The following is a 59,441-nucleotide window of genomic DNA, read 5'->3' as shown; positions in this document are numbered from 1 at the left end:
AGCCATGTTGACTATCCCTAATCAGTCCTTGCCTTTCCAAATACATGTACATCCTGTCCCTCAGGATTCCCTCCAACAACTTGCCCACCACTGACGTCGGGCTCCCTGGTCTATAGTTCCCTGGCTTGTCCTTACCACCCTTCTTAAACAGTGGCACCACGTTAGCCAACCTCCAGTTTTCTGGTACCTCATCTGTGACTATCGATGATACAAATATCTCAGCAAGAGGCCCAGCAATCACTTCTCTAGCTTCCCACAGAGCTCTAGGGTACACCTGATCAGATCCTGGGGATTTATCCACCTTTATGCGTTTCAAGACATCCAGCATTTCCTCCTCTGTAATATGGACATTTTTCAAGATGTCACCATCTATTTCCCTACATTCTTTCTTCCATGTCCTTTTCCACATTAAATACTGATGCAAAATACTGTTTAATATCTCCCTCATTTTCTGCAGCTCTACACAAAGGCCGCCTTGCTGATCTTTGAGGGGCCTTATTCTCTCCCTCGATACATTTTCCTATTTTCTTTGTTTTGATCAAGAAGCAGCCAAAGAAGATTGTTGCTACATGCAGTGATGGAATGAGACAATACATCTCTGTGATAATGAAAAAAGTATGCATTGTGCTCATCAGGAGCAGAAAAAAACCCTCAAATCATTGACTAAGTGTGAGTTGCATCGAGACTTTTGGAGGGATTCTCGCCACGTGGCCCAGTAAGATTTTACATTGTACATTACCAACTGCTCCTCATCAACTGCCGACCCTGGCATTCTTCATATCTGATTCTCGTCTCATCTTAGCATGTGACATCTCCAGAGCAACTCGTTGGTCAACAGACATCCTGGAATTTATTGGCATCCATTGCACACAATATTTTAACAAGTCAGTTGTGCAACCAGACAAGTCCTTACAGTCCGGATTTGACATGCAGAATTTGTGATATTTGCCCTGGGCCTGGAAGAAATGGGGAAGTTCATGCCTTGGCTTTCAGCTGGAATATAGAGGTCTTGTTGAATGGGGCGGTGCAATCACAAGACTTCCTGTTTTCCCACAACCAACAGTGGAAAACACAACACCAGTCCATACAGCCTGATCTGAGGCTGCCACATAGGTTAGAGTTGTCTCAACTGTCTGGAGGAATACCCAATGCTGTAGGAAACATTCCACCAACATTAGTGCCATTAACTTCTCTCCTAAATCTCACACTCTCTCTATCTCTGCTGCTGTTATCACTTACCACCAAAGCTCATGTTCCACTACTCTCAATATTGCTAGCAACATCTTCCCTCACACAACCCCCAACATCATAAATTGCATGGCTTCTGTGCTGCCCACTCACTCACTCAGGCCACCTCCTGGCCTGCACCAAAAGTACCCACTGCGCAAACCACTTTCATCTCCCATCATATCTGCCTCCTTCTTATTCCAAGTGGAAACAACCCATAATAGAGCAGAAATGTCTGGTGGCAGAAGTGGTGGCTGCCAAACATTTGGCTCCTCACCACTCAAATGTAGAACATGCTGACTCTGACTGCGCCAAATAGATATCTGGCCATGTCCAAGCTCCTGGACTGGTGATGGAGGTTGCCCTTGACTTATTATGCTGGAACCCCTGAGTGAAGGCTATTCTCCTTGACTTGATTGAGATCTGATGACCTTGAAAAGCTCCCTGCCTGTATGTCGATGCTGAACAGTAAGGCAAGACAAAAGTAATTTGAGCCTGGAATATCTGGTTTATGGGGGAAAGCATACAAACCCCAGGCAATGCAAGGTCAGGTTGCTGTGAGCATCTAAATAGGCTCAGAATGAGTAGGTGCTGTGACAGTGATTAAAGAGCCAGGTTGGTTGCAGTCTGGTCCATACTGGAGCTAAATGTAGATTCCTGAGTGCGCAATATCCTTGCTACAGAACTTCATTGTTACTTGTAGGTGCAGCCCATGGTGCAATATTGATGTGCAGAAGCATCCTGCAAGTGGTTTAAACGTATGCCATGAGGGTTCATAGAAGATGGGACAGGTTGGATGCAATGACCCACTAATTTTTTATCTTCTACATGGACTGATTGCTGTGTACATAATCTTGGAGCACAGCTTAGAGACAACATTGATTAGATGCCAATGTCCATGGATGTGAGGTATGTGTGTCCAATGCCAATGAAGCAAGCCTTGAGATGTTATTGCCTGATGTCCAATATGGAGATCCTTTGCACCAAGCAGTGAGTTAAAATTGCTAGGAATTCATTCCGATTTCCATGTTGAGATTTCTGAACGTCGACCTTGTTTGGCATGATAGGAAGTTGAATATTAATGAGGCGACTCGTGATGATGTTACACTGATACTTAGTACACCACAGGAACAGGCCCTTTGGTCCAGCATGTCTGTGCTGACCATGATGCCATTGTGAACTAATGCCATCTACCTGCACATGTCTGTATTGCTCTATTCTCTGTCTGTTCACGTGCCTGGCTAAATGCCTCTTAAACATTGCTATTGTATCTGCTTCTACCACCTCCCCTGGCAGCCCATTACAGGCACCTACTACCCTCTTCACAAAAAATGCACTTCATACATCTCCTTTAAACCCATGCCCCCTGTTATTTGATATTTGTACCCTTGGGAAAAAGACTCTGACGACCCACCCGAATAATGCCTGGCATAATTTTACATACTTCCATCAGGTCGCCCCTCAGCCTATGATGCTCTAGAGAAAACAATCCAAGTTAGTCAGTCTAACCTTTCTTTATTGTTAGTACACTCCAATCCAGGCAACACCCTGGTAAATCTCTTTGCACCACCTCCATAGCCTCCACATCTTTCCTATAGTGTGGTGACCAGAACTGCGCACAATATTCCAAATGTGGACTAACTAAACTTTTACATAGCTGCAACATGACTTGCCAACTTCTATTCTCAGTGCCCCAACCGATGAAAGCAAGCATGTTGCACGCCTTTTTTACCATCTTATCCACTTGTGTTGCACTTTTAAGGAGCTATGGACTTGCACCCCAAGATCTCTCTATATCAGTGTTCTTCAGGGTTCTATCATTTACTGTATCATTTATTTCCCTCTCGCATTTGACCTCCCAAAATGCATCATCTCACACTCGTTCGGATTAAACTGCATCTGACATTTCTCTGATCATGTTTCTAACTGACCTATATCTTGTTATATCCTTCGACAGCCTTCCACACTATCCACAACTCCATCAACTTTTGTGTTGGCTGCAAACTTACTAATCAGAGCACCTACATTTTAATCCAAATAATTTCTACAAATTACAAACAGAGGTTCCAGCACTTATCCTCGCAGAACACCATGATCACTTCCAGTCAGAAATACACTTTTCCACGATGATGTCCTGTCGAAGATGACCATGCCAATTTAGTATTCAACTTACCAACTCACTGTGGATCCCATGTGACTTAATCTTCTGGACCAGCTTACCATGAGGGATCTTGTCAAATGAATTTTGCAATCCAATACATCTTAGAAGGTATTTAACAAGCTATAACCTCTCTTAATTGACAATTCACTGCTGCCTTGCAAGGAACTCACCACAGCACTTGTCAAAAGCATAAGAGATCAAATGTGATGTTCCCAACACTGAGATAGACCTTCCCAGACTTCTCTTCTGATTCTGTCACAAACTCCACCATGACCCACATTGCTCAGACCCCTATAAGATTTCATCCAATAAACTGAAGTGTGGGTTTTTCTGCATGGCTACGTTACTCAAACTGAAAAAAATTACAAACACCTGAACTGGAAGGAGCCACTCAAAATTAATCTTCGTCTTAATGTATCCCATTGTCCTACACTGTTTTCAAGTTTAAAAAACCTCAACCAATACCGGATCCAGGCAAATTCTAATCATTAACACAGTTCATCTGGACAAAATATTTGAAAAAAGCTGACCTAGAATGTGCAAAATAATGAACTGATGCTTACAATTTTCTTTCTTTTAAATTCTTGCTGCTTTGATATACAGATTTTTCGGTGATGAGAAAATTACTTTGGATAGAAAATTTAATATGAATAGATCACGGACCTCTGCGATGTAAGTAGAACAATGTTGGTCACAAGTCGGTTTATCAAACCTAAAGGATTATGGCAGGTAGGAATTGGAAGACCCGATGAGTTTGAAGCTTAACAGTTTTAACAGAAAACAGATCCAGGCTACTTTAACTCATAGAACATAGAATAATACAGAGCAGAACAGCCCCTTTGGCCCTTGATGGTGCACTGGCTTGTGAACTAATCTAAGCCCATCCCCCGACACTATCCCATCATCATCCATATGCTCATCCAAGGACTGTTTAAATGCCACTAATGTGGCTGAGTTAACTACATTGGCAGGCAGGGCATTCCACGCCCTTGCCAGTCTCTGAGTAAAGAACCTGCTTCTGACACCTGTCTTAAATCTATCACCCCTCAATTTGCAGCTATGCCCCCTTGTACAAGCAGATGTCATTGTCTTAGGAAAAAGACTTTCACTGTCTACCCTATCTAATCCTCTGACTATCTTGTATTCTCTATTAAATCCCCTGTTAGCCTTCTTCTCTCCAATGTGAAAAGTTCCTCAGCCTTTCCTCATAAGACCTTCGCTTGAGACCAAGCAACATCCTGGTGAATCTCCTCTGCACCTTTTCCAATGCTCCCACATCCTTCCTGTAATGGGACGACCAGAATTGCACACAATGCTCCAAGTGAGGCTACACTAGCCTTTTGTACAATTGCAGCACGACATTATGGCAACACCCATATGCCTTCTTAACAGCACCATCAACTTGGGTGGCAACTTTCAGGGATCTATGTACATGGACACCAAGGTCCCTCTGCACATCCACACTACCAAGAATATTTTCTTTGACTCAGTATTCTGCCTTCCTGTTATTCTTCCCAAAGTGAATCACCTCACATTTATCTGCATTGAACTCCATTTGTCACCTTTCAGCCCAATTCTGCAGTTTATCCAAGTGTCCCTGCAACCTGCAACATTCTTCCACACTGTCCCCCACTCCACCAACATTAGTATCATCTGCAAACTTATTAACCCATCCAACTATGCCTACGTCCAAGTTGTTTATAAGAATGACAAACAGCAATAGTCCCAAAACAGACCAACCATTAGTGGCACACCACTAGTAACCAGATTCCAGGCTGAATGTTTTCCATCAACCACCAATCGTTGCCTTCTTACAGAAAGCCAGTTTCTAATCCAAATTGCTAATGCACCCTCAATCCTATTTTCTCCAATAGCCTACCATGTGGAACCTTATCAAAGGCTTTACTGAAGTCTGTGTGCACCACGTCAACTGCCCTATCCTCATCCACATGCTTGTCACCTTCTCAAAAAACTCAATGAGGGTGAGACACGACCTGCCCTTGACGAATCCATGTTGACTATTTCCAATCAAATTGTTGCTTGCTAGATGATTATTAATCCTATCTCTTATAATCCTTTCTAGAATTTTTCCTTCCTCATACTTACATCTGTTCATCTCATGATTCTCAATAACTGGGTACACTTGCTACCTGGGATGGGTGAGAAATGGGTAGAAAGCAGCTGCCTTCTTCCAATTGGTATAGGGCAGAGGATCTCATGGGAAGGATAGAGATTGAATCTGTTGCAGAAAAGACTGTCACTTTTCTTCTACAGTCCAAAGGAACACTCCTGGTCCTTCTGATCCCACAAAAAGAAGATAAGTGCTTCCAGGCAAAACTCTCTTCAGCCTCATAGTGAACCCAGAACAAATTCCTGGCTCAGACCACACTTAAACCTGACTTAGAACTCTGTCATGTCAATGTTTCTTCACTGTCACTGGGTCATAATCCTAGAACTCTCTCCATAACTGCAACAGTTCAAGAAAGCAAATGACCGTCAGCTTCTCAAATGCATTTAGGGATGTGCAGTAAATACTAGCTCAGCCAGCAAGAGCCACGTTGCATGAACAACTAAAATAAATGTAGTTTGATTGATATCAAACTAATTTACATTTTCAAAGCAAGATCCTTAGCCACTCATCGAGATACGAGCGGCATGGTGGCCTAGTGGTTAGCACTGCTGCCTCACAGCACCAGGGACCCAAGTTTGATTCCAGCTTCGCGTGACTGTCTGTGTGGAATTTACACATTCTCCCCATGTCAGCGTGGATTTCCTCTGGGTGCTCCGGTTTCCTCCCACAGTCCAAAAGATGTGCAGGTTAGGTGAACTGGCCATGTTAAATTGCTCATAGTGTTAGGTGCATTAGTCAGAGAGAAATGCGTCAGGGTGGGTTACCCTTCGGAGGGTCGGTATGGACTTGTTGGGCCAAAGGGCCTGTTTCCACACCATAAGGAATCTAAAAAAAAATCAATGATAGCTGAGATCTGATTTGGTGGATAAAGTTAAAATACCTTGGGCTTGTTGTTACATGTCTTCAATTAATATAATGACTGAAATCTTCTGAGAGTAGCAATCATTGGAGTCAGGTCCGAGGTGAGAGGGTGGTCAGGTTTGGTCAAATCCAGGGTTTGCGGCAGAATGGAGACAGGTCCGGTCAGGTTGAGCCCAGAAGGGAGGATGGAATTGGAGTTTGGTCATGTCTTTGGCTAGGATTCAGGTGGGAGTCAGGTTCAGATTGGGGAAAGGAGGGACGCTCAGGGAATGGGGTTAAAATCAGTTCTGTATGGAAAAAGGGTTCAGGATTGGTATCTTGAGCAGAAGAGGACAGGTAGAGCATTCAAAGAAAGCATCAGTTTTACAGTTCCTCAGAATCTCAAGCAATTTTTAATCCTGTAACTTTTCCTAGATAACTATTAAAGTGAGTCAGAACTTTCTGAAGGCTATGATACTAGCTCAAAGTTGGGGACTTTATTGAGATATCAGGCAATTTATTATGAAATGAAGACAGATAGCCAAATCAAATCCGCCTCCCTTTCCCTATACTGTATTTGCAACATAGTAAAATTAAAACATTCAACGACCCTCAAGATTGACCCCAATGGTTCCTAAACATATTCTTGCACTAACCAGACTTGTGAGTAACTGATACCAGACACCAAGTTTATAGTGTAATCAAAATAATTAACAATTATTTAATAATACACTTCTAATTGTTAATTCAATTTTAATCATTAAAATAGAATTTATAGTTTTTGGTTGCTGATGAACTCATAACTCAATTTCTATTTATTCCGTGTTTTGCAATAAATTTGTTCTGCATAATAATGTATTAATAGTTTAAAATGTTTGTATAACCTAGAAAAACAGGTATCCATTTTTCTTCCACTTTGCTTTGTTTTGGAATGTAGAATGTCTTCTCCAATAGATTTTGAGGACATATATACCAAAGAAACTATTGATGCATTATTCCTTCCAAGATCGTAAGTACAAGTCTCAGGCTATTAATCTCAAAAGTTTGTCACTGCTGTGAATTCGTTTAATTAAAACAATATTTATTAACCTTCAAGTTAATTAATAGACAGTTAATTGGAAGTGCTGCAGAGAGGCGGTGAAGATTTATATCACCAGATACTTAAGCAGCTTTGATTGGCTAAATATTGCTGCATAATACTCATCGCACTTCATTTTTCCAAAATGTGTATGGACATAATAAGTCTAAAGAACTAAACCCAAGAGTAGTAAAGTGTACATTGCATGAGAGTATAGTTTAAAGTCATGCGGAGGAACTTTAAACCTTGACAATAGGTGGTTCACATGTCCATTATAAATTCAGTTCAATTGGTTGAGTAGTAAATAGCATTTGCTTTATTCTATCTAACAAAGATGAAATTTCAGTTTATGGAATCAATTGTAATAGAGTAGATCTCTCCACCCTTCAGGCTCTCTGCCTGTATTCCTAATGAAGGGCTTTTGCCCGAAACGTCGATACTGCTCCTCGGATGTTGCCTGAACTGCTGTGCTCTTCCAGTACCACTAATCCAGAATCTGGTTTTCCAGCATCTGCAGTCATTGTTTTTACCTATCAAGCAAAGGGCCAAGAATTCTGAAGGCATGTCTATGTCAATTATCTCTTTATATTCTTTTACAAGATGTGACTAGGTCAGCATTATTGCCCATCCTTTACTGCCCTTGAACAAGTACCCTTGAATCGTAAGCCACTTTCTTGAACCACTGCAGTCCATGGAAGGTAGTAAGGCCCGTAGTGTAATCCCTATTAGAAGAGAATTCCAGCAATTTGACCCAGCCACACTGAAGAAACAATGATATAGTTCAAAGTCATGGTGGTATGTGGTTTGAAGGGGAACTTGCAGTGGGTGATGTTCAGCTGCATGTGTTGCCCTTGTCCTTCTTGGTAATGAAATTGCAGGTTTGGGTGATGCTGTCAAAGGAGTCTTGGTGAATAGCAACATTTTCCAAGTGACTGGCAAAAATGTAGAAACACTGTAAAAAGGAGCACGCATTGGTCAATTGGCCTTTCAAGCTTGTCCCCTTATTCAATATGATCATTGCTGGTTCTCTATCTCAATATCATATTCCCTCCCTTGTTCTAATCCACTTGATGCCTTTAATATCTAAACATTTATCTATATCTTTCTTGAAGATATTTAATGACCCAGCTTTCACAATATTCTATGGTGGTGAATTCCACATGATCGCCACCCTCTGAGTGAAGAAATGTTTTCTCTTTTCAGTCCTAAATGGCCTATTCTATATCCTGAGATAGTGACCCTTAGTTCTAGACTCCCTGGTCAGGGGAAACATCCTCTTCGCATCTCGTCCATTTAACCCTACTAGAATTTTATGTTTTGGAGATGCTGGTGTTGGACTGGGGTGTACAAAGTTAAAAGTACAAAGAATTTTATATGTTTCTATCAGATCCCCTCTGATTCTTCTAAACTATAATGAATATAGGCCCTATTAAACCAAGCACATATCTTCTGACAATATTTTCAATAGAAATATTTTGTGTAAAATGTAATAAACATCTCATCCTATATCACACTTCGCTGTCCCTATGCACTACACTAATAATGCAGAGTTCGGGATCAATTTTCTGGACACTAAATTCAAATTGCTCAATGGCAGATAGGGGAATTTAAGTGTAATTATTAAGCCTGGAATAAAATGTTAGTTTTTATAACTATAGTCATGAAATGATTGTACACAAATGCCCTATTCTAGCCTTCCTGTCTCCCCAGATTCTCAGGAATGTGGTTAACACTGAAACAGCCTGGCAAGCCATTCAGTAAGGCCAGTTGAGCATGGACAATAAATGTTGACCTTGCCAGTGATATTCAAACCCCAAAGAGCTGTTTGCCTATTTGAAATACTATTTAACCATGAAAATAGTCCTAACCAAATTGGCAGACGCTGATGAAATATCAACGTACAAGATGTTGATGACTGTGGAAGCTCTGGGATCTTCAATGACTAAGACTTTAGTCTTTACAGGAAAGAAAGAAATGTTCCTCAAAAAAATAAAGCAGGCCACCACTGCAGTGGTCTTTACCCATCTTTCCCCCAGGATCTACATCCCACAAACGGTTGTGATATTGGAGCTTGTTAGAATTTATTAGGTTCCAATTGGTGAACTGCATTGAAATTTGTGTTTGACTTGTTAAGTTCACTAAAGGAAATCTTTCTCAACTAATTTCACTACATCAAGTAGTAACTGAACCAGCTGCTTCTCATAAGAAAGTGGAACCAAAGTTGTACCATTAATCTGAAAAACTTCTTCATTGTGGTTCTAGTCAAGGTCTTGCACAAACTTAAGGGTTGGAGTCCACAGGGAATTTTGTTAAAGTCTGGTTGTGCGAATACAGAAACAGCCACACTGGTATCAATCTTCATTAGAACAGGGTGACCATTTAACAAGACCTTTACTTTGATTGGCTTTGTTTTGAATGTTGCTAAGCAATTTAGCTGTTCGAAACCAGATGTGGGTGGACTTTGCAGAGTATGCACTTTCCTGGTTATTGGCACATGATTTCTCTGACTCAGTTTAGGTCAATGGAACTCTTTTGCTGTCTCAAGTCCGTATTCCATCAGCAACTACAATGATCTACTGGTTCAGATTCTGAGAAAATTTTAATCATTTGGCAGAGGTTTTATTTTGGGTTTTGCTGTGGGCTAACCTGGAGTCCCTCTGTTCAGGATATGTCCCGAGTGAGGTTATACAATTGGCTTCATTCAAGTGGTGTTCCCGAAGCTCAACCAGACTGGTGAGAGTGTCCCCCTCCATCCCGATACAGACTCGCCTGGTTCTCAAATTGCTGAGTAAAATCAATAGTGTCTCAGAATTAGAGGAGGCTTGGAGTCATAATATTCTGCAACTAAACCCATTAACTGTTGGAAAGTTTTAGTATCTGATGCGTCATATCTTTATATGTCCTAATAACTGAAACAGCTGCAGTTCACAAGCTGTATGGGGAATTACGTGTCGCTTTTCATTTGCCCCAGTGTCATTTTCCCGGAAAAATAATACATTCTTTCCATAACTGAGCCCAGTCCTCAACGGCAGGATCAAATAATAGCAATTAATAGCATGATGCCAGAAATGCCTACTACCCCAATTATGGGCGGCACGGTGGCACAGTGGTTAACACTGCTGCCTCACAGCGCCAGAGACCCGGGTTCAATTCCCGCCTCAGGCGACTCTCTGTGTGGAAGTTGCACATTCTCCCCGTGCTCTGGTTTCCTCCCACAATCCAAAAATGTGCAGGTTAGGTGGATTGGCCACGCTAAATTGACCATAGTGTTAGGTGAAGGGGTAAATGTAGGGGAATGGGTCTGGGTGGGTTGCGCTTCGGCGGGTCGATGTGGACTTGTTGTGTTGAAGGGCCTGTTTCCACACTGTAAGTAATCTAATCAAAGATGACTGTTGTGAGTGAATTTCTGCATGAGTGTGTTTTACTCTCATCAAAATAACTTCACTGAGGCCAGTATCCTGTCACCCAGCCACCCTTTATTTACACGTGGAAAGTCATTGACACTGATTCAGCTCCCTCAGAGCCAGCTCTCAGAGTGACAGAATGTCTGACACACCTGTTTTTGTCTGTCAGCCAAGACTCTCTGCTTTGACCAGATTAACAGCCCAATCAGGGAATTCAATTTCCATGAGGTCTACCTGGCTGATCTCATTACAATCACTACAATAGGGTTTTTTCTAGACTTGCTGGAACCAACAATTAATGAGCTAGATAAACAGATTGTTGTGGATTTCAAGGGAGATTGCTGTATAAAGTAGGGAAGTCTTGCTACAACTGTAGGGTTCACCAAAATGACATACTTTTCCAGAACCTCCTTAGCTCTGCTCACAATAGTCTTGATGACATGGATTCACTGATTCTACTTTTGTCCAAATCCACTGTGCACTATAGGTACAAGTCTGATTAGGCAATTACTTCATGTAGCACAAATAGCTGCAGCAACTTTGATATCTATCTGTTGCCAGCTCCTGGATCCAGGCTTCAGATAGTCAGCATCACATCACGGGCTGTCTGGAAATACAAAATCACAGAATTGTTATGACACATATGGAAGCCATTCAGCCTGTTGTGTCTGTGCCAGCTGTCTCTCAGCTCCCATTCTTCTGCTTTCTTCCACATTTTGTTCTTTTTAAATAAGCCTAATTCCCTTTAGAATGTCTTGATTTAACCCACCTCCTCCATCCTACAAAATAGTGCTATCCAGACTGCCGACCACTCACTGCTTGAATGTGTTATTTGTCATGGAGGCTGGTAGTATTCCAACATTTAAAAGGCATCTGGATGGATATATGAATTAGAACCTACGTTCGGGACACCACCCATGCCCTCCACCTGCTCCATGATGCTGCCTGACCTGCTGCGCTTTTCCAGCAACACATTTCCAGCTCTGATCTCCAGCATCTGCAGACCTCACTTTCTCCCCATATGAATTAGAATCCCTACTGTGTGGAAACAGGCCCTTCGGCCCAACACGTCCACACTAAAGGAAGGGTTTGGAGGGATATGGACCAAATGCTGGCAATTGGATATGTGGACGGCATTGATGAGTTGGACCGAAGGGTCTGTTTCCATGCTCTATGACTCTAGACTGCCTTTGCTTCTTTTACCAATTACTTAACATCTGTCCTCTTGTTCTTGATCCTTTCACCAGTAGGAACAATTTTTCTGTATCTATTTTTCTACCTTCTCATCTTCAAGGAAAATAATCCTACCTTCTCAATCTACTTCATAACTGAAGTTCCCTTTCCCTGAAATCACTCTTGTGAGCTCATTTGGTTTTATTTTATCTGGTTTCAATTGGTATCAATTTCTCAGAGCCTGAAGTTTCCATTTCAATTCAGTTTCATTCTCAGTCTCAATTTCTCTATAAATTATTGGGTTCAGATTCCATTTCAATCAAAAAATTAAGTTTTGAAACCATGGATTATATCACGCCAACTATTTTCTCCCCCAAAAATCAATATACAATTCTGGGGCACCATTACCTTTCTCCCTGTGAAGAGGGTATAGGCCCCAGTCCAAGCAATGTCCAATGGGTAGCTGACTTGGATGGAGGTACCAAAGCTATTGCAGACAAATTTGCTGATGATACAAAGATAGAAAAGCAAGCTGTGAGAATACAACGTGTCTGCAGATGAGTATAAAAAGATAACGTGAGTGGGCAAAAAAAATGGCAGGTGGTGTATGTGTATGAAAATGTGAGGTTTTCCACTTCATTGATAATAGAAAAGTAAAATAATATTTAACTAGAGAATCTGAAGAATGTTGTGGTAAAGAAGAGTGTGGATGTCTTTGTACCTGAATCTCAAAAGCTTAGCGTGCTGATACAGCAATTAATTAGAAAAGTAAATAGATTGTTCTTTATCTCAGGGGCATTGTAATATAAAAATTAAGGAAGTCTTGCTACAACTGTGCATAGCATTGATGAGATGGCACCAAGAGCAGTGTGTGCAGTATTGGTCTCCTTAGTTAAAGAATGGTATATTCGTATGGGAAACATTTCTGAAAAGATTCACTTGGTTGGTGCTTGGGATGAAAAGGTTGCTTTATGAGGTAAGGTTAAGCAAGATGGGCTTATTGTCTCTGAAGTTTAGAAAGTTGGAAATGGTTTTATTGAAACATAGTCTGAGGGGATTTCATGTGATACTGCAGATGTTTAAGATAGGACATTACAAGGAATTTCATCCCTTGGAGATTCATGATCTTTGGAATTCTCCTACACAGAACAGCAGAGCTAGGTCATTGAATATATTCAAGGCTGAGTTAGACAGATGCTTTATTTCCAAATCAAGAATTATATCAAAGGCAGAAAAGAGGAACTAAGGTCACAATAAGATAAGCCATGATCTTATTCAATAGAAAAGTATTTTGAAGGGTCAAATCCTACTCTGCTCCTATTTCTTATATTCACAGTGAAAACAGTAAGGGGATCTAATAGTCAGATGAGAATTATTTGCAAAATAATTTGAGAGTCAACTTGCTCACCCACAAGAAATAGCTATCATTAAGTTTGTGTGTCTGTTTTCATTATATGTTCTAGGTACCATGACAATGTTGCTTACTATAATTTGGAGACTGGAAAATTGAACTTCGGTGATCTGCAGCATCCTGTTTCATCCCGAACTGCCGAACACTTGAAATAAAAAACAATTATTTTACTTTAACCACTCACTCTATATATGTGTATCTGTTCAGGTGATGAGAAGTATCTAGCTTTTCTAAGATACAAATCTTCACAATTTTAGTGTTTTATTTTAGTGATTCGTGGGATGTGGGCTTTGTTGGCTGGACCAGCATTTATTGACCATCCTAACAATCCTTGAGAAGGTGGTGGTGAATTGCCTTCTGGAACTTCTGCAGTATAATTCCAAGTCAGGGTAGTGAAAAGCTTGAAGGTGAACTTCAGGTGGTGGTGTTCCCATGTGTTTGCTGCCCTTGTCCTTCTGGGTACAGTGTTCAGGGTTTGAAAGATGCTAAGGAGCATGGTGTATTTCTGTATCTCACAGATGCTGCTGTGCATTCGTGGTGAGAGAACTTTACTTTGGATATTAGATTAGATTACTTACAGTGTGGAAACAGGCCCTTCAGCCCAACAAGTCCACACTGACCCACCGAAGTGCAACCCACCCACACCCATTCCCCTACTTTTACCCCTTCGCCTAACACTACGGGCAATTTAGCATGGCCAATTCACCTAACCTGGACTGTGGGAGGAAACCGGAGCACCTGGAGGAAACCCACACAGACACAGGGAGAATGTGCAAACTCCACACAGTTAGTCGCCTGAGGCGGGAATTGAACCCTGGTCTCTGGCGCTGTGAGGCAGCAGTGCTATCCAATGTGCCACCATACCGCCCACATATTGTCAAGCTTCTTGGGTGTTACTGAAGCTGCACAAATCCAGTCAACTAATGAGTATTCCATTGCACTCCTAATTTGTGCCTTGTTGAGACAGGATTTGGGAATCAGGAGAGGAATTACTCACTGCAGGATTCTTAGCCACTGACAGTTCTGAAAGCCACAGTGCTTATATTACTAGTCTAGTTCAGTGTCCGGTGAATGGTAACCCCATGATGTTGGTAGTGGAGGATCTAGTGTTGGTAATGACATTGAAGGTGAAGATGTGATGGTTAGAAATTCTCTTGTTGGAGGTGGTTATTACCTGGCACGTGTTATGGGCAGCATGATGGCTCAGTAGTTAGCACTGTTGCCTCACAGCGCCAGGGACCCGGGTTCAATTCCACTCGTTGGTAGTGGAGGATCTAGTGTTGGTAATGACACTGAAGGTGAAGATGTGATGGTTAGAAATTCTCTTGTTGGAGGTGGTTAATACCTGGCACTTGTGTTATGGGCAGCATGATGGCTCAGTAGTTAGCACTGTTGCCTCACAGCACCAGGGACCCGGGTTCAATTCCACTCTTGGGTGGCTGTCTGTGTGGAGTTTGCACATTCTCCCTGTGTCTGCATGGTTTTCCTTCAGGTGCTCCGATTTCCTCCCACAGTGCAGGTTAGTTGGACTGGCCATTCTAAATTACCTGTAGAGTCCAGGGATGTGTAGAAGGGTGGATTAGCCATGGGAAATACAGAGTTACAGGAATAGGGTAGGTGGGTGAATCTGTGTGGGATGTTCTTCACAGGGTCAGTGTAGACTTGATGCGCCAAATGGCCTAGAGTCATAGAGATGTACAGCATGGAAACAGATCCTTTGGTCCAACTTGTCCATGCCAACCAGATATCAGCCTACTTCCACACTGTACAGATTCTATGAATGTTACTTGGCACTCATCAGCCCAAGTCTGGGTATTGACCAGGTCTTGCTGCATTTGGACAAATGGTGATAAATATTGTACAATCATCAGCAAACATCCCACTTCTGACCTTATGGTGGAGGGAAGGCTATTAATGAAGCAGCTAAAGATGATTGAGTCTAGGACACTGCCCTGAGGAACCTTTGTGGCTGAGATGGTTGACTTGCAAAAACCATAACCATATCATCATTGTCAATCATGCAGTACAGGTGAAGTCCTTCAGCTCATAGTACCACATACTACCTACACTAATACCACTTGCCTGCATTAGATTACTTACAGTGTGGAAACAGGCCCTTCGGCCCAACAAGTCCACACCGACCCTCCTAAGAGCAACTCACCCAGACCCATTCCCCTACATTTACCCTTTCACCTAACACAATTCACCTGGCCTGCACATCTTTGGACTGTGGGAGGAAACTGGAGCACCCGGAGGAAACCCATGCAGACACGGGAAGAATTTGCAAACTCCACACAGTCACCTGATGTGAGAATTGAACCCGGGTCCCTGGTGCTGTGAGACAACAGTACTAATCACTGTGCCACTGTGCTATTAGGCCAATAGCCTTGAATGATCTGACATTTCAAGTGCTCATCCAAATACTTTTTAAACATTGTGAAGTTTCCTGCTTCAATTATCCTCCCAGATAGTGCATTCCAGACGCCCAGAAAACTCTGGGAGAAAAGGTTTTTCCTTAAATCCTTTCTAAACATCCTTCCTTCCACTTCAAAATTATGTCCCTTGCTACTGACCCTTCAACTAAGGGTTGACTTGCTGTTTTCGACTCATCCCACCTATGTCCTTCATAATTTTTTACATTGTTATCAGGTTCCCCCCTCAACCTTCGCTGCTTCAAAGATAGTTGAAATGTTCCATCCCAAACAACATCCTGCAGCATACTGTACTCCAGCTGTGGCCTAACCATATTTTTGGACATCTCCAACAAAACCTCCCTGCTCTTCTAATCTATGCCAGAACTGATAAAAGCAGTTTAACAGATAAAAACAGTCCCTTATTGCCTTCATAATTATTCTATTTATATGTTTAGTCCACTTGGATCTGTGGATAAGCACCCCAAGATCCCTCTGTTCCCCTGAGCTTCCTAGTGTCTTGCCTTTCACTGAGTACTTCCTTTCCTTGTTCCTTTGTACAAAATGCATCATATTGAGCATCACATTTATCAGAGTTAAATTTCATCTGCCACTAATCGCCCCATCTGACCAATCCATTCATATCCTTCTGTAACCTAACACTTTCCTCCTCACAGTCAACCACTTCACCAATATTTGTGTCATTTGCAATTTACTTATCATCCCCGCACATTCTCATCTACATCTTTTATGAATATCACAAATAATAAGCACTAATCCCTGTGGTATTCCACTGCACATTAGGCTCCAGTCACTCAAACAGCCTTCCACTACCACCTTCTGTCTCCTGTCACTAAGCCAATTTTCAGTCTATCTCGCCAAGTTAATCCTGGATCCCATGAGCCTTTTCCTTAATCAGTTTCCTTTGTCAACGGCCTGGTGAAATCCATATAAACTACATTAACTCTCCTATCTTTATCCAAACACTTGCTTACCTCTTCAAAAGAATTCCGCTAGAGTTGTTCAGCATGACCTCCATCTGATAAAGTCACGTTGAGTACCCCAGATCAAACCTTGCCTGTAAATGGGAGCCTAAAATACTCTCCAAACAGTGTGATTGACCTCTTTTTTTATTCCTGAGTTCTACCTTCAAAGCCTCATTTGAAAAACCTTTCAATATATCATCCCTCTTTACTGCAGTAACTGACTCCCTAACTAATAATGCAACACCACCTCCATTTTTGCACCCTCCTCTGTCCTGCCTGTAGATCCTAGATCCTGAAATGTTGAGTTGTCAGTCTTGTCCCTCCCTCAACTACGTCTCTGTGATGACAACATTGCTGTTCCATGCGTCAATCCACACCCTTAACTCATCTGTTTACCCTCTGAAACTCCTGCTGTTAAAGGCCATCCTGCCTCTCCTTACTCTCTTGAAAGCACATAATTGAATTCGCTCTGCCTTGCTTCCTTTTCTAAGTTATGCTGTGTTCAGTGTAGTATACTAATGCACTATATTCCCTGCCCCCTGCTGAACCAGTTTAAACTCCTCCCAACAGCACCAGCAGGCCCTCACATAAGGATGTTGGTTTCATTCTGGCTTAGTTGCAGATCATCCCACTTGTAGAGATCTCATTTCCCCAGAAATGATCCCAGGGAGCCAGAAACCTGAAACCATCCTTCCTGCAACAACTCTTGAATCATGTGTTCATCTGCTCTATTTTCCCATTTCTGTACTCCCATGGTACTGGGATTAATCTTAAGATTGCAAACTTCGAAATCCTGCTTTTCAGTCTACTGCCTAGTTTGTTGAATTCATCCCTCTTTCTACCTACATCGCTGGTACCAATGTGTACCAGAACCTCTGTCTTATCACCTTCCCCTTTCAGGATGCCCTGCAGCCACTCAGTGACATCCCTGACTCTGGCACCAGGGAGGCAACACACCATCCCTGGAGTCACATCTGTGGCCACAGAAACACCCTGTCTGCTCCACTAACAAATGAACCCCTTATCAGTATTACTCCTGTTTTCTTCTTCCTTCCCTCCTGTACAGTCAACTTGTGGTGCCAGAAGTTTGGCTCTGACTGCACTCCCTTGAGGTACCAGTGTCTCCATCAGCTTTAAAAGTGGAACACTGTTTAGTAGGCAGGACCCCAAGAGACTCCTTCCCTACCTGACTGATTCTCTTTGTGTGACCACCAAGCAGTCATTCTCTTCATCCCTCCAGTTCCGAAACCAGGAGATCTCATTGGTGCAGTTGTGAGCACTTCTCACACGTGGTCTTTTGGATGCTGGTAGATTCTGTGACTTCCCATGCGACAGGACACCTATTCCACTCGGCTGCCCTCACCTGCTGTGACTTAAACTTTTCTAGTCTTTCTTAAACTTTTGTAATCTTACTAACTAACTTCATCCCTAAATAATTTTACACTTTATTAAATAGCTGCAACTTAGGGAGAGCTTGTTAAGGTAGTTCCCTTACCAGCCAATCAGTTTGCTACTTATTGTGATATAACTGTAGTTTTTTCCTTAGTTCAGAGTTAATAACTTTACATAATCACCACTCTGTGTACCTCCCCTACAGAGCCTGACTCTGTCCTGGCTCCCAGGTAAGTGGGCCCAACTCCTCAGCTGTAAACGTCCATACTCATAGCTTCATTCACCTTCCCCACAGGCTCCAGCCTGTTCTGACTCCTACGTAAATTGCCCCGAATCCTCAGATGTAAATTTTTATAATCACCACTGTGTGCTCCTCCCTCACAGGCTCTGCACTGTCCTGGTTCCCAGGTAAATGCTGTATACTACGTATCACTCCAATCAATGCAGAGTTTCCCCCCTCCTTTCCATTAACTCTAGTTTTGCCAGGGTTCCTTTACTCCACACTCCATTAAATACAGTCTTGATGGCAAGATCAGTCACATTTCACATCACTTCTGGAATTCATAGAGTCATACAGCACAGAAACAGACCCTTTTGTCCAAATCATGCACACCAACCAGACATCCCAATTTAACCTAGTCACATTTACCAGCATTTGGCCCATATCCCTCTAATCTTTTCCTATTCATAAAAACATCCAGATGCCTTTTAAATGTTGTAATTGTACCTGCCTCCATCACCTCCTCTGGCAGCTCGTTCCATACACGTTGCACCCTTTGCGTGAAAAAGTTACCCCTCAGGTCCATTTTAAATCTCCTCTCACTTTAAACCTTTGCCCTCAACTTCTGGACTCCCCACCCTAGGAAAATGACCTAGCACCCTATCCATGCCCCACATAATTTTATAAACCTCTATAAGGTCGCCCCTCAACCTCTGATGCTCCAGGGAAAAAAGTCCCACCCTATTCAGCCTCTCCTTATAATTCAACTTTAACAACATCCTACGAAGGGCAGCCAGAAAGGTATGCAATATTCTGAAAGTGGCCTCACCAATGTCCTGTACAGCCACAACATAATATAGCCACAACTCCTATACTCAATGTTCTGACCACTGAAGGCAAATGCCTTCTTCACAACTCTGTTTACCTGTGATTCCGCTGTTGAGGATCTATGCACCTGCATCCCTAAGTCTCTTCATTTGGCAACATACCCCAGGGCCCTGTAATTAACTGTGTAAGTCCTGCCCTGGTTTGCCTTATCTAAATGCAACACCTCACATTTATCTAAATTAAACTGTCTGCCGCTCTTCAGCCCATTGGACCATTTGATCAAGATCCCGTTGTACTCTGAGATACTGTCCATTATATTACTTATGTTGGTGTCACCTGCAAACTTACGAACAGTACCTCCAATTTTCACATCCAAATCATTTATACAAGTGACAGTAGCACTGGTCCTTGTGGCATACTGCAGGTCCCAGGCATTCAGTCTGAAAAGCAACCCTCTACCACCATCCTCTGTCACCTACCTTCAAGCTAATTTTGTAACCTTTTGGCCAGCTCCCACAGATCCCATGTGACCTAACGTGACTAACCAATCTACCGTGCAGAACGTTATCAAACACTTTGCTAAAGTATATATAGACAATATCTACCACTCTGTCCTGATCAATCTTCTTTGTCACAACTTCAAAAAACTCAAGGTAGTGAGACACAATTTCCTAGGCACAAAACCATACCAACTATTCCTAATCAATCTTTGCTTTTCCAAGTCCTATCCCTCAGAGTACCCTCCAACAACTTGCCCATCACTGACATCACGCTCACCAGTCTATAGTTCCCTAACATTTCCTTACCACCTTTCTTAAAAAATGGTACCAAATTAGCCAACCTCCAGTCTTCCAGCACTTCACCCATAACTGTCAGCAACACAAATATCTTGGCAAGGTCCCAGCAGTCTCTTCCCTAGCTTTCCATGAAGTTCTGGGAAACACCTGATCAGTTTCCAGGATTTAGCTACCTTTATATGCTTTAATATCTCCAGCACCTCCTGTTATATGAACTCTTTACAAAGCATCACTATTTATTTCCCCAAACACCCTAGCTTCTCCACAGTAAATACTGACAGAAAATACTCTTTTAGTATCTCACCCATCTCCTATGGTTTCATCAGATCAGATGAGCCAACGGGCTGAGGAGTGGCAGATGGAGTTTAATTTTGATAAATGAGAGATGTTGCATTTTGGGAAAGCAAATCTTAGCAGGACTTATACATTTAATGGTAAGGTCCTAGGCAGTGTTGCTGAACAGAGACCTTAGAGTGCAGGTTCATCGTTCCTTCAAAGTAGAGTAGCAGGTAGATAGAATAGTGAAGAAGGCACTTGATATAGAACATAGAACAGTACAGCACAGAACAGGCCCTTCAGCCCATGATGTTGCGCCGACCATTGATCCTCATGTAAGGTAAACCTAATGTACGAACCCTCAAATTTCTGTGACCATATGCATGTCCAGCAGTCTCTTAAATATCCCCACTGACCTTGCTTCCACAACTGCTGCTGGCAACGCAATCCATGCTCTCACAACTCTCTGCGTAAAGAACCTGCCTCAGACATCCCCTCTATACTTTCCGCCAAACAGCTTAAAACTATTACCCCTCATGTTAACAATTTCTGCCCTGGGAAAAAGTTTCTGGCTATCAACTCTATCTATGCCTCTCATTATCTTGTACACCTCAATTAGGTCCCATCTCTTCCTTCTTTTTTCCAATGAAAAAAGTCAGAGCTCAGTCATATCTCTTCGTAAGGTAAGCCCTCCATTCCAGGCAGCATCCTGGTAAACCTTCTCTGAACCCTCTCCAAAGCATCCACTTCTTTCCTATAATAGGGCGACCAGAACTGGACACAGTATTCCAAGTGCGGTCTAACCAAAGTGTTATAGAGCTGCAACAAGATCCCATGGCTCTTAAACTCAATCCCCCTATTAATGAAAGCTTTCCTTTATTGGTCAGAGCATTGATTATATGAGTTGGGAGGTCATGTTGCAGCTGTACGGAACGTTGGTTAGGCTACTTCTGGAATATTGCGTGCAATTCTGATCACCCTCCTATCAGAAAGGATGTTGTCAGTGTTGGAGGTTTTGAGCTGTAGGGAGAGGTTGAATAGACTGGGGCTGTTTTCCCGGGAGCTTTGGAGGTTGAGGGGTGACCTTGTAGAGGTTTATAAAATCATGAAGGGTATGGACAAGTTCTTTTCCCTGGGGTGGGGGAGTCCAGAACTTGAGGACTTAGGTTTAGGGTGAGACGGGTAAGATATAAAAGAGACCTCAGGGGCAACTTTTTCATGTAGAGGGTTGTGCATGTATGGAATGAGCTGCCAGAGGAAGTGGTGGAGGCTGGTATAATTACAACATTTAAAAGGCATCTGGATGGGTATATGAATAGGAAGGGTTTGGAGGGATATGGGCCAAATGCTGGCAGGTGGGATTGGATTAGTTTGGGATATCTGGTTGGCATGGATGAGTTGGACTGAAGGGTCTGTTTCCATGCTGTACATCTCCATGACTATGGAGCCACATTAATCTTTAAGGGGCTGTATTCTCTTCCGAATTACTCTTCTGCCCTTAATGTACTTATAAAATCTCTTTGGATTCTCCTTACTTCTAATTGTCAAAGCTATTTCACGTCCCCTTTAGCCTTCCTACTGCCTTTGTATTCCTGTAAGGATTCACTCAATCCCAGCTGTCAATACCTGATATTTGCCACCTTTTTCATAACCAGAGCCTCAATTGCTATAGTCATCCAGCAGTCCCTGTACCTACCAGTCTTGCCCTTCACACTAACAGGAACACATTTCATTTGAACGCTTGCTATGACATTTATAAAGGCCTCCCACTTCCTAAGCAACCCTTTTGCCTGCGAATAACCTCCCCCAGTCAACTTTTGAAAGTTCCTGTGTAATACCATTAAATATGACCTTGCTCCAATTTAGAACTTTAACTTTTTGATCAGTCATAGAATCATAGATATGTACAGCATGGAAACAGACCTTTCGGTTCAACTCATCCCTACTGACCAGATACTCTAAATAAATTTAGTCCCATTTGGTAACATTGGGCTCATATCCCTCTACTCTCATCCTATTCATGTACCCATCCAGATGCCTTTTAAATGCTGTAATTGTACCAGCCTCCACCACCTCCTCTGGCAGCTCATTAAATATATGCATCATCCTCTGTATGAAAATGTTGCCCCTTAAGGCTGTTTTAAATCTTTCTCCTCTCACCTTAAACTTATTCCTGCTAGTTTTGGACTACCTACCATGGAGAAGACCTTGACTATTCACCCTGACAATTTTATAAACCTCTATAAGTTCACCCCTCAGCCTCCGACGCTCCAGGGAAAACATTCCCAGCCTATTCAGCCTCTCCCTATAGCTCAAACCCTCCAACCCTGGCAACATCCTTGTAAATACCTGATTTCTGAACCCTTTCAAGTTTCACAACATCTTACCTATAATAGGGAAACCTGAATTGAATATGCAGTATTCCAATCCATAACTGTGTTGAAACATCTTTCTGTTCAAGATGGTATTGGAGCAGGATGCTCCACCTGTTCTGTTTCCTCTTTTGTTCCTCTGTGGGTTTCAGCCTGGTCTCTCAGCGGCACTCAGCAGCTCGTGGTGTCTCTCAGCCTGGTCTCTCGGCAGCTTGCGGCAGGTCCCAGCCTAGACTGTTGGTGGATCTCAGCCTGGTCTTTCAGCGGTGAGTCGGCTGGTCTTTTGGCAGCTCATTACACTCCCAATCTATGTTTGCCGAGTTAGAATCTCCTATCATGACAATCCTATTATTCTTTGGAATATCTATCATCTCCTTACATATTTGCCTCTCAATTTCCTCCTAACTATTGGAAGGCATATGATACAATCCCAAGAAGGTGAACATCCCTTGTTTCTCAATTCCTTCGTTAGGGAGTCATGATTCAGAGATGCCGGTGTTGGACTGGGGTGTACAAAGTTAAAAATCACACCACACCAGGTTATAGTCCAACAGGTTTAATTGGAAGCACACTAGCTTTCAGAGTGACGCTCCTTCATCAGGTGATTGTGGAGGGCTCGATCGTAATACAGAAATTATAGCAAAAATTTGCGGTGTGATGTAACTGAAATTATACATTGAAGAATTGATTGTCTGTTAAGCCTTTCATCTGTTAGAATACAGTGATAGTTTCACTTCTTTCATGTGTAAATCACAAAACCCTTTTTTGAAAGTTGCCTTTTAAAAGTTTAAAAGTTTAAAAAAAAGGGTTTTGTGATTTACACATGAAAGAAGTGAAACTATCACTGTATTCTAACAGATGAAAGGCTTAACAGACAATCAATTTTTCAATGTATAATTTCAGTTACATCACACCGCAAATTTTTGCTATAAATTCTGTGTTACGATCGAGCCCTCCACAATCACCTGATGAAGGAGCGTCGCTCTGAAAGCTAGTGTGCTTCCAATTAAACCTGTTGGACTATAACCTGGTGTTGTGTGATTTTTAACTTCGTTAGGGAGGATAGTCCCAGGAATATCGGCCCTAAGTATAGTCAAAGTGTTATCCCTAACCAAAAATGATACTCCTCTCTAATCTCTTTCCTGCCTTTCTATTCTTCTTATAGCATCCGTACCCCAGAACATTAAACTGTCAATCCTGTCCATCAGCTTTTGTCCATATTTGAATTAAGGCTGAAGTGAGATCAGGAGCTGCGTGGACTTGGTGGACCCAGCCTGAGTGTCAGTGAGCAGGTTATTACTGTGCAATAAAAGCAAAATACTGTGGATTCTGGAAATCTTTGTTTACGGTGGAGAAAGACATGAAGACTTGGGAACTCAGGGAAGTTAGTGGTGATATCTTGGAGACAGTCCATATCACAGTAGGGAAAGTGTTGGACATATTAGAATGTGTGAAGGTGGATAAATCTTCTGGTTCTGAACAGATATATCCAAGAAACCTGCAAGAGGCTTAAGAAGAGAGTACAGGGCCCTAGCTGATATTTTTGCATCATTGTTAGTCACATGTGAGGTCCCAGAAGACTGGAGAGCAGCAAATGTTATGCCTTTATTCAGGAAAGGCTGCAAAGAAAAATCTGGGAACTATAAGCTTAACATCTGTGGTGGGTAAGTTACTTGAGAAGATTCTTAGTGATAAGATATATGTGCATTTGGAAAGACAGGGTTTGATTAGGAGTATTCAGCATGGCTTTGTGCGTGGGACATCAAGCCTCACACATTTATTGGAGTTCTTTGATGAGGTAATCAGGAAGGTTGATGATGGCAGGGTGGTAGACATAGTCTATATGGATTTCAGTAAGGCCTTTGATAAGGTTCTACATGGTAGGCTGCTCTGGAAGGTTAGATCACATGGAATCTAGGGGGAGCTGGCAATTTGGATATACAATTGGCTTAATGGTAGGAAGCAGACGGTAATAGTGGAAGGATGCTTGTCGGACTGGAGGCCTGTGACTAGGGGTGTGCCTCGGGGGTAGGTGCTGAGCCCATTGCTGTTTATTATCACTGTCAATGATTTGGACAAGAATGTACAAGGCATGATTAGCAAGTTTGCAGATGACACTAAAATAGGCGGTGTCATGGACAGTGAGGAAGGTTGTCAGAAACTGCAGAAATTGATCAGATGGGGAAGTGGACTGAGAAATGGCAAATGGAGTTTAACATAGAGAAGTGTTTATGCTCATACTCAAAACACCGACTCTCCTGCTCCTCAGATGCTGCCTGACTGGCTGTGCTTTTCCAGCACCATACTTTTTGACTCTGAATGCACTCAGTCTTTATTCCAGGAATGGGGAATTGAGGACTAGAGGGCATCAGTTTAAGGTCAGAGGGGAAAGAATAAAAGTGAACCTGAGGGACAACGTCTTACACAGGGGTGGTATGCATATGGAATGAGCTGCCAACAGAAGTGGTTAAAGACATTTAAAAGGCATTTGGACAAATACATGGGAAGGTTTAGAAGGATAAGGGCCAAGTGCAGAGAAATGGGGTTAGCTAGATCAATTTGGGCCAAAGGGTCTGTCTCTGTGCTTTAGGACTCTATGACTCTGTGACTATGAAATACAGAAAATGTTGGAGAAACTCTCAGCAGGTGTGGCAGCATCTTGTGGAGAAGGAGAAAGAGATAGAGTTGACATTTTGAATTTGTTTTGACTCTTCAGGGTGAATTCAGTTAATTTTAATCAGAAGTAAAGCATTACAGATGGGGAAAAGAAATGTACGTTGAATACACAGGTTTAGTGGATCACAGGGATTTCGGTAGAATGTCATCATTAAAAGTGGCACAAATCGATAAAGCTATAAATAAGACAAAAGTAACATTTTTGCCCACCCACCCATTCCCACCATCCTGAAATGAAAGGTCCAATAGAAATAAATCATAGTCTCAGAAAGAACCATATTCTGACTCTCTTCCCATGTCTTCTCCAGATGGTGATCTATTTTCTGTATTTTTCTCTACCCAGAATATTTGAGGCGCACACGTTTAAATTGTTTTTAAATAAAAGGTGCTTAGTATGTGCATTTCTTTGCCACAGATAATTGTGGAGTTCAAAAATTCTTCACAAATAAATGATTAGCTTTTGAGAAAATAAGAGATACTACAGGTTTACGAAAACACATGAGATGGGATTTGGCAAATTGACTCTTGTGGAAAGAAATACCAGTGAAGGCTCAATGAACCAACTGACTTAAAAGTAACTTAGTATTCCACCAATTTCTGCCATTTTCTGTGAACATTATGGCTTGGGACGAAGTTAGGAAGGGGTCATGCCTCACTCTGAGGCAGTGCACACATGGCCATCTTGGTCTCATCACTAGCAACAGTTCAGTACAATCCCTATATCTGGAGGAACATAATAGTAAACAGTTTATCCCCACACCTACAGCAGGTAAAGATTTAACTGGTGGACACCACCAAGTCCAGGGGAGGCTCATAGCTAATATGTAACTGCTTTCTTCAATTTTCTTTTACTTTAGATACCAGGAAAAAACTCAGACACAGTTGTAATAATGTAGAATCAGTTCTTTATTAAGACATTGTCATAATCCAATATCAATACCCGTGGACACTTTACTTCACTATTCCAATATAAGAGCAGGATAGAAAATCTCAAAACATGTCTTTTAGCATTGACATCTACTTTCTATAATATCACTACATGATAGTATAAGTAATGTCAGAATAACAACATGGAGCACCAAAATGCATTTTGCCATTTAAAGCTCTTATCTCATTATGCTATATCATTTATATTGCCCTCTTAAGTTCTTCAAATTACTTTAGCGCCAGTAACATAAGTGACCAAATTAACATATTCTGGGCTACCACATATACTGAATAAATTTTAAACATTCCACCATCTTACTCATTTTTAGATGATACCCAGGCCTTGGGCCCACTACCAATCCATCCCATGCTCTGGCAAATTTTAATTTATTACGTGCTGACCCACAGAAAATCCAGAACACTGATGTACTGGCGTATTAGGACTCATTTCAAGGCTGGAAGATCAAGTAGAATTAGGGGCAGGAGGAAATCCTGAAGAATGGCTTGTTTGGAGTATGAGGAGGCGGATATGGGCTTAATGGTTTTAGCTAGGAAGTGAAGTGTTAACAACAATGCACTCAGACAGCTGTCCAATGCAAGCACTGTTTTCAGAGGTCAGAAGAATAATAACAAACTAATATAATTATTAGAGGAAACATTTTAAGAACCACATATGTTCTGTGGAGCTAGTTTTATTTTTAGTAATGATTATTTATTATTACTTTTATGTGCCCATTCTACATATAATCATAGAATCCCTACAGCATGGAAAAAAGGCCATTTGGCCTATCAAGTTTAGACCAACCCTCTGAAAAGCTTCCCACCCAGATCCTACCCTCTCCTGTAACCCTGCATTTCCTATGGCTAATTCACCTGGCCTGCGCATCCCTGGACACTATGAGCAATTTATCATGGCCAATCCACCTAACCCATGGGAGGAAACCAGAGCACCTGACAAGAACCTATGCAGACACAGGGAAAATGTGCAAATTCCACACTGTAACTCAAGGCTGGGATTGAACCCAGGTCCCTAATGCTGTAAGGCAGCAGTGCTAACCACTGAGCCACTATGCTGCCCATATAGCTGCATAGTCAACTCTTCGAGCTGACACAAAGTAAACACATCCATCTTTGATAGCTGAATTGGAAATCACTGCATGTGCCATTCAGTGGCAGTCCAGTTTGCAATACAAAGACATGTTTTTCACTGTTTCAGGAGTGGATCATATAGTGGATGGATAATTCTCCCCACATCAGGCTTCTGATTGACCTTCCCATGAGGAGAAATCACTTCCTTGTTTGGACAACTCAGAGTGAAAGGAATTGGAAGTGGAAAAGTGGGAGATCAGGTGACAGTTGTGGATTTGTGTTAACATTCTTCTGTTTTTCCATTTTCTAATGTGGGATCATATCAAACCTTCCAACCAACAGCCTCGTGTTACTGTTTCATCAAAAGCACCAACGAATTTTATTCTTCCAGCATCCATTCTTTTTCTTGACTTTTCTCTGGATGAAACAGGATGACAAACATCACCCATGACTTTGTATTTCAGACCAAACCTTACAATGAAATCTCCATTTCATCAGAAAATCACCGAGCACGGCAGGATAGGAAGGCTGTATGTTTGAAGATGAAGATTCTAACATGCTTGAGCAAAGGCTAAGATGGCTTCATCCTCAAGAACATGTGAACTGTAAACTCATGAATTATTATTTTGAAATTAAGAGATTGACAAAGCTTTGATTCTATGTGCAGGCAATCTCCTGTTATCGGTCTAATTACACTTACATGTGAAGCACTATTAGGCAGAAATTTCAGGTAACTTTGGAGTATATTTCAGCTCCAGGTAGGCCAACAGTGAATGTCTCTAGAACACAGACCTCAAGAACAGAAGATGCTTACAGTCTGAAATTATGCACTGTTACCCAAAGTCATGGGGTAACTGCTTTGAGCAAGCTGTTGCTTCCTTATTAGAATTAGTAATTGTTTGGATATACTGGCAAGAAAGGACTTCACAGGTACCCCTGGGGGTATGCAATTCTACTGATCAGCAGTTTTGCAAGTAACCTAGCAGGACCATATGGTCTTTAATGATTGTCTTCTAACAGTCCACTCTCCTGTCTGTACCTATAGTAGTGAGTTAATAGTGTCAGGTTGCCCAGGTGACAACACTGGAAATGCAGGCGGCAGCTGATGTTTCTTTGGGAGGAAAGACACCACAATCCAAAGGTGTACTCATTCAGACTCTCAGGTAGCTCTTAGGAGGAACAATTATCTAGACACAGCTAGATGAACATACAATGGTGAAAGAATAACATTCAGTAGGTCTCTGCTGGACCCAATATACCGACCACTGCAACAGACAGCTGGAACTGACAACCGGAAGCGGCAGATTCAAACCACTACAAATGACGGAGGAAAGATCACGGAAGTGCTTCACAGGAGGCTCCCAAGCACTGAGGATGTCACCTAGACAGGGGACGAAACATCTGCAACACAAATTCCCAGCTTGGCGAACAGAACCACAATAATGAGACCATGCTGACCACACTGTGGCAGCAGTGAGACACCATTTCCATTAGCTTTTCACATTCCATTTTTTTTAAATTAGTTCCTCAGCATTCAGGGGAATCACAGTGAATGATTGGATTAAATTATCCTAGAGATAAAATCTTTTCTCTTTAACGGTAGTGAGGATTTAATCAAGGTCAGAATAGAATTCCGTTAATTTCAAGATTTTACTAAGTTAAAGTTACTTTATTAACCCAAGTTGCTGTTTGGTGAATATATATTAGTTTTGATCATTCATTTTATGACCATAAGACTGGAAGGCATACAAGCAGAGGGAGGGCATTCACCATTTAAAGAGATCATGGCTGATCTGATAACCCTTGACTCCATTTTCCTGTCTTTTTTCCATAAACTTAGTTTTGGGGACAAGTTCCCCCCAAGCCCCTTTGTGTTGCATATTTATGAGGGTTTTCTCCATTTAAATAATATTCTGTTCTTCTGTTCTCTCTCCGTAAACTGTTTGCATACCTCTCAAACATGCCTTTCCGCCTACTTCTGCATCATCCTCAAATTGTATTTGATTCCTTTCTCCAGGGAATAATACATATTGTACACAGCTGCATTCCCAGCACTGATCCCTGTGGAACCCCCTTATCCTCACTGGCTGTTTTCTGCCCATGAGCAAGATCAGCAAGTTGTATAAGGCATTATATCAATTTAAGTATTTCATTTGAAAGAGAACTTACATGAAAGTAGGTGGCTTAAAATGAAAAACATGTTGGCTTCCTAGGAAAGGAAGCTCCTGTACTAACCCAATCTATACATAAAATCAATTATTAATGCCAAAGCTGTCCACTTCCCAAGAACAAATAAAGCAAAGCTCAAATTTCATTTTCAAGTGTAACTCGACTAGACGGCTAAATCAAAATCACAGCGTTTTGATTGAGGATGACAGCATGTTCTTCAGCTGGGTGCTTTGTTAGATGTGGCGTGATATTATCCACGGAATCATCGCAGAGATGCTGGACAATAATGCAATAATAATTCCACAGTAACAGGATGAGGCCCAAGATGAGAAAAAGTACAATGCAGAGAAAGATGACCAGTTTTCTGTGAGGATAATGTTCCTGACACACAGGCTTGCAACATACTGAGAACCAACTTGTCACTGGTTTAAATGCTGCTCCTGAGAGGAGGCTGATGTGCTGAGTGCTCTTACGTTGATCGCCTGTGTTTGGGGGCAGTTGATTCAGGGCATGTGCCTGTGCTTCAAGGTCAGAATTACAACCATTCAACTTGTGCTGAGCTTCCATATCAGGTGGTGCAGGAGGGACAGGTAAGCACAAAGTTGTCTTTCAGCTCTTGCTTCAGACTGGCAGCTTTCCCTCTTCTGTGTTGCAAGTGGCCTTTGACCAAGTAAGTCAGCCTGTATTAAAAAAAGAGACAAAATGAGTGGAAGAAAGGACTGTGCTACTGTATAACTGACTGACATACATTAAGTAATGTAATTTACACTGACTCATTCACATGCTGTTGAGCAGTTAATACAATGCTACCACAGCTCGGGCACACAATCATACACAGTACAATCGGTTCTATTATAATGCAATAGTTCTATTCTCGAGTGATCTCGCGTTATAAGAAAATCGCACAGTAGCCAGGCCATTCAAACTAATGGGCCGGAATCACGTTATAGCCAGTACAGGTAAGGAACGTTTGTGTCCTACAAATAACAGTCTAAATTCTTCAATTGTGTTAAAGCCAATTTGTGTTGAAGAAATATGCGTTATAGCAGAATCAACTGTACTTTCATCTGCTTCACTGATGTGGGGAATAGAGGATCTGAGTGTTGTCTGGATCAAGATTCTTCAGCATTATTGCTTTTGAGGGTCTTTCCCATGCCATAAAATGTGCATAGACCGATTGTAATTGTATTCTTTCTCAATAAAATGTACTTAATGAGTTGACACTATAATGGGCCGCTGGCCTCCTTCTGTGCGGTTTGATTCTGTGGAAGGTCATCCATTTCTTTAATACCATCTGAATACAAATGGTATAATTCTTAAAAATGCTACATCTAGAAGAAAGACTACATTATTTTACAAAACAATACTGTGAATTTGTTTAAAAAGAGCAAGTGAACAATTTGAGCACAAGTACACAGAAACCCCACACCAACCCACCAGATAATTCAATAAATAGTAAAGTGAAAATTAGAGACAGCACTAGAATATTGGCATTATTTGGTAATAGTTCCAGAACTCTGCAATTCGCACCACCGATAATCACATTGATCCTTGCCAATGTCAGATGGAATTCAGTCTGGATAAATGTCAGGTCATGCACCTGGGCAGGACAAATAAGACAAATAAGGGAATACATTGTGAAAGGTAAACCCTGGGAAGCACAAAGGATCAGAGGGACCTTGGTGTGCATGTACACCAGTCCCTTAAAGTATCAGGACAGGTGGATAAGAAAGCATATGAAATACTTACCTAATTAGCCAAGGCATAGACTTTAATGAGGGTGTACTAAAACTGTATAAAACATTGTTTAGGTCACAGCTAGGGTATCATTGCAGTTCTGGAATCTACATTCTAGGAGGGATGGGATAGCACTGGAGAAGATGCAGAGGAGATTTACCAGAATGTTGCCTGGACTGGAGAGTTCAACTTTGGAAGAGAGATTTGACAGGCTGGGGTTGCTTTCCTTACGGAGGAGATTCAGATACGTATAAAATTATGAGGGGCATAGATAGGGTCACAGGAAGACATTTTTCCCATTGATAGCAGGATCAATGACCAGCGGATGTAGACTTAAGGTAAAGAACAAGAGGTTTAGAGGAGATGTGAGGAAAAGCTTCTTTCACCAACAGAGTGGTGGGAATCTGGAACTCATTGCCTGTAAGTATTTAAATAAGTAGTTCATGTGCACTTGCGATGCCAAGGCTAAGAGGCTATGGGCCAAGTGCTGGAAAACAAGATTAGAACAGTTGGATGGCAGTTTTTGACTGGCAAGGATGCGATGGGCAGAAGGGCCTTTCTTGTGATGTAAATCTCTATGACATTATTGATGTTTTTAGAAGGGAGAAAATTGTGCAATGATATTGCCACTGAATTAGTAACTGAGAGGTCCAAATAACCCTCTGGGGATCCACATAGGAATTCCACCATAGCTGATGGTAAAATCTGACCTTCAATTGACTCTAAATCTACATCTATGTGGTTGACTCTTGACTGTCCTTTGAAATAACAAACCACTCCATTGTCTGAAAGGAATGAAACCAGATGGACCACTTGGCATTGACCTAGGCGCTGGAAATGACAATGATAAACATAGCAGGATCCTCCTTACTAACACCTCAGAACAAGTGCCAAAATTGAGAGCTTTTTTTATATAGGCAAGTCAAGGTACAGCCTGACCTAGTCATACTCACAGAATCACACCTTAAATAATGTTCCAGATAACAATATCACAATCAGTGGGTATGCTCTCCCACCACAGTGGTAAAAGTTGTAAGTATATTATCCTGGGAATCCTTAACAATGACAGCAAACACCATGAAATCTCAGGTCAAACATGAGCAAGGAAACCTCTTACTAATTGTCACATACCAAAATAGGTCTAGGCCACTGAAAACAGATAAAACTTTGGAAGAATATCAGGAAAGTAGGACCAATCTGAAAATGAGGAATTAAGAGGGCTAAAGGGGTCATAGAATATTACAGCGCAGCACAGGCCCTTCGGCCCTCGATGCTGCGCTGACCTGTTGAAACAATCTGAAGCCCATCTAACCTACACTATTCCATTTTCATCCCTATGTCTATCCAATGATCATTTAAATGCCCTTAAAGTTGGCAAGTTTACTACTGTTGCAGGCAGGGCATTCCACGCCCGTACTACTCTGAATAAAGAAACTACCTCTGACATCTGTCCTATATCTATCACCCCTCAATTTAAAGTTATGTCCACTCGCACTAGCCATTGCCATCCCAGGAAAAAAGCTTTCACTGTCCATCCTATCTAACCCTCTGATTATCTTATATGTCTCAAATAAGTCACCTCTCAACCGTCTTCTCTCTAATAAAAACAGCCTCAAGTCTCTCAGCCTTTCCTCATAAGACCTTCCCTCCATTCCAGGCAACATCCTAGTAAATCTCCTCTGAACCCTTTCCAAAGTTTCCACATTCTTCCCATAATACGGCGACCAGAACTGTACGCAATACTCCAAATGCAGCCGCACCAGAGTTTTGTACAGCTGCAGCATGAATCTCATGGATCTGAAACTCAATCCCTCTACCAATAAAAGCTAACACACCATATGCCTTCTTAACAACCTGATCAACTTTCAAGGATCTATGTACCTAGACACCGAGATCTCTCTGTTCAGCTACACTACCAAGAATCTGACCATTAGCCCAGTACTCTGCATTCCTGTACTCCTTCCAAAAGAGAATCACCTCACACTTTTCCACATTAAACTCTATTTGCCACCCCTCACCTCTGCAGCTTATCTATCTCTCTTTGTAACCTACAACATTCTTCGTCACTATCCACAACTCTACCAACTTTAGTGTCTTCTGCAAAGTTACTCAACCATCCTTCTATGCCCTCATCCAGGTCATTTATAAAAATGACAAACAACAGTGGACCCAAAACAGATCCTTGTGGTACCCCACTAGTAACTGAACTCCAGGATAAATATTTCCCATCAACCACCGTCATGTGTATTCTTTCAGCTAGCCAATTTCTGATCCAAACTGCTAAATCACCCTCAATCCCATGCCTCCGTATTTTGTGCAATGGCCTACCGTGGGGAACCTTATGAAATGCCTCACTGAAATCCATCTACACCACATCAACCGATTTATCCTCATCCACTTGTTTGGTCACCTTCTCAAAGAACTCAATAAGGTTAGTGAGGCATGACTTACCCTTCACAAAACCGTGTTGAATATCCCTAATCAACTTATTCCTCTCCAGATGATTATAAATCCTATCGCTTATAACCCTTTCCAACACTTTACACAGAACCAAAGTAAGGCTCACAGTCTATAATTACCAGGGTTGTCTCTACTCCCCTTCTTGAATAGGGGAACAACATTTGCTATCCTCCATTCTTCTGGCACTATTCCAGTAGACAATGACGACATAGAGATCAAAGCCAAAGGCTCAACAATCTCCTCCCTGGTTTCCCAGACAGTCCTAGGATAAAGAGATGGAAATGTGTTGCTGGAAAAGCGCAGCAGGTCAGGCAGCATCTAGGGAAGAGGAGAATCGACGTTTCGGGCATTAGCCCTTCTTCAGTCCTAGGATAAATCCCATCGGGCCCAGGGGACTTATCTATTTTTACACTTTTCAGAATTGCTAACACCTCCTTATGCACGCCAATCCCATCTAGTCTAGTAGTCTGTATCTCAGTATTCTCCTCAGCCACATAGTATTTACACTAGAAAAAGACAGACAAAAAGTATTCATTTAGCACTTCCCCCATCTCCTCTAGCTCCATGCACAACTTCCTATTACTATGCTCGATTGGCCCTAATCTTCCTCTGGTCATTCTTTTATTCCTGATATACCTGTAGAAAGCCTTAGGGTTTTCCTTAATCCTATCCACCAACAACTTGGTGGATAGGATTAAGGAATGACAGGTCTAACATATGAGGAACGGCTGAGGATACTGGGATTGTATTCGTTGGAGTTTAGAAGATTAAGGGGAGACTTAATAGAGACGTACAAAATAATACATGGCTTGGAAAAGGTGGATGCTAGGAAATTGTTTCAGTTAAACGAGGAGACTAGGACCCGTGGACACAGCCTTAGAATTAGAGGGGGTCATTTCAGAACAGAAATGCGGAGGCATTTCTTCAGCCAGAGAGTGGTGGGCCTGTGGAATTCATTGCCACGGAGTGCAGTGGAAGCCGGGACGCTAAATGTCTTCAAGGCCGAGATTGATAGATTCTTGTTGTCTCGAGGAATTAAGGGCTACGGGGAGAACGCTGGTAAGTGGAGCTGAAATGCGCATCAGCCATGATTGAATGGCGGAGTGGACTTGATGGGCCGAATGGCCTTACTTCCACTCCTATGTCTTATGGTCTTATGGTCTAACTTCTCATTATCCCTCACGGCTCTTCTGAGCTCTCTCTTTAGGTCTTCCCTGGCTAACTTGTAACTCTCAAGTGCCCTGAGCCATCACATCTCATCCTAACGTAAGCCGCCTTCTTCCTCTTGATAAGAGATTCAACTTACTTAGTAAACCATGACTCCCGTGCTCGACAACTTCCTCCCTACCTGACTGGTACATACTTAAAGACACGCATTGGCTGTTCCTTGATTAAGCTCCATATTTCAATTGTGCCCACCCCCTGCAGTTTCCTTCCCCATCCTATGCATCCTAAATCTTCCCTAATCGCATTGTAATTGCTTTTCCCCCAGCTATAACTTTTGTCCTGTGGTATATACCTATCCCTTTCCATCACTAAAGTAAACATAACTGAATTGTGGTCATTACCAATAAAGTCCTTACCTACCTCCAAATCTAACACCTGGCCAGGTTCATTACCCAGTAGCAAATCCAATGTGGCCTCACCCCTTTTTGGCCTGTCTACGTACTGAGTCAGGAAACCCTCCTGCACACACATTCTGACCCATCTAAAATACTTGAACTACAGTATTCCCAGTCAATATTTGGAAAGTTAAAGTTTCCCATAACAACTTACTCTGTCACACTCACTTCTATCGAGAATCATCTTGTTATCCTTTCCTCTAAATCTCTGGAATTATTTGGAAGCCAATAGAAGACGCCCTACAGGGTAACCTCTCCTTTCCGGTTTCTAATCTCTTCCCATACTACCTCAGTAGACAAGTCCTCAAACATCCTTTCTGCAACCGTAATACTGTCCTTGACAAACAGTGCCACACCACCCGCCTATTTATTGTGCTTCCAAATAAACCTGTTGGACTAAAACCTGGTGTTGTGTGATTTTCAACTTTGTACACCCCAGTCCAACACTGGCATCTCAATCACAATATATTTGCAGTATCCTTGAACACAGGTGAGGTCCTGGAGGACTGGAGAATTGCTAATGGTGCCCCCTTGTTTAAGAAGGGTAGCAGGGATAATCCAGGTAATTACAGACCTGTGAACCTGACGTCAGTGGTAGGGAAGCTGCTGGAGAAGATACTGAGGGATAGGATATATACCTGTTTGGAAGAAAATGGGCTTATCTGTGATAGGCAACATGGTTTTGTGCAGGGACGGTCATATCTTACCAATGTATTACAATTCTTTGAGGAAGTGACAAAGTTGATTGATGAGGGAAGAGCTATAGATATCATATACATGGACTTCAGTAAGGCATTTGATAAGGTTCCCCATAGTAGGCTGATGGAGAAAGTGAAGTCACGTGGGATCCAGGGTGTACTAGCTAGATGATAGAGAACTGGCTGGATAACAGGAGACAGAGAGTAGTAGTGGAAGGGAATTTCTCAAAATAGACAACTATGACCAGTGGTGTTCCATATGAATCTGTGTTGGGACCACAGTTTGTGATTTACATAAATGAGCTGGAAGAAGGTATAGGTGGCCTGATTAGCAAGTTTGCAGAAGACACAAAGGTTGGTGGAGTAGCAAATAGTAAGAGAATGCAGCAGAATATAGATAGATTGGAGAGTTGGGCAGAAAAATGGCAGATGGAGTTCAATCCGGGCAATTGCGAGGTGATGCATTTTGCAAAATCCAATTCAAAAGTGAACTATGCGGTAAATGGAAAAGCCCTGGGGAAAATTGTTGTATGGAGAGATCTAGGTATTCAGGTCCATTGTTCCCTGAAATTGGCAATGCAGGACAATAAGGTGGTCAAGAAGGCATATGGCATGCTTTCCTTCATCAGAAAGGGTATGGAAAACAAGAGTTGGCAAGTCATGTTATAGTTGAATAGGACTTAATATCGACTACATTTGGAATACCGCACACAGTTCTGGTTGCCACATTACCAAAAGAATGTAGATGCTTTGGAGAGGATGCAGAGGAGGTTCACCAGGACATTGCCTGTTATGGAGGGTGCTAGCTATGAAGAGAAGTTGAGTAGATTAGGATTATTTTCATTAGAAAGATGGAGGTTGAGGGGGAACCTGATTAAAACCTACAAAATCATAGGAGGTATAGACAGGGCGGATAGCAAGAAGCTTTTTTCCCAGAGTGGGGACTCAATTCCTAGGGGTCACGAGTTCAAGGTGAGTGTGGAAAAGTTTAAGGGAGATATACATGGAAAGCTCTTTACACAGAGGGTGGTGGGTGTCTGGAACGCATTGCCAATAGAAGTGGTAGAGGTGAGAACAATAGCATCATTTAAGAGGTATCTAGACAGATACATGAACGGGTAGGGTGTAGAGAGATACAGATCTTTAGAAAATAGGCGACAGGTTTAGATAGAGGATGTGGATCAACACAGGCTTGGAGGGCCAATGGCTCTGTTCCTCTGTTGTAATTTTCTTTGTTCTTTAACATTTAAGGCATCACCAGTACTGAGATTCCCCCCTATCAACATCCTGGTGGTTATCACTGACCAGAAACTGAACTCGTCACATAAATACAGAGGCTAAGAATTCTACAGTAAGTAACTCACCTCTCGAGTCCCCAAAGCTTTCCACAATCTACAATGCACAAGTCAGGAGTGTGATGGAATACTCCCCACTAACTTGGATTATTGCAGTTCCAACAACACTCAGAGGCTTGACATCATCCGTACAAAACAGCCCACTTGATTGGTACCAGATCCACAAGCATCCACTCCTTCCATCACCATGCAATAGTACTATTGACAAGATCACTGCACAAATTTTCCTTAGCAACTTTTAAACCTATGATCACTATCATGTATAACAACAAGGGCATCGGAAACATGAGAACACCACCATTTGCAAGTTTTCCTTCAGACCATTCCACAATTAAAAATATATCACCATTCCTTTACTGTTGCAGGTTAAAATCTTCGAACTCCCTCCCTAACAGCATTTTGGATGGACCTACACTGGTAAGACTGCAGTAGTTCAATAAAGAGTCTTCACCATCACCTTCCTAAGGGTAACTAGAGTTGGACAATAAACATGGAAACATTGAAAACAGGTCTAGGAATCGGCCATTCGGCCCTTTGAGCCTGCACCACCGTTCACTACAATCATGGCTGATCATACAATCTCAGTTATCCCCATTCCTGCCCCCTCCCCATTCCCCTTGATCCCTTTAGCCACAAGGGCCATGTCCACCTTCCCCTTGAATATATCTAATGAACTGGCCCCAACACCTTTCTGTGGGAGAGAATTCCACAGGCGCTCAAATCTCAGAGTGAAGAAATTCTTCCTCATCTCAGTCCTGAATGGCTTACCCCTTATTGGCTGACCCAGCCAACAAAACCCACATCCTCCTACGAATGAGGCCCCTATCCTCTTAGGAGATCACAAACACGGAACATAGATTTACCTGCCATGCATGTTGATAGGCCCACCTGCTGCTGTGTTCAGACTTGTGGTGGGCACCCCTAAAGTGATCATTAATTATTCAATTAATGGTCTGAATTGGCAGAGGCTTTGGAAGTCAGACCAAGCTCAAAGAGGTGGTGGTAATGTCACTAGACTAGCAATGTAGAACACCAAACTGATGCTTAATGAACTATGGGTTCAAATTCCACCACAGCAGATGATGATATATGAATTCAATAAAATCTGGAAGTTGGACCATAGGCTTTTCCACCCTGGGCTTAATCCTGGTGGAGGTGAGAAGGTTCACACCATCACCTCTACCTCCAGAGACAGCCCAGGCTAGATCACCAGCTTTGTTACAATCTGGTTAAAGAGCAGTAACCTTCAAATTATAAAAGTATGCAAAAGGTGAGATCAAAAGAAACTTGCAGCAATAAAACCACAAGGTTCAAGATTTTTAAACAAACAAGAAAACTTTATTGTACAAGTTAGAACAGTAATACAGTTTACAATGCCACATATAGCATAATTCTAACATCCAGAGTTAACACATCAAAAACATCCTACAACACATAAAAATAGCAGACCCCATGGAGTTCTTAATCACATTCTTCTGAAACTCCTCCTCCCCCATGATAGTCATCAAATCTCATTAAAATCTTCACAACAGATTGCAATTCTTCACTTTTATCAACCCAGCCTGGAAATTTCCTCAAACAGCTGTTCCATCATTGGTTGCCCCAGTGACTGCTCCTGACCTGGTCACCTGTCCCTCCTCTCCTGGGTCCATGCTGCCCCTCCTCTCCTGGGTCCATGCTGCCCCTCCTCTCCTGGGTCCATGCTGTCCTGAACTCTGAAAACTGCACTTCAGTATTTATTTGCAGGCACGACTCGAGCTTTTTACCAAAAATCTCTCACCAAGCTGGTTTTTCCCTTGTGCTTTTACCAGAACTCCATTCTAACTCAGTCATCACAGAGATATTGCTCATACCTTCTCAACCTCAGTTGTACTGACCAATGATTGTCAGCCAGTTTCTTGTAAACTGTAACAACTTCCAAGACATTTCCTCAGCTTGAACAACACCTAGCTTCCTTTTAAGTACTAAAACGCAACCGGAGTTCTACCAGCCCAAACTGCTTTTGGGACTGAACTCACTTTCACCTACAGAGAATCCATGTAGTTCAGTTGCCTGCAGGTCAGTTACAAATCACTGCTTCTGACATGGTGTCTATTCTACATCCTCCATGTAAGGACAGTTATCAAAGTATGTGTCTGTCTCCTTTGAACCTATTTTTCTAATCAACCTACTCAGAAATATTACTAAAAACGTCTGGACCAGTAGGGATTCGAACCCAGACCCCCCAGTCCAGGGTCATGGACACTAGCACTATGCCTCAAGAAGGCCTGTCTCCTTTAAACTCCAGTAGTCCCTGAACTGTCCTAAGTGACTTTGAAAATATTGTAATAGGCCCTTCCTCTTATTGCTGGGAGACATGGTGAGTCAGCGGTTAGCACTGCTGCCTCACAATGCCAGGGACCAGGGTTCATTTCCATCCTTGGGGGTCTGTCTGTGTGGAGTTCACACATTTTCCCCATGTCTGTGCGGGTTCCCTTCTGGTTCTACAGTTTCCTCCCACAGTCCAAAGATGTAGGTCATGCTAAATTGCTCATAGTGTCCAAGGACATGCAAGCTAGGTGGATTAGCCATGGGAAATGCAAAGTTGTAGTGTTGGAGCTGTGGGTCTGGGTGGGATGCTCTTTGGAAGGTCAGTTAGACTTGATGGGCTAAATGGCCTGTTTCCACAGTATAGGGATTCAATGATAATTGAATGTTGCCACCTAGCAAAATATGGAACCAAGTGTTCCATAACTGTTGCCAGACACAGATTGCAGGTTTGCTCACAACATTCTGTCGAATTGGTTTTCTGCACGGCTTCCAGAAGTGAAAGCTAATGCGTCATTATGTGTCCAGCCACGTAGCTCTGGAGGAACATTGCTTGCTCAATACAAAATGGAATGTATAACTCGATGCACACAATGTATTCAAGTTTAAGATTATCTCCTCTTGTTTGGAAATCCTGCAGTAGAATACTTTATTAACCTTATAAAATTCATAATCTTTTAAATATTTCAAATGTATCACTCCTAATGACTAAAACGCAAGAAAATACAAAATGTTGCTTATATATACACACTGTCTCCTCGTAAATTAATCATTTTAAAAGCTTTCTTTAAATATATAAAAGGTAACACAAAGGTTAAGGTGAACCTAAGGCCCCTAGAAAATTATTCTGACAAGTGAACATCTTTGAAACAAACAGGATTCTTAATGGGCCTGACAGGATAAATGCTGAGAGGATGTTTCCCTTCATTGAAGAGTCCAGGAGCAGAGGACATAGTCTCAGAATAAAGGGGCACCAATTTAAGATTATGATGATAAGGAATTTCTCCTCTCAGAGGGCGGAGTCTCCTTGGAACTCCTTGCCACAGAGAGCTGTGGGGTAGAGTCCCTCTGTATGTTTAAGATTGAGATACAGAGGTTCTTGATTTATGGGAAAAATGCAGGAATTGGACATGAAGGTCACATCAGTTATGACCCTTCTGAATGGCAGAGCAGGCTCCAGGGGCCCAGTCGCCTACACCTACTCCTATTTCTTATTGTCTTATGGTCTTAAGTCATGTCATTCGGGTGAGCCTAAGATGCTCTCACGCCAGAGACAATGAATGTCCCTCAGGTTGTGTCCCCCAAACTAAATGCAGTTACTTTAGAGAGCTCTGACTAAAATAAAAGTAATTAAGGCTTGGAAGGAGATTCCGTATCAAGACTGTGGAATAGCCTGTGAACACAGGTTCCACATCAAATCATGAAGAATGGTAAGGGACAAAAATGATCACATGTAATTTAGATACCACAATATTAACAAAGCAGAAAACGTCAGCATCTAAAAACGATGGACAAGGAATGACCAGCTAGTCACTTGCCTGTCAATCTGTGCATCATACAACCAAACACATCATTTAGATTCCCTGCCTGCCTTCTTGGAGAGACAAATGTTGAATACAGAACCTCAGAGGTCCGAAGATAGTTTTGGGAAATCTACTCAAACCTTTGAAGCATTCTGCCTTGGCCATAGGGTGGCTACAATATCCCAGTTACCTGCAAACACCACCAGATGGAAACTAGCACAGTTACTGGTTTAACAATGAGAAACGTCTGTGAGACTAGATTGAGACTGTCCTTCCTGGAGTGAAGGAGGATGAAAGGGGATTTGATAGAGGTTTTCAAACTCATGAACATTCTGGACATAGTAGATAGGGAGAAGCTGCTCCCACTCGTAAAAGGAACAAGAACGAGACTTAAAGTGATGTGCAAAAGAAACAAGGGTGATGTGAGAAAAATCATTTCACTCAGCAAGTGATTGGGGTAAGGAGTGTACGAAATGAAGCATTTAAGAGGGGCAGCGGATGATTATTTGAATAGAAATAATGTGCAAGGATATGGGGAGAAAGCAGGAAATTGGCACTTGTTAATCATACATGTTTGAAATGCTAGAGCAGGTATGATGGGCTGAATGGCCTTATGAACCATAGTACTTGAATGATTCTATGAATCCCCTTACACTGGTCAAAGTGACTTTACACTGACTAAACTGAATTCCACTGAGATCCAATAATAGACAAATTAGTTCTCATTGGAGAATGAGTCCCAAAGGAACTCAGAGATAAACAACATCACAGAAGGTTGTAACTACGGCAAAGAGATGAGATGGAAATCAATAAAAAGTGAGTTCTGAAGAAGAGCCACTGAACTCAAAATGTTAACTCTGTTTTCTCTCCACAGATGTTGCCTGATCTGCTGAATTTGTCCAGTAACTTCTGTTTTATGTATTTGAGATGAACATCACATCTGGAGGGGTTAAAATGCACCACTGTCACATTCCCTTAATACCAGAATTAAACACAACTGCTGTCATACTCTTGACACTGAGATTAAACACGCTGCGTCACACTCCATTACACTGGGGTTAAACACACTGCTGTCACACTTATTTTCACTCTGATTAAACACAATGCTGTCACACTCTGTTACATTGGGGTTAAACTGATATTACACATGCGTTTACACTGAAGTTAAGATGCATTTCTGTCACATATTTACAATTAGATTTAAACACACTGCTGTTAGTCTCATTTAGACTGGGAGTTAATGCATTTATTTACCTCAGTCTTTGTCCGTCGTATTTGGAATTAAGAGTCTCAGTCTGTACACAACGGCACACACTGTGTTCTTGGTGTTCCTGCTCTGGCTTTCAGGTCTCAGATAAAGAATTATCTTGCTGCAGCTGTTGGTGCGTCCCCCTTGGCTCTGAGCCAGATTTTCAGCTGTTGGTACAGCTCGTACATTCAATATAACCTGTTTACTGCAGCAAGTGATCCTCCCATCTTCAATGAATCTGCCTCTACTCTCCTGATTGATCCAAAATATTTGGGGCTGTCAATCTTTTGTTATCGGTGGCTTCCTTGTTATTCTCTCTGATGGCTCAGGGAACAAAAGATTCATTACGCATTTCATTTGAAAATAAGTGCATTCAAAAGCTTTCTGTACATTATTTAATTGCAATAGATTGGAATTAACACTAATCCATAGTTCAACACACGCGTGTTGAATTTAATTAACCTCAGCACTTTCTTGTTTTTGCTTTAAGTGCCACTGTCAATGATCTTTTGCATGACAGCCTGAATCTGGCCCCATTTCAAGTCAAACTGGTTTAGACAATACAGGCATTTGATAAACGCAAGGCTGGGGGAGGAGGTAGATTTCAGAGGTACAAAGTGAAGGCAGTGACTGGAGATAGGTTGAGGTGAGAAGGGATGTAAGTAGGGGGAGGATGGTAAGGGTGAGGTACAGTCAGAGTAAATACAAATTAAGAGGAGCAACAGCTGAGAAAGAAAGGAACAGGGAAGGGAAAGTGAATGAGAAGGGAATGGGTGACAGAGTGGATGGGGAGAAAGGAGGAGACCAGAAAGGACAGTAAGAAGAATAAGAGGAGATGAATAGAAATAAGGGCAACGGTTAAAAAGAACTGAAGGGAGAGGAAGAAGAGTGGTGGTGAGAAGGGGAGTTAGAGTGCAGGACAAAAAGAGGAGTCACTAGCAGGAGCCTGTACCGGGGAAGATTTAAAATCGAGCACTAGGGTTCTTGGGCCTAGTTTAAGCACCTTCCTTTCAGGAGGAGCCTGTACCAGGGAGAATTTAAAATTGAGTGCGGGGGCTCTCGGGCCTGGTTTCGATTTGGGCACATTCCTTTCAGGAGTTGGAAACCACGCATTCCAGGGAAACATCCTGCTGATGTCACAAGGAGAAAAGGAGCATACTTTCTGATTAATCGGTGCTGGTTAGATACTAGTTTGTGTTAGCCCATTCACTCCTTTGGTGCTATATGAAGCATCATAAAAAGCTGTAGAAACATGGTCACATCCAAGGTACTGGAAAATAGATGGGTGACCGCTAGCTGGGGCAGGCAGTCAGTGCAGGAACCTCCTACCACTGTCCTTTAGTCAAACAAATATTCTGGTTAAATACTGGTGAGGTCAAGAAAGGGGAGGGAGGTGTCCAAGGTGGACTATGTGAATTTGAGGGCGGGGTGGAAGTTGTTGGCAATATCGATGAACTGCTCCAGTTCAGCCTGGGTGCACGTTGCAGTCATTCCTCCCATTGACCAACCAGGTTGTACCCTCTACCTGTGTTCACCGATCACTACCTCACCACTTCACCCCCTCCCCACCCAAACCTCCCCACCATCTCCTCCCTTCTCTGCAGCCCCCCTTACTCCCACCCCCAGTCCTGAAGAAGCACTGACGTCTCCACCTCCTGATGCTGCCTGGCTTGCTGTGTTCTTCCAGCCTCCTGCTTGTCCAGTCTGGTAGAAAGAGTGGCAAGGTCCTGTAACTGACAATTCAGGGAGTTAGGTAATAAACTAAAAAGCAGGGCCCCTCAAGTAGGAATCTCAGGATTACTCACCTTGCCACGTGCTACTGAGGCTGGGAACAGAGACAGAATATAATTGAACCTATGGCCAAAGAGCTGGTGTCGGGGGAAGGGCTCCAGATATGTGGATCATTGGGATGTCTTCCAGGGAAGGTGGGACCTGTACAAGGTGGATAGTTTGCATCAAATACTGAAGAGGTGCGAGTATCCTGGCAGGAAGGTTTGATAATGACACTTTGGGAGGGTTCAAACTAGCGTGGCAGGACGGTAGGAACCAGAGCAGCAGGTCAGTAAGTATAGAGACTGTGAAAGAGCTTAAGTCTAAGGCAAATATAGCTAAGTGTAAGAGAAGTCAGGGAGAGGTTGCTGTGCTTAGAGGAACTGGAGGTTTGAACTGGCACCTTAACATGCTGGGATATCAATGTTTTAGATAAGACAGAGGAGGAAGCAAGAGGGGGGTGGACTTGCATTACTGGTTAGGGAGCACATCACAGCTGTGTTGAGGGAAGACACCCTGGAGGGATCTTGCAGCAAGGCATTATGGGTAGAGGAGAAAGTGAGGACTGCAGATGCTGGAGATCAGAGCTGAAAATGTGTTGCTGGAAAAGCGCAGCAGGTCAGGCAGCATCCAGGGAGCAGGGGAATCGACGTTTTGGGCATAAGCCCTTCTTCATTATGGGTAGAGCTCAGGACAATGCTGGGATTACACTAAAGACCTCCCAACTGCCGACTGGAGATAGAGGGAGAGATATGTAGTCAGATTCTGGAAAGATGTGAAAATAACAGGGTTGCTGTGGTGGGTGATTTTTAACTTTCCCCATATTGACTGGGATTCCCTTAGTGCCAGAGGTTTGGATGGGGAGCAATTCATTAGGCATGTCCAGGTGGGTTTTATGAAACAGCACAGGCAGTTCTCATATAAAGCATATTTTGGCAGCGTGATTTGGCTATAATGTCACTGAAGAAATAGGGAACAGTAGGTCTCGATAATGCAATTCCAGCGGTGATAGATTTTCATGCTTCGTTTGGCACATGCGCTGATGTCAGCTGCCATCAGAGCATGTCCGAGGTACAGTAATATACGTTGAGAAGCTTAATCTCAAACACTAAATGAAGGAATGTTCATTGCTGTCCCTCTGAGATAAAAACATTCTTGTATAATTCCTATATAAGCCCAGTATAATTCCTGCAGGATTGCATTACTCTGATACATACCATTTGCCTTTCTAATTTGTTCTTGTACCTGCATATCACACAATTAACTCCTACAGTATCCCTTTTTTTCAAAAATGGAGGGGCATAGTGACAAGAATGTTAGTAAGAAGCATCCTGGTAATAAAATTGCAAGTGGTGAATCCAAAAGTCAAAGAGCATTGTGTTGTCCTTGCAAAGCAGGCTGGCTTTGAAGTCGAAAGTGAGGATATTGAAGAGCCAGCTTTAGTCCCACTCTACAGCTGATCTACACCAGCTTGTTGTTGAGGAGAAAGTGGAAGCTGGAGATGAAGACAATGCAGCACCACGAGAGCTTTTCACTTCCCTTTTGTCTTCTACCTTGAGGGAAATTGAGGCAGTTGCAGCTCTTAGAGGACAATTACAGCGCAGAACACATCAGGGTAGCAATTCATCCAATAAGGTATCATCTGGCACCCTATAAACAGTTTCAAGACAGAAGAAAAATGGCAAAGCAGCAAAAACAGGGTTTCTTTTTTAAACCAACCCTCAAGAAACAGTCAGAAGACAAACAACCACAGCGATCCACTTCTGCAAACCACAATTACACCTTAAGGTGATGGTGATGATGATGACCCTCTGTTCCTGCAATAACAATATTTTTTCAATGTAATGTGTTTTTTTGTTTTGTTAATAAATATGATATGAACCTTTGTTCTGGTTGTGCTACTTTGTGTTAAGCTTTTGGGTGATTTTTGAGCGATTGTGAGTAATATTTTTTGCTGGTTTTCCCCTAACCTCAATTTTCCCACAGGCCCCATTATTGCTATTAAGCGAGGTTTCACTAGAATACAATTATGACATTACAGGAGAACTACCTGTATGTGGATAGTCCAACAAGGGAGGGGGCCATTCTGGACCTGGTATTGGAAAATGAGTACAGCCAAGTGATCAAAGTTTCAGTGAGGAAACATTTTGGGAATAGTGACCACAATTCCATAAATTGTTGAATACTTATGGATTTGGATAAATGCGAACCTCGGATGAGGTTGTTAAATTAGGGGAATACCAACCATAACCAAATAGGCAAGGTTGGCGAATATGGATTGGAAGCAGCTGTTTGAGGGTAAATCCACACCTGACATATGGGAGTCTTTTAAGGACAAGTTGATTAGATTGCAGGACAGGCATGTTCCTGTGAAAATGAAGAACAGGAATGGCAGGATTCAGGAACCTTGGATGACAGGAGCAATTATCAGATTAGTCCAAAAGTTAGGAAACATACTTAAGGTCTGGGCAACAAAAATAGAAAAATCCATGAAGACTAAAGAGAACGTAGGAAGGTGCTCAAAAGGAATTCGGAAGGCTGGAAGAGGCCATGAAATCCCTACAGTGTCGAAGCAGACCATTCAGCCCACCGAGGCAATACCAACACTCCAAAGAACATCCCACCCCAGACCTAACCCCTCCCTGTAACTCTGCATTTCCCACAGCTAATCTTCCTAGCCTGCACATCCCTGGACACTATGGGCAATTTAGCATGGTCAATTCACCTAACCTGCACATCGTTAGACTGTGGAATGAAACCAGAGCATTCAGTGAAAACCCACACAGACACATGCAAATTCCACACAGATGCCTGAGGCAGGAATTGAATCCGGGTGCCTGATGCTGTGAGGCAGCAGTGCTAACCTCTGAGCTACTGTGTTGTCCAATGTCCTTGGCTAGCAGGGTTAAGGAGAATCTCAAAGCACTTTATACATATATTCGGAGCAAGAGGATAGCTAGGAAAAAGAGTAGGCCCATTCAAGGATAAAGGAAGGAGGTTACGTGTGGATCCAGAGGGAATGGATGAGATCCTTATTGAGTACTTTATATTGGTATTCACCAATGAGAGGGACATGAGGAATGTTGAGGTTAGGGAGAGGTGTGTGAATACTCTTGGGCAGGTCAATATAATGACAGAGGAAGTGACAGGTGTTGTGAAATGCGTTAAAGTAGACAAGTCCCCAGAGTCAAGCAGGATATTTCCCAGGCTATTATGGGAGGGAAGGGAGGAAGTAGTTGGAGCCTTAACAAATATCTTTGCATCAGGCAAGGTTCCAGAGGACTGGAGAATGGCCAATGTTGTTCCTTTGTTTAAGGAGAGATAATCGAGGTACTTACATATGGTGAACCTAATGTCAGTGGTGGGGAAGCTTTTGAAGAAGGTACTAAGACATAGGATTTATTCATATTTGGAAGTGAATGGGCTTGTTAGTGAAAGGCAGCATAGGTTTGTGTGAGGAAAGTCATGTCTCATCAACTCACCTTCCCACTCCACCAAGGACATGCATGCCTTGGGCCTCCTCCACAGCTAAACCCTTATCACCCGATGCCTGGAGGAAGAGCGCTTCATCTTCCACTTTGGGACCCTCCAACCACTCGGGATCAATGTGGATTTCACCAGTTTCATCATTTTCCCCCCGCCCAGATCCGTTGCCTGGTCTGGAGGGTTTTGGTTATGAGGAGAGGTTGGATAAACTCAAATTGTTTTCACTGGAAAAATGGAGGCTGAGGGATGACCTGTCTGCAAAATTATAAGGTATAGTTAGGATGGATAGTCAAAAGGCTTTTTCTCAGGGTGGATAGGTCAACTACAATAGGACACAGGTTCAAGGTGACGGGGGAAAGTGTAGAGGAGAAGTGTAGGGAAAGTTTTTCACCCAGATGGTGGTGGGTGCCTGGAACATACTGCCAGTAGAGGTGGCGGAAGCAGGCAAGTTAGCAACATTTAAGGCATATCTTCATAGATACATGAACGTGAGGCGAACAGAGGTATGGATACTTCGATGGGCAATAAGTAGTGTGTAAGGATTAGAAATCAGAGCAGACTTGGTAGGCCAAAGGGCTTGTTCCTGTGTTATATTGTACTGGATGCACATGGACCTGGGTTAAACATGTAGAGTGTGATGCACTGGGTGAGCTTTTGCTCTGAAGGGGTAAGGCCAGTATTAAATGCTCATCCTTAATTGTCCAGCAGACAGTTAAGAGTCAACCACGTTGCTGTGGGTCTGCAGTCACATGTAGGCCAGACGAGGTAAGGATGGCACTTTCCTTCCCTAAAGGACATTAGTGAACCAAATGGGTTTCCCCTCCTGACAATCGACAATGGTTTTATGGTCATAGGGTCAGAGATGTACAGCACAGAAACAGACCCTTTGATCCAACTCGTCCATGCTGACCAGATATCCTAAACAGATCTAGTCCCATTTGCCAGCATTTGGCCCATATCCCTCTGAACACTTCCTATTCATATACCCATTCAGGTGCCTTTTAAATGTTGCAATTGTACCAGCCTTCACCACATCATCTGCAACTCATTCCATGCACACACCACCCTCTGAATGAAAACATTGCCCCTTAGGTCCCTTTTAAATATTTCCCCTATCACCTTAAGCCTAAGATCTCTCATTTTGGACTCCCACACCCTTAGAAAAATACCTTGTCTATTTAGCCTATCCATGCCCCTCATGACTTTATAAACCTCTATAAGGTCACCCTCAGCCTCCAACGCTCCAGGAAAATAGCCCCAATCTATTCAGTCTCTCCCATAACTCAAACCCTCCAAACCTGGTAACATCCTTGTAAATCTTTTTTTTCAAGTTTCACAACATCGTTCCTATAGGAGGGAGACCAGGATTGCATGCAGTATTCCAATAATGGTTTAACCAATATCCTGTTTGGCCGCAACATGACCTCCTAACTCAATGCGCTGACCAAGCATACCAAACGCCTTCTTCACTATCCTGTCTACTTGTGACTCCACTTTCAAGGAATTATGAACCTGCACTCCAAGGTCTCTTTGTTCAGCAACACTCCCCAGGACCTTACCATTAAGTGTAAAAGTCCTACGCTGATCTGCCTTTCCATTTATCTAAATTAAACTCCATCTGCCAGTCCTTGACCCATCTGATTAAGATCCCGTTGTACTGAGATAACCTTCTTCACTGTTACTACACCTTCAATTTTGGTGTCATCTGCAAACTTACTAACAACAGCTCAAATGTTCACATCCAAATCATTTATATAAATGACAAAAAACAGTGGACCCAGCACCAAATGTTGTGGTACTCTTAATTCTGGATTTTTATTGAATTAAAATTCCACAATCTGCCATGGTGGGATTTGACCCCAGGTCCCCAGAATATTACCTGGATTTCACGATTAATAGTCAGCCGATAATACCACTTGGCCATCTCCTGCCCTGATGCAATGTTAAGTGAGACAGATGCTCATCAATTTCCTTATGACAAAGAAGCACAACAAATACTCGGGTTCTTTTAGGCAGTTGTACAAGCTACAGTTCATTACGACTAGCATTGATGTGGCCATCTGGGATCTTAGACATACGTTTACGATGGTAAATCAGGACAGTCCTCATTACTGCTCTTCCATTTTTGTTGTAAGAATGCTTCTTTTAACTTGCTGTTGCCTGCAATGAAAAAGCCTAGCTGTTATTATACCCATGGTAACACCTGTGGACAGAAGGGAAACTGCAAGCAATTTAGGCACAGCATCTACTTTTCAACCATTCCACTAGTAAGGGGAAATGCAGTTGAGGAATAGAATGGAAGTGGTCCTCAAAGGGCTCATTTTCACTTAGTCTCCAGTGTAGCTTTTAGGGAGGTTAACAGAGAGGCATCCAAATCCCAGGAACAGTAATGACTCAGCCCTCCAAGTTTGTTTCAGCGTTTATTGACTGGACATCTTGTTTTGAAGCTAATTCAACAATTCATGGAAACAATTCTGTAAAGGGAGCTCACCCATAGTAATGGTGCCAAAACCAGATGGTACACAATGATTGTGTGCAGACTATCACAAAGTCAATGCAGTTACAAGATCTGATTCATATCCTAGTCCACATTTGGAAAGCTGCATTGAGAAGGATAAAGAATTTATGTTTCTAAGTTGGACTTACTCAAAGAGGATACTAGCAGGTACCTTTATCCAAAACAGTGAAGGGAATTTCGGCTTTCGTGACACCAAATGTACAGTATCAGTTTAAAGTCATGCCATTTGGTATGAAAAATGTACCAGCCACATTTCAAAGATTAAGCAAAAGAGTCATTTCAGGATTATCCAACTGTGTGGTGTATATCGTCAATCTGGTGATTTTTAGCTACGCATGGAAGGAACATTTGGAGCACCTATCTGAATTGTTTGACTTTGAAGGTGTGGACTTAGTGATAAATCTGGCCGAGAGAGTTCGCAAAAGTCCAACTCATGTTCCTGGCCATGGACAAATGGACCCACAATCTGTGAAAACATGGTTATTGGGGAGTTTCCCATACCATTGAAGAAGAGGGAAGTTTCGGATTCCTGAGTAGTTTATGTTGGGAGTTCATACTGAATTTTAGAAATGTGGTTTCTCCACTGACTGACCTGGTGAAGTGCAGAAAATTTCAGTGAACGGAGGACTGTCAGAAGGCATTTGACAACCTGAGAACTGCTAAACCCAATGTTAGCCATACCTAATTATGCAAAGCCATTCAAGGTGGTTATCGATGGAGTGATACGGAGGTTGGTGCTATACTTTTGCAAGATGACAAGATAGAAAGTTGTACTTGGTATTTTTACAGAAAATTGAATCATCGTGATCAGAAATAATCCATAATTGAGGTCACCCGAAGCCTGTTGTTGACATTACGCATTTCAACATATACATTGCCTGCAATGTCTCTGAGACAATTGTGCCGACTGATCATAACCTCTTCACAGTTTTGGAAAAATATAAGGAATGGTTCGATAGAGTTTATTATTGCAGCCATTCAATTTGAAAACTATACATGTGGCAGGATAAGAGAACGTAATGGTTGACATGCTATCACAAATTTGATGATAGAAGACTTGAGGCATTTGGTGGCAGGAAAAAACAGATGGATATGAAGTGTAGTAGTAAAGCTTGCATTCTTAGAGTCAATGTAACGTATATGTATTGTAGCGTGCTAATGGCATAAGACTAAAGGGAAAAATGAAGCCATCTTTGTATATTGATGGATTTTTTTAAAAAGGGGGATAGGTGTGACAATACTATGGTTTTAAGAGATTATATATTGTCTTTTCTTTTATAAGATGAGAGGGTGAGACAGAAGTGACGAGCAGTCTGCTCCAAAGCCAACAAACACAATGTGAAGCCTTAGTTTTGTTTTTAGAAGTTAGAACAATAGATGCAGCTTGAATGAGTGGCTTCAATCTCCCACAAAATCAGGATTTCCATTTTAGTTTTAGCTTTCAGTAGCAGTTGCTGGGGTCTTTAAGGTGGATGTGGAAGCTCTTATTCCTCTCTGTTACAGCTAAAAGCTGGGGCTCTCTGCCTGCAGTGAGAGTTGCATGGGAGACAATCTAATTTATGAAATTTGCCTTTGCCAAGGGTGTGTTTATGGGATGTTACTATATTGGTAGTTAATTATTAATAGCTTATATATTATTTTGTGAAGATTTCAATTGAATTACAGTTAAACAAATTCCTTATTCTGTCTGTGTTTTTGCATTACTGTTGAAATAAAGTGTGCTTTGTGAAACGTTGAAGGTTTGACAAATTGAATTGCATTCAGAACACACCTTACACTTACCTTTAAACTTCTCCGCACCACCCATTCCTTTTATTTTTTTCTCTTTATCTCCTTCTTTCCTGTGCTTTTTTTTCCAACTTTTGACTGGAACTTACCTGGAGGGAAATTGGAGCTGGCGAGCCCTGGAGGAGAGTCCCTGAACTGAGGCCGGCACAGGGAATCGAGTCGCGGAGTGGAGGTCGGCACGGGGAATCGAGTCATGGAGCAGAGGCCGGCACAGGGAATTGAGTCGCAGAGCGGAAGCCGGCACGGGGAAATCGAGTCGCGGAGCGGAGGCTGGCACAGGGAATCGAGTCGCAGAGCAGAGGCTGGCACAGGGAATTGAGTCCTGGAATGGAGGCCATCACGGGGAAAAGAGTCCTGGAATGGAGGCCGGCACAGGGAAATCGAGTCTCGAAGCAGAGGCTGGCGTGGGGTTTCCCGTCATGGAGTGGAGGTCGGCGCAGGGAATAGAGTGCTGGAGCGGAGGCTGGCGCAGGGAATCCATCCCAGAGCGGAGGTCGGCGTGGGGAATCGTGTCGCAGAGCGGAGGCCGGCACAGGGTATCGAGTTCTGGAGCGGAGGCCGGCGCGGGGAATCGAGTGGCGGAGCGGAGGCCGTCGCGGGGAAATGAGTCGCAGAGGCCAGCACGGGGAATCGAGTCGCAGAGCGGAGGCCGGCACGGGGAATCGAGTTGCAGAGCAGAGCCCGGCACGGGGAATCAAGTCGCAGAGCGGAGGCCGGCACGGGGGAATCGAGTCGCAGAGCAGAGCCCGGCACGGGGAAATCGAGTCGCGGAGTGGAGGCCGGTGTGGGGACTCGAGTCGCGGAGTGGAGGCCGGAGGCCGGTGTGGGGACTCGAGTCGCGGAGTGGAGGCCGGTGTGGGGACTCGAGTCGCGGAATGGAGGCCGGTGTGGGGACTCGAGTCGCGGAGTGGAGGCCGGTGTGGGGACTCGAGTCGCGGAGTGGAGGCCGGTGTGGGGACTCGAATCGAGTCGCAGAGCGGTGGCTGCCACCGGGAATGTAGTTGCGGAGCGGAGGCTGGCACGGGGAATCGAGTCACGGAGCAGAGGCTGGCGTGGCGAATAGATTCCCGGAGCAGACACCGGCATGGGGAATTGAATCAAGTCGCGGAGCGGTGGCCGCCACCAGGAATGTGGTTGCGGAGCGGAGGCTGGCACGGGGAATAGTCGCAGAGCGGAGCCCGGCACGGGGAATCGAGTCACGGAGTCCGGCACAGGGAATCGAGTCGCAGAGCGGAGGCCGGCACGGGTAATCGATTCGCGGAGCGGAGGCTGGCATGGGAATCGAGTCACGGAGCGGAGCCTGGCGCGGGGAATCAAGTCGCGGAGCGGTGGCCGCCACCGGGAATGTAGTTGCGGAGCGGAGGCTGGCACGGGGAATCGAGTCACGGAGTCCGGCACGGGGAATAGTCGCAGAGCAGAGCCCGGCACGGGGAATCGAGTCACGGAGTCCGGCACGGGGAATCGAGTCGCAGAGCGGAGGCCGGCACAGGGAATCGATTCGCGGAGTCCGGCACAGGGAATCGAGTCGCAGAGCGGAGGCCGGCACGAGGAATCGAGTCACGGAGTCCCGCACGGGGAATCGAGTCACAGAGCGGAGGCCGGCACAGGGAATCGATTCGCGGAGTCCGGCACGGGGAATCGATTCGCGGAGCGGAGGCCGGCACGGGGAATCGATTCGCGGAGCGGAGGCCGGCACGGGGAATCGATTCGCGGAGCGGAGGCCGGCACGGGGAATTGAGACCTGGAGCGGAGGCCGGCACGGGGAATCGATTCGCGGAGCGGAGGCCGGCACGGGGAATCGATTCGCGGAGCGGAGGCCGGCACGGGGAATCGATTCGCGGAGCGGAGGCCGGCACGGGGAATCGATTCGCGGAGCGGAGGCCGGCACGGGGAATCGATTCGCGGAGCGGAGGCCGGCACGGGGAATCGATTCGCGGAGCGGAGGCCGGCACGGGGAATCGATTCGCGGAGCGGAGGCCGGCACGGGGAATCGATTCGCGGAGCGGAGGCCGGCACGGGGAATCGATTCGCGGAGCGGAGGCCGGCACGGGGAATCGATTCGCGGAGCGGAGGCCGGCACGGGGAATCGATTCGCGGAGCGGAGGCCGGCACGGGGAATCGATTCGCGGAGCGGAGGCCGGCACGGGGAATCGATTCGCGGAGCGGAGGCCGGCACGGGGAATCGATTCGCGGAGCGGAGGCCGGCACGGGGAATCGATTCGCGGAGCGGAGGCCGGCACGGGGAATCGATTCGCGGAGCGGAGGCCGGCACGGGGAATCGATTCGCGGAGCGGAGGCCGGCACGGGGAATCGATTCGCGGAGCGGAGGCCGGCACGGGGAATCGATTCGCGGAGCGGAGGCCGGCACGGGGAATCGATTCGCGGAGCGGAGGCCGGCACGGGGAATCGATTCGCGGAGCGGAGGCCGGCACGGGGAATCGATTCGCGGAGCGGAGGCCGGCACGGGGAATCGATTCGCGGAGCGGAGGCCGGCACGGGGAATCGATTCGCGGAGCGGAGGCCGGCACGGGGAATCGATTCGCGGAGCGGAGGCCGGCACGGGGAATCGATTCGCGGAGCGGAGGCCGGCACGGGGAATCGATTCGCGGAGCGGAGGCCGGCACGGGGAATCGATTCGCGGAGCGGAGGCCGGCACGGGGAATCGATTCGCGGAGCGGAGGCCGGCACGGGGAATCGATTCGCGGAGCGGAGGCCGGCACGGGGAATCGATTCGCGGAGCGGAGGCCGGCACGGGGAATCGATTCGCGGAGCGGAGGCCGGCACGGGGAATCGATTCGCGGAGCGGAGGCCGGCACGGGGAATCGATTCGCGGAGCGGAGGCCGGCACGGGGAATCGATTCGCGGAGCGGAGGCCGGCACGGGGAATCGATTCGCGGAGCGGAGGCCGGCACGGGGAATCGATTCGCGGAGCGGAGGCCGGCACGGGGAATCGATTCGCGGAGCGGAGGCCGGCACGGGGAATCGATTCGCGGAGCGGAGGCCGGCACGGGGAATCGATTCGCGGAGCGGAGGCCGGCACGGGGAATCGATTCGCGGAGCGGAGGCCGGCACGGGGAATCGATTCGCGGAGCGGAGGCCGGCACGGGGAATCGATTCGCGGAGCGGAGGCCGGCACGGGGAATCGATTCGCGGAGCGGAGGCCGGCACGGGGAATCGATTCGCGGAGCGGAGGCCGGCACGGGGAATCGATTCGCGGAGCGGAGGCCGGCACGGGGAATCGATTCGCGGAGCGGAGGCCGGCACGGGGAATCGATTCGCGGAGCGGAGGCCGGCACGGGGAATCGATTCGCGGAGCGGAGGCCGGCACGGGGAATCGATTCGCGGAGCGGAGGCCGGCACGGGGAATCGATTCGCGGAGCGGAGGCCGGCACGGGGAATCGATTCGCGGAGCGGAGGCCGGCACGGGGAATCGATTCGCGGAGCGGAGGCCGGCACGGGGAATCGATTCGCGGAGCGGAGGCCGGCACGGGGAATCGATTCGCGGAGCGGAGGCCGGCACGGGGAATCGATTCGCGGAGCGGAGGCCGGCACGGGGAATCGATTCGCGGAGCGGAGGCCGGCACGGGGAATCGATTCGCGGAGCGGAGGCCGGCACGGGGAATCGATTCGCGGAGCGGAGGCCGGCACGGGGAATCGATTCGCGGAGCGGAGGCCGGCACGGGGAATCGATTCGCGGAGCGGAGGCCGGCACGGGGAATCGATTCGCGGAGCGGAGGCCGGCACGGGGAATCGATTCGCGGAGCGGAGGCCGGCACGGGGAATCGATTCGCGGAGCGGAGGCCGGCACGGGGAATCGATTCGCGGAGCGGCGGGGAATCGAGTCGCGGAGGCCGGCACGGGGAATCGAGTCGCGGAGCGGAGGCCGGCGCGGGGAATCGAGTCGCGGAGCGGAGGCCGGCGCGGGGAATTGAGTCGTGGGGAATTGAGTCGCGGAGCGGAGGTTGGCACGGGGAATCGAGACCTGGAGAGGAGGTCGGCACAGGGAATCGAGTCGCGGAGCGGAGTCTAGCACAGGGAATCGAGTCGTGGAGCCGAGGCCGGCACGGGGAATCGAGTCACGGTGCCCGGCACGGAGAATCGAGTCACGGAGCCCGGCACGGGGAATCGAGTCACGGTGCCCGGCACGGGGAATCGAGTCACGGAGTCCGGCACAGGGAATCGAGTCGCAGAGCGGAGGCCGGCACGGGGAATCGATTCGCGGAGCGGAGGCCGGCACGGGAATCGAGTCATGGAGCGGAGCCCGGCACGGGGTATCGAGTCCCGGAGTGGAGTCTGGCACGGGGAATCGTGTCGTGGAGGACGGCGCAGGGAATCGGGTCGCGGAGCGGAGGCCGGCACGGGGAATCATGTCGCAGAGGCCGGCACGGGGAATCGAGTTGCGGAGCGGAGGCTGGCACGGGGAATCGATTCGCGGAGCGGAGGCCGGCACGGGAATCGAGTCATGGAGCGGAGCCCGGCACGGGGAATTGTGTTGCGGAGCGGAGGCCGGCACGGGAATCGAGTCATGGAGCGGAGCCCGGCACGGGGAATCGATTCGCGGAGCGGAGGCCGGCACGGGGAATCGTGTTGCGGAGCGGAGGCCGGCACGGGAATCGAGTCATGGAGCGGAGCCCGGCACGGGGAATCGTGTTGCGGAGCGGAGGCCGGCACGGGAATCGAGTCATGGAGCGGAGCCCGGCACGGGGAATCGATTCGCGGAGCGGAGGCCGGCACGGGGAATCGTGTTGCAGAGCGGAGGCCGGCACGGGAATCGATTCACAGAGCGGAGCCTGGCACGGGGAATTGAGACCTGGAGTGGAGTCCGGCACGGGGTATCGAGTCCCGGAGTGGAGTCTGGCACAGGGAATCGAGTCGTGGAGGACGGCGCAGGGAATCGGGTCGCGGAGCGGAGGCCGGCACGGGGATCCATGTCGCAGAGGCCGGCACGGGGAATCGATTCGCGGAGCGGAGGCCGCCGCGGGGAATCGATTCGCGGAGCGGAGGCCGGCATGGGGAATCGAATAGCGGAGCAGAGGCTGGCACGGGGAATCGAATCGAGTCGCGGAGCGGTGGCCGCTGCAGGAAATGGAGTTGCGGAGCGGAGGCCGGCGCGGGGAATCGAGTCACGGAGCAGAGGCTGGCGTGGCGAATAGATTCCCGGAGCAGACACCGGCATGGGGAATTGAATCAAGTCGCGGAGCGGTGGCCGCCACCAGGAATGTGGTTGCGGAGCGGAGGCTGGCACGGGGAATAGTCGCAGAGCAGAGCCCGGCACGGGGAATCGAGTCACGGAGTCCGGCACAGGGAATCGAGTCGCAGAGCGGAGGCCGGCACGGGGAATCGAGTCACGGAGTCCGGCACAGGGAATCGAGTCGCAGAGCGGAGGCCGGCACGGGGAATCGAGTCACGGAGTCCGGCACAGGGAATCGAGTCACAGAGCAGAGCCCGGCACGGGGAATCGAGTCACGGAGTCCGGCACAGGGAATCGAGTCGCAGAGCGGAGGCCGGCACGGGGAATCGATTCGCGGAGCGGAGGCCGGCACGGGGAATCGATTCGCAGAGCGGAGGCCGGCACGGGTAATCGATTCGCGGAGCGGAGGCTGGCGCGGGAATCGAGTCACGGAGCGGAGCCTGGCGCTGGGAATCAAGTCGCGGAGCGGTGGCCGCCACCGGGAATGTAGTTGCGGAGCGGAGGCTGGCACGGGGAATAGTCGCAGAGCAGAGCCCGGCACGGGGAATCGAGTCACGGAGTCCGGCACAGGGAATCGAGTCGCAGAGCGGAGCCCGGCACGGGGAATCGAGTCACGGAGTCCGGCACAGGGAATCGAGTCGCAGAGCGGAGCCTGGCACGGGGAATCGAGTTGCAGAGCGGAGCCCGGCACGGGGAATCGAGTCGTAGAGCGGAGCCTGGCACGGGGAATCGAGTCGTAGAGCGGAGCCTGGCACGGGGAATCGAGTCGCGGAGCCCGGCACGGGCAACCGATTCGTGGAGCGGAGGCTGGCACGGGGAATCGAGTCACGGAGTCCGGCACAGGGAATCGAGTCGCGGAGCCCGGCACGGGGAATCGAGTCACAGAGCGGAGGCCAGCACAGGGAATCGATTCGCGGAGCGGAGGCTGGCACGGGAATCGAGTCACGGAGCGGAGCCTGGCGCGGGGAATCAAGTCGCGGAGCGGTGGCCGCCACCGGGAATGTAGTTGCGGAGCGGAGGCTGGCACGGGGAATAGTCGCAGAGCGGAGCCCGGCACGGGGAATCGAGTCACGGAGCCCGGCACGGGGAATCGAGTCGCAGAGCAGAGCCCGGCACGGGGAATCGAGTCACGGAGTCCGGCACGGGGAATCGAGTCACGGAGTCCGGCACGGGGAATCGAGTCACAGAGCAGAGGCCGGCACGGGGAATCGAGTCACGGAGCCCGGCACAGGGAATCGAGTCGCGGAGCCCGGCACGGGGAATCGAGTCGCGGAGCGCGGCACAGGGAATCGAGTCACAGAGCGGAGATTGGCACGGGGAACAGAGTCACGGAGCAGAGGCCGGCAGGGGGAATCGAGTTGCGGAGCGAAGGTTGGCACGGGGAATCGAGTCGCAGAGCGGAGCCCGGCACGGGGAATCGAGTCGCGGAGCGGAGCCCGGCACGGGGAATCGAGTCGCGGAGCGGAGGCTGGCACGGGGAATCAGGTCGCGGAGCAGAGGCCGGCACGGGGAAACTAGTCCCGGAGTGTAGTCTGGCACGGGGAATTGAGACCCGGAGTGGAGGCCGGCACGGGGTATCGAGTCCCGGAGTGGAGTCTGGCACGGGGAATCGTGTCACGGAGCGGAGCCTGGCACGGGGAATCGAGTCGCGGAGCCCGGCACGGGCAACCGATTCGTGGAGCGGAGCCTGGCACGGGGAATCGAGTCGCGGAGCGGAGCCTGGCACGGGGAATCGAGTCGTAGAGCGGAGCCTGGCACGGGGAAATCAAGTCGTAGAGCGGAACCTGGCACGGGGAATCGCGTCGCGGAGCGGAGCCTGGCACGGGGAATCGAGTCGCGGAGCGCGGCACAGGGAATCGAGTCACAGAGCGGAGATTGGCACGGGGAACAGAGTCACGGAGCAGAGGCCGGCAGGGGGAATCGAGTTGCGGAGCGAAGGTTGGCACGGGGAATCGAGTCGCAGAGCGGAGCCCGGCACGGGGAATCGAGTCGCGGAGCGCGGCACAGGGAATCGAGTCACAGAGCGGAGATTGGCACGGGGAACAGAGTCACGGAGCAGAGGCCGGCAGGGGGAATCGTGTCGTGGGGAATCGAGTCGCGGAGCGAAGGTTGGCACGGGGAATCGAGTCGCAGAGCGGAGCCCGGCACGGGGAATCGAGTCGCGGAGCG

At 45.5% G+C, this 59,441-nt stretch overlaps 1 protein-coding gene and 1 long non-coding RNA gene across 3 annotated transcripts in view; one reads left to right on the top strand and one right to left on the bottom strand.

Moving 5' to 3' along the window:
- The window catches only part of LOC122564715, a 155,439-nt gene extending 141,843 nt beyond the window's left edge, over positions 1-13,596 (top strand). The window contains exons 11-12 of the mRNA XM_043719838.1: positions 7,297-7,368; positions 13,478-13,596. Coding sequence (XP_043575773.1) covers positions 7,297-7,368; positions 13,478-13,580 — 175 coding nt within the window. The 3' untranslated portion in view covers positions 13,581-13,596. The remainder of the gene's footprint in view (positions 1-7,296; positions 7,369-13,477) is intronic.
- Positions 13,597-29,128: 15,532 nt separating this feature from the next.
- Positions 29,129-49,919, bottom strand: LOC122564714. Of its 2 annotated transcripts, XR_006315979.1 has the most exons (4): positions 49,655-49,919; positions 45,843-45,939; positions 42,525-42,843; positions 29,129-30,248 (listed from the first exon to the last, which is right to left on the bottom strand). It is a non-coding gene; the product is annotated as an uncharacterized LOC122564714 (long non-coding RNA). The 2 variants fall into 2 exon arrangements; XR_006315978.1 differs by lacking the exons at positions 45,843-45,939; positions 49,655-49,919 and having other exon boundaries at positions 42,525-43,947.
- Between the last annotated feature and the right edge of the window lie 9,522 nt (positions 49,920-59,441).

Source organism: Chiloscyllium plagiosum, chromosome 30 (assembly GCF_004010195.1).
Source record: "Chiloscyllium plagiosum isolate BGI_BamShark_2017 chromosome 30, ASM401019v2, whole genome shotgun sequence".
NCBI classification, from domain to species: Eukaryota; Metazoa; Chordata; class Chondrichthyes; order Orectolobiformes; family Hemiscylliidae; genus Chiloscyllium; species Chiloscyllium plagiosum.
This window is presented reverse-complemented; position numbering and strand designations above follow the sequence as displayed.